Raw genomic sequence first — 72089 nt, 5'->3', positions numbered from 1 at the left:
AGCTCTCCATTAAATTACATATGATTTCATTGTTTTCTAATTTGAAATAAAATTAACGTAGGAATATGACCTAACCTAACCTACCCTCCCTAACGTAACCCAACCTACCCTACCTAACGTAACCCAACCTACCCTCCCTAACGTAACCCAACCTACCCTACCTAACGTAACCCAACCTACCCTCCCTAACGTAACCCAACCTACCCTCCCTAACGTAACCCAACCTACCCTCCCTAACGTAACCCAACCTACCCTACCTAACGTAACCCAACCTACCCTACCTAACGTAACCCAACCTACCCTCCCTAACGTAACCCAACCTACCCTACCTAACGTAACCCAACCTACCCTCCCTAACGTAACCCAACCTACCCTACCTAACGTAACCCAACCTACCCTCCCTAACGTAACCCAACCTACCCTACCTAACGTAACCCAACCTACCCTACCTAACGTAACCCAATCTACCCTACCTAACGTAACCCAACCTACCCTACCTAATGTAACCCAACCTACCCTCCCTAACGTAACCCAATCTAACCTACCTAACGTAACTCATTCTCCCTAACCTACCCTACCTAACGTAACCCATTCTCCCTAACCTAACCTACCCTCCCTAACCTAACCTACCCTCCCTAACGTAACCTACCCTCCCTAACGTAACCTACCCTCCCTAACCTAACCTACCCTACCTAACGTAACCCAACCTACCCTCCCTAACTTAACCTACCCTCCCTAACCTAACCTACCCTCTCTAACATAACCTACCCTCCCTTACCTAACCTACCCTCCCTAACCTAACCTACCCTCCCTAACCTAACCTACCCTCCCTAACCTAACCTACCCTCCCTAACGTAACCTACCCTCCCTAACGTAACCTACCCTCCCTAACCTAACCTACCCTCTCTTACCTAACCTACCCTCCCTAACCTAACCTACCCTCCCTAACGTAACCTACCCTCCCTAACCTAACCTACCCTCTCTTACCTAACCTACCCTCTCTTACCTAACCTACCCTCCCTAACCTAACCTACCCTCCCTAACGTTACCTACCCTATCTAACCTAACCTAACCTAACCTAACCTAACCTAACCTAACCTAACCTAACCTAACCTAACCTAACCTAACCTAACCTTACCTAACCTACCCTCCCTAACCTAACCTACCCTCCCTAACCTAACCTACCCTCCCTAACCTAACCTACCCTCCCTAACGTAACCTACCCTCCCTAACCTAACCTACCCTCCCTAACCTAACCTACCCTCCCTAACCTAACCTACCCTCTCTTACCTAACCTACCCTCCCTAACCTAACCTACCCTCCCTAACCTAACCTACCCTCTCTTACCTAACCTACCCTCCCTAACCTAACCTACCCTCCCTAACCTAACCTACCCTCCCTAACCTAACCTACCCTCCCTAACCTAACCTACCCTCCCTAACGTAACCTACCCTCCCTAACCTAACCTACCCTCCCTAACCTAACCTACCCTCCCTAACCTAACCTACCCTCTCTTACCTAACCTACCCTCCCTAACCTAACCTACCCTCCCTAACCTAACCTACCCTCTCTTACCTAACCTACCCTCCCTAACCTAACCTACCCTCCCTAACGTAACCTACCCTCCCTAACCTAACCTACCCTCTCTTACCTAACCTACCCTCTCTTACCTAACCTACCCTCTCTTACCTAACCTACCCTCCCTAACCTAACCTACCCTCCCTAACGTTACCTACCCTACCCTCCCTAACGTAACCTAACCTACCCTCCCTAACCTAACCTACCCTCCCTAACCTAACCTACCCTCCCTTACCTAACCTACCCTCCCTAACGTAACCTAACCTACCCTCCCTAACGTAACCTAACCTACCCTCCCTAACCTAACCTACCCTCCCTAACCTAACCTACCCTCCCTTACCTAACCTACCCTCCCTAACGTAACCTAACCTACCCTCCCTAACCTAACCTAACCTACCCTCCCTTACCTAACCTACCCTCCCTAACGTAACCTAACCTACCCTCCCTAACGTAACCTAACCTACCCTCCCTAACCTAACCTAACCTACCCTCCCTTACCTAACCTACCCTCCCTAACGTAACCTAACCTACCCTCCCTAACGTAACCTAACCTACCCTCCCTAACCTAACCTACCCTCCCTAACCTAACCTACCCTCCCTTACCTAACCTACCCTCCCTTACCTAACCTACCCTCCCTAACCTAACCTAACCTACCCTCCCTTACCTAACCTACCCTCCCTAACGTAACCTAACCTACCCTCCCTAACGTAACCTAACCTACCCTCCCTAACGTAACCTAACCTACCCTCTCTTACCTAACCTACCCTCCCTAACCTAACCTACCCTCCCTAACGTTACCTACCCTACCCTCCCTAACGTAACCTAACCTACTCTCCCTAACCTAACCTACCCTCCCTAACCTAACCTACCCTCCCTTACCTAACCTACCCTCCCTTACCTAACCTACCCTCCCTAACCTAACCTAACCTACCCTCCCTTACCTAACCTACCCTCCCTAACGTAACCTAACCTACCCTCCCTAACGTAACCTAACCTACCCTCCCTAACGTAACCTAACCTACCCTCCCTAACGTAACCTACCCTCCCTTACCTAACCTACCCTCCCTAACCTAACCTACCCTACCTAACGTAACCTACCCTCCCTTACCTAACCTACCCTCCCTAACGTAACCTAACCTACCCTCCCTAACCTAACCTAACCTACCCTCCCTAACCTAACCTACCCTCCCTAACGTAACCTAACCTACCCTACCTAACGTTACCTACCCTCTCTAACGGATCTTAACCTACCCTACCTAACGTAACCTAACCTTCCGGTCCGGAAAGGAGCCGGTCGGCCGAGCGGACAGCACGCTGGACTTGTGATTCTGTGGTCCTGGGTTCAATCCCAGGCGCCGGTGAAAAACAATGGGCAGAGTTTCTTTCACCCTATGCCCCTGTTACCTAGCAGTAAAATAGGTACCTGGGTGTTAGTCAGCTGTCACGGGCTGCTTCCTGGGGGATAGGTAAGGTCCTCGACCAGGCCCGGTCCTCGACCGGGCCTGGTCGAGGACCGGGCCGCGGGGACATTAAAGCCCCGAAATCATCTCAAGATAACCTCAAGAAGATAACCTACCTAACCTTACCTAACCTAACCTAACTAATCTTACCTAACCTAACCTACCTAACCTTACCTATCCTAACCTAACTAACCCTTACCTAACCTAACCTACCTAATCTTACCTTACCTATCCTAACCTAACTAACCTTACCTAACCTAACCTACCTAATCTTACCTTACCTAACCTAACCTGCCTACTCTATTTTAAGCGAAACTAAACTAACATAACTAAGTCATTAATTCATGTTCTTAATGTAATATAATAATATTAATTCAAGTAAAGCAACTGGAATTTTTTTGTTTGAAAATAACGAAAATCACTCTGAATTTTAGGCAAATCGGTCCTTGCATACTAGGCCGATTAGTGCGTTCTGGCTATTAGGTACAACATTAATGTGTATATTATAATATATAATATATTATACGGTGCCCTTGAATATTTGTTTTACCATTATGTAATATACACTGTGTACCTAAATATCCCACTCTGATATGTTTCAAATGTATTTTATATAAATATAGATTATTATTATTGCATTTGTCGTTTCCCTCTTTTGTTGTTGTTCACGTTTGTTTGGTTTAGAAGAGATATACACTTGGGGGGTTGAAATAGCCTAAGCTACTCTATCCCTTTGAGAGGTATTTATTGCTTATCTCAATAAACATACTTGAACTTGAACTTGAGATATATACACACTGCAACTTCGAGGATTTATTTGGTAAGGTTATATAATATATATACAGCACACGGAGGTCTTGAGTCCTACCCTGACTACGTCTGCCTCAATACTGACTGTCTACAGCGGCTACTGTCTGCTCTCTGGGAATGACGTCACGGGCCCACTGCCCACACGATTGGCTGTTCACAAACCGACTTACAATTTGAAGGTTAACATATTATTTTTACTATTATCATTATTATTATCTTTATTATTATCAATATTATTATAATTATTATTATTATAATTATTATTGCACAAATAAATCACGCTAACGTGAGAACATCAGTAGTTAAAGCCTTAGGTCCCCCAAACAGCCTAGAGGATTCAGATGAATCCCAGGTTGCATTGCAATTGATCATGTCGTGGTGTAGTGGGTTACTCCACTGCATAAGGCTGTCCCACCCTCCGTGTTCAGTGTCATGGTGCAGGTGAGAGAGACGGAGTGGCAGGCTGCTGGTATTACATAGACTCATGTGGGCACTTTACACGACAGTCAGGGGTAGGATTTACTCACAAAGTTAGAGTAGGGCACCAAGGGTAGATTTTCTCTAGTCTTTCAAAACACGAGTAACGACGATGTGCATAGTCCTTACGTCACTTAGACAACCTTTTAACCGTTCACTGTTCAATTATGGCACAGATTAAGCACACTGCACTTTATAACAGTTACTGCTGTGGTAGTCACATTTTTATTTTTTATTTTTATTTTTACATGCAAGTATAAGGCAATAAATACAATAACAAGAACAGAAGAAACAAAATAAGCAAAACAAAAGACCACGGCCAGAAGGACCGACAGCACAGTACAAAAACAACAAACATCAACAGAACACAAGAGAAAATAGCGTAAACAAGCTAGAAATACACAAGACACAATAACACATAAGACAAAACAAACAAACATCATAACACACAGGGAAAGCATAAGGAGAACAAATAACAAAGAAGACAAACAAAAATACAAAATATACACTCCCAATATATTCCCCACTCCCTCTTCTGATGCGTTACCATGTGATCTGATGGTCTCATCAGAAAAATTGGAACATCAAATGATCTAATGTTCCCGGGAGCCGGTAATGGGAGCCGGTCGGCCGAGTGGACAGCACGCTGGACTTGTGATCCTGTGGTCCTGGGTTCAATCCCAGGTGCCGGCAAGAAACATTGGGCAGAGTTTCTTTCACCCTATGCCCCTGTTACCTAGCAGTAAAATAGGTACCTGGGTGTTAGTCAGCTGTCACGGGCTGCTTCCTGGGGGTGGAGGCCTGGTCGAGGACCGGGCCGCGGGGACACTAAAAAGCCCCGAAATCATCTCAAGATAACTCAAGATAACTTCCCATCACTGAAAAATAGGTAAAACAGTTAAAATTAAATGAAATGAAAAACATGAAACAAATAAACTTTACTCGCGAAATGAAAAGTATGATAAACAACACAGCTCATTTCCAACGCAATGTCACAAAAAATAAATAAATAAAAACGAATCTCAATCGATATCTATGAAAATAAAATTTATCAGTGCAATTGGAAACATTGAAATGGAATCGTAACATATTTAGTATAGCGTGTGTTGCCATTACATGTAACAGATGGAGCTGTTTTTGTTTAAAAGCATGTTATGACGTGTCACAGGTGTGGCATCTATATAGTAGAAATAGAAAAACACGCGGGTATTCGAATGGAACGTTGTGTCAAAATTTCAAAGCAATCGGTGATATACTTACGGAGATTACAGCATGTGTTGCTCTTTTGTCCAACAGATGGCGCTGTTTTTCAAACAAAACATTTTTTCCCTGTCACAGGTGAGGCATGTATATAATAGGTACGTAAAAAACACGTGCTTATTCGAATGCAACGTTGTGTCAAAATTTCAAACCAATCGGTTAAGAGGTTCCAGAGATTTCCCTCATAAATAACTCATGAAAAACACAGTTATAAAAACAAACATGTTTTTTTCCCATCACAGACGTGACATCTATTTAATATGTATATAAAAACCCGCTCAAATGCGAATGCAACGTTGTGTCAAAATGTTAAAGCAATCGGTGAAGAACTTTCGGAGATTAACGATTTTGAACAAACGAACGTTTACATTTTTATTTATATAGATATACATTCTTGTACATTGTTGATGAAGGGATCTAGATAAGCCTAACAGGCTTGCTGTCTCCGATCCTATTTATATCACAATATATTCTCCATAGAAACATTTATTATTTTAAAAACTCACAAGAACAAAATGCAGCAAAATTATTCAATAATACCTTAAGTAAAGGCTGGTACTTCATGCCTCCGTGGCACAATTGGTTAGCGCGTTCGGCTGTTAAGGGGGCATATCAACTAAAAATTACAAGTGGTCAATTTGCTTATAAATTTATTTATGAAATGGTTATAGAAAGGGCTGCAGCTGGTCCAAGTTTCACCATCACACCCTAAACAGAAAAGGAGAAAAAAAAATACACAACGAATTATGCAACGAATTTTCAAATAGTTTCAGGGAACACATGTGTCAACTAAAATCATTTCTATAACACTCAGATATTAGATTTAGCACATAATAAAGGAGTCTAGTGATCAGTTTTATGAAAAAAGTGTTTAGTGCAATAATATAATTTTTCAAAGTTACCCTTCTAAAAAATATGCAATATATGATATTTATAAATTTTTATAAAATCAACAAATAGACTTTAGACTAAAATGTCTACTAGAGTCTGTGGAAGCACAAACGCTACATATAAGGTGAAATTTGCATGTAAATTGATTAATAAATGAAAGCTCTGAAGTACTTTGAAGGTGTAAATTACTTTCCAGAGTAAAATAAAGATCCAAGTTCGGCCACCTGTAGCTGAGCTTGACTTCGACAGATTTCGTTCATAATTGGCACCCTTGCAGATAGGCATCCATTGCGCAAGGTGTGCAAGTTTCATGCAAATCCCTTTGATAACAAACGGGAAAAAAAATTGGCCAAAAAAAAAGAAAAAAAAAAATTTAATATAAATATATTGCACATACATATTACAATTATTACAAGAGTTTGTGCTTCTACAGCACATAGTAGACATTTTAGTTGACACATGTGTTCCCTGAGATTATTTGAGAATGTTGAACATTCGTTGCATAATACGTTGTGTATTTTTTTTCTCCTTTTCTGTTTAGGGTGTGATGGTGAAACTTGGACCAGTTGCAGCCCTTTCTATAACCATTTCATAAATAAATTTATAAGCAAATTGAACAACCTTTATTTAAATGATATGCCCCCTTAACCGAAAGGTTGGTGGTTCGAGCCCCCCCCCCCGGGGGCGTAGGTTGTTTTGTGGTAATACCAGCTTGATGGGGTTCTGGGAGTTCTACTCCCCAAGCCCGGCCCGAGGCCAGGCTTGACTTATGAGAGTTTGGTCCACCAGGCTGTTGCTTGGAGCGGCCCGCAGGCCAACATACCCACCACAGCCCGGTTGGTCCGGCACTCCTTGGAGGAATAAATCTAGTTTCCTCTTGAAGATGTCCACGGTTGTTCCGGCAATATTTCTTATGCTTGCTGGGAGGACGTTGAACAACCACGGACCTCTGATGTTTATAGTGTTCTCTGATTGTGCCTATGGCACCTCTGCTCTTCACTGGTTCTATTCTGCATTTTCTTCCATATCGTTCACTCCAGTACGTTGTTATTTTACTGTGTAGATTTGGTACTTGGCCCTCCAGTATCTTCCAGGTGTATATTATTTGATATCTCTCTCGTCTTCTTTCTAGTGAGTACATTTGGAAAGCTTTGAGACGATCCCAATAATTTAGGTGCTTTAATGCGTCTATGCGTGCCATATATGTTCTCTGTATTCCCTCTATTTCAGCAATCTCTCCTGCTCTGAAGGGGGAAGTGAGTACTGAGCAGTACTCAAGACGGGACCACACAAGTGACTTGGAGAGTACAACCATTGTGATGGGATCCCTGGATTTGAAAGTTCTCGTAATCCATCCTATCATTTTTCTGGCTGTCGCAATATTTGCTTGGTTATGCTCCTTAAACGTTAGGTCGTCAGACATTATTATTCCAAATCCTTTACACGCTGTTTTCCTACTATGGGTACATTTGATTGTGTTTTGTACTCTGTATTATGTTTAAGGTCCTCATTTTTGCCGTAACTGAGTACCTGGAATTTATCACTGTTAAACATCGTGTTATTTTCTGATGCCCAGTCGAAAACTTTATTAATATCAGCTTGAAGTTTTTCAGTGTCTTCAGCCGAGATAATTTTCATACTGATTTTTGTGTCATCTGCAAAGGATTTTACGAAGCTGTGACTTGTATTTTTGTCTATATCTGATATGAGAATAAGGAAAAGCAGCGGTGCATGGACTGTACCCTGAGGTACAGAGCATTTAACTGCACTTGGACTAGATTTTATATGGTTGACCGTTACTCGCTGAATCCTGTTTGACAGAAAACTGAGTATCCAGCGTCCTACTTTACCGGTTATTCCCATTGACTTCATTTTGTGTGCTATCACGCCATGGTCACATTTATCGAAAGCCTTTGCGAAGTCCGTGTATATCACATCAGCATTCTGTTTTTCTTCTAATGCCTCAGTGACTTTGTCGTATTGCTCAAGTAGCTGTGAGAGGCACGATCTTCCCGCTCGAAATCCATGTTGGCCTGGGTTTTGAAGGTCATTGGTCTTCATGAAATTGGTGACCTGACTCCTAATCACTCTCTCAAATACTTTTATGATGTGCGAAGTTAGTGCAACTGGTCTATAATTCTTTGCCAATGCTTTGCTCCCTCCCTTGTGTAGAGGGGCTATGTCTGCTACTTTAAGTGCATCTGGTATCTCCCCCGTGTCCAAGCTCTTCCTCCACACTATACTGAGTGCCTGTGCTACCGACACTTTGCATTTCTTTATAAATATTGAATTCCATGAGTCTGGACCTGGGGCCGAGTGCATGGGCATGTTTTCAATTTCTCTTTCAAAATTTAGTGCGCTCGTGTTGATATCAGTTTTATTTACAGGGGTTTGAATATCCCGCATTAAAAAATAGTCTGGATCTTCCACTTTCATGTTGTTTATTGGAGTGCTAAACATGTCCTCATACTGCTTTTTTAGGATTTCACTAATTTCTTTGTCATCCTCCGTGTATGAATCTTCACTTGTACGAATAGGTCCAATACTGGCAGTGGTTTTTGCTTTTGATTTCGCATATGTGAAGAAGCATTTTGGATTTTTCTTTATTTCCTGAATTGCTTTCTGTTCTAACTGCCTTTCTTCAGTTTCATATGAGTGTTTCATTTTCCGCTCGATTTCTTCAATCTCCCTATTTAAATTATTCCTTCTTTGACGGGAAATTCGTGTCTGCATAAGCAGTTCCGTTATTTTTTTCCTGCGTTTATAGTGTCGTCTGCGTTCTCTTTCTACGTTGGATCTCTTTCTGGTTTTCCTCAAAGGAACATGTTTCAGACAGACTTCATACGCTTCCGAAGTCAGTTTTTCTATTACTTCTGTAGGACTTGTATTACTTAGAACAGTTTCCCATGGAATGTTTGTAAGTTCCTTGTTTATTATCTCCCAGTCTATCCTTTTATTATTAAAATTGAATTTACTGAATAGCCTCTCTCGCTTTATCAACGTTTTAGGTCTATTCTGAGTATTGATGGTCGTTTGCACTTCAATGAGTTTGTGATCTGAGTATGTGGTATCTGATATCGTAATGTCTCTGATAATGTCTTCATTGTTCGTAAAGACCAGATCTAAAATATTTTCATTTCTCGTTGGCTCCGATATCTGCTGATTGAGTGAAAATTTGTCACAGAATCTAAATAGTTCTCTAATCTGTGGTTGGTTAGGTCCTGATAGATTTCCTGGTATAATATTATTGTTTGCTATTCTCCACCTGAGACTAGGCAAGTTGAAGTCACCTAGGAAGATAATATCGGGTATCGGGCTCTCCAAATTATCAAGGCTATTCTCTATTTTGTTTATCTGTTCTGTGAATTCCTCAGCCGTTGCATCTGGCGGTTTGTATATTAGAATAATCACTAAATTTATTTTCTCTATTTTTAATCCCAGTACCTCTACCACCTCATTTGTAACGTTTAGGAGCTCCGAGCATACAAGGTCTTCCCTAATATACAGACCCACACCTCCATGTGACCTAATTTTCCTATCACACCTGTATAGGTTATATCCTGGAATCCAGATCTCACTGTCCAACAATTCCCCTGCATGGGTTTCTGTGAAAGCTCCAAATACTGCATTTGACTCCGTGAGGAGGCCATTTATGAACTGTACTTTGTTGTTTGTTCTTGTTTTCAGTCCTTGTATGTTGGCAAAGATGAATGAGGTTACTCTATTAGTGATAGTTTGAATGGGAGACTTTTTCGGCAAGCCCATTATGCGTGGACATAATGAGTTTGTTCTGACCAGTACTGATTGTTGTAGGGCAGTTGTCTGTCGTAGTTGTAGTTCCCTTTCGGTGTGTAATTGTATCTGTAATTCTGGAATGCAAGTAGATCTGGCATCCAGTTCCATACATTCTCCATGCTCCTCCTTTTGAATTCTCTTTCGATCTGGTATAAATATTTTATAGAGTTTCCTCCAAATTCATTATCCTGCTTGCCACTCTTTATGTAGCGTTCCGTGCCTTTCACGTGAAAGTGTGGGCAGCTGAGGTCATAGCATTTTCTGTCCTCCAGTGAGGTTTGGCACATGTCCGGATGGAAAAACCTACATATTGATCCAAATCGACACTCACCTTTCCTAAGCATATTTAAACATTTTTTGGGATGTTGGTAACTGCATTCTAATCCTTTCTTATTACCAGCATATCTGTCTGCATATGCCCTTTGCATAAAATTTGCATAAGTCTGTCCTTCTGTTCTGAATTGCTCTATCGGGAACCGTCGTAGTGTCTGTACCTATCGAGCTGTCAGTGCTGTCTGGTACACTTTCTAGTTTACTGTCATCTACATCCGGGCCTACTGAGTCAGAGTTTACAACTTCCTGAGTTTCAGCCTCAGTTTCATCCCTGACTATAGCCTCCGCCCCTGGTATATTAGAATTGTTGTTGTTCCTTTCCCACTCCTTCTGGATGGCTGGTAGGCTTCCAATGAATGATGTTTTCCGATCATGCGTCATGTTATCTAGAAGGTTTTTTAGGATATTCCAAGCTGGCAGGTCATTTTTACACACCCCGAGCAAGTAGCCAGCTCTCAGTGCCGTGGTGTTACTCACTCCTGTACAAGCCGAATGAAATCTATTCTTACAGATATAACATTCAATTCCCGTTGCCTTCGACTTTAAGAAGTTACAGTGGCCACAAATTTGTTTATTTACTCCCATTTTGCCGTGTTTTGTTGTATATATCTATATATTTATAATATTATATGTATATCGTATATTTGTAACAATATATATGTTTATTTGTTCTACTGTATGGTCAGTACTTGTCGCACGGTGGAGGGTGAGGGTCCCAGAGGCTGTACAGTTGACACGTTGTTGTCCCAGGCCGCGGCTGGAGGCCCTCAGGTGCCAGTTACTTGGGTTATAACACTGATATATTAATTCGATTGTATTACAATAAGGGATTTTCTGCTTTATTTCTGACTTGCAATAGTATTCACTTTCTCTATTACTAATTTCTCGATCCACATTCCCCTATTACACTTGTTGGAAACCAATTTGCTAGTAAGCACACCCACACACAGACTGTGGGCACACGGGACGTGGGTCTATGGGGTGGGTTCTGGCACCACGAGGTGGACTCCACACGAAATTCACTTGTTATTTCCTTAAAGCATAAAAGTCGGATGTCAATCACTATTCTTTAATAAGTTGAGACGCACTTTGAGATATCTGACTGTGTTTAGTTCCTGTATCACTGAAATATCCCGAGATATATATTGTTTTTTACAGAGCTCGTGCTCACGTGTGCTTCCCCTCCCCACACGCTGTGGGGGGGGGGGGGGGGAAGCACCAGGCCTGGTCTGGTAGGAGGCCTGGTCGACGACCGGGCCGCGGGGACGCTAAGCCCCGGAAGCACCTCAAGGTAACCTCAAGGTAGGGCAACGCTACGGACCGCGGACTATTAATATTAATAGAGACCCCATCGAGCATAATGTGCTCTAGTAACGCTTGACCAACGTTACTCTTTTGTTACTTCAACGTGGACCCGCCAGGTTGGCCCGGGATGGGAGTGTTGACCTGCCTGGCTGGCCCGGGGTGGGAGTGTTGACCCGCCAGGTTGGCCCGGGGTGGGAGTGTTGACCTGCCTGGTTGGCCCGGGGTGGGAGTGTTGACCCCCCTGGTTGGCCCGGGGTGGGAGTGTTGACCCGCCTGGTTGGCCCGGGGTGGGAGTGTTGACCCCCCTGGTTGGCCCGGGGTGGGAGTGTTGACCTGCCTGGTTGGCCCGGGGTGGGAGTGTTGACCTGCCTGGTTGGCCCAGGGTGGGAGTGTTGACCTGCCTGGTTGGCCCGGGGTGGGAGTGTTGACCTGCCTGGTTGGCCCAGGGTGGGAGTGTTGACCTGCCTGGTTGGCCCGGGGTGGGAGTGTTGACCTGCCTGGTTGGCCCGGGGTGGGAGTGTTGACCTGCCTGGTTGGCCCGGGGTGGGAGTGTTGACCTGCCTGGAGTAGTAGGAAGTACGACGTAGACCGGCCGTTTTGGTTTTTTCCGGGGCCGGTCTACGCAACCCCGGTTTCACGAACTTAAAGTACGCCATAGACCGGCCGTTTTGGTTTTTTCCGGGGCCGGTCTATGCACCCCTAGTTTCACGAACTTGAAGTACGACATAGACCGTGCATTTTGGTTTTTCAGGGGCCGGTCTACGCACCCTGGGTTTTCTACAAGTCGCTCTATGGCCCCTGCCATTTTCGCTCAAGGGGATAAAACGGCCGCCTCCAGTCATCCCCAAATTTCGTTAGCTCAGTGACCCTGCACAGACATTGCTAATGGTCAATGACGTCACCAGCTAGCCGCTCAGCGTTCCTGCACCGGCATGTTCAAGGGGATTAAAAAGCCGGTCTATGAGTCGTGTGTTTTGCGATACAACAGTGACCTTGAAACCTAATGTAAAATACCATCATCCCTAATCTATTTTTAATTTCATATTTACTTCCAACCATCGCCCATTACATTTATCAAAGGGGATCATGTATGTGAGGGAAGAACATAACTTCAGCACTGCAAGAAGTTATGTGTGTATTTTCAAGTTTGTCCCCTGCTGCCTGTATTTACCCAGGTCTTTTTCCTAAATATATAACTTATCCAATTCATTCCTATTCTGTTTCATGTTGATACGTTTAATAGGTTATTAATATTCCCCTTTACTACGACCATTCAGTCACACCTCTATCATGTCACCCCTATTTCTTCTTCGTCATCGTTCTAGAGAATGTAATTTGAGCTTTTACAATCTTTCTTGAAGGATCGTTTATTATGCATAGGGCAAAAAATAAAATAAAAAAAACTGCTAACAGTCGTTTATATGAAAAAACAGAGCCCTGGGCATTGGTGATTTCAATGCTTGTTCAGTAGTAAACCAATATTGTCCTTAACCGCATACACGTCTCACATTCGCTCAAAACATACCTCCCACACCTTAATGTGGCATATAACAAATAAAAAAAAACTCATTCAGTAAAAGCAATCCTCTCATGTTTTAAAATAAGGCCTTCTGCGGCGCGAGGCGCGCTAAATGCGGATCCCAGGAGGTTCACACATAAGTGTGAACTCTTAATCTGGCTTAATACCTCAACTGTACTCTGTGCTTCATCAAAGTTGATATTCAGCTACAATAGCTTGTATTTTCGCTCATTGCTTATATTTTCTGTTATTCATAAACCCGATCAAACCATCCTAACCTAACCTAACTTATTATATATAACAAACAAATACATTCTACAGAACAGTTATTGTTGTTGTTTAGTGACTGTTACGGCCCTCTCGGGTCGCAACTGGGTTCGTACTCTGCTGTCGTTAGAGGAAGGGTATCCGGCCCCAAGCCAGTAGTGGCTTTCAAGGGATGAGATCCGTGACGCAAGTAAAATAAAAGGGGAAGGGAAAGAAAGGCAAAAACTTAAGATTATAATTACCTTCACCAATAAGTAATATATAAAAGTTACACAGGGGGAGGGGTATTAACACTACACAGGGGAAGTATATACACGGTCGTCTTCTCCTGAAGACGCTGGATCCTCTCGGTGCCAAGTCCTCGGTGCTCTCGTGGTCTCTTGACGAATCCTTCGATCAAGCTGAGTCTACCCCTGACACAGGCCAGCCAAAACACAGTTCCACTGGGGCACCGCCGTGGAGGCCGTCAACCACAAGTCCAGCAAGCTGCTGGCAGGTTCCGAATCAGCAACGCTGTTCAGGCCACTCCACGAGCGATACTAGGGTAGCGCCCTAGTCAGGAGCCTCGTGTGATACCACAGATCACTCTCCTGTCCACAATACCCCAGTGGTCAATCGTCTCCAGCAGTCGGTCCCGGGTACGACAATCCTTCAACTGCCACTTCACTGGCAGGGTAACACCACAGTGTTCCTCCGGGAGGCGACTCACAGCTGCTGCAGCAAAGCACAAGGTATGGGGACGGCTGCCTTGGGTAGACTGACTCAACTTCCATTACAGCAGTCCCAGGTCGACTCTGTAAGCAGACACATCATCAATAATAGGGACACACTAAAGCACCTCACTTACAGGCTCAGACACAAACGCCCGACATATCCACTCCATAGATGGCGTTGTCTGAGCACCACCTCACCAGAGGTCAGCGTCGGCTGTGTTGTGAGCTGCACAGGACTGGAAACTGGCCCTCGTGGCCAGTACACCTTGTCCTCACCAGGTGTCGTCGTCCATTTGGAGGGGGTTTCGGGAGCTGACCCACAGATGGCGCGGTCGTCACTGCTCCGTGCTCGGACGCTGGATCCGGGTCCGTAACAGTGACATCGTGAAAAGCGACCTCAGGTATAGGGATAAGGTATTGCTGGCCATTAGCACATAGGTGTGTAGGTATTACAGCACCTTACTGGTCAACTATGTATGACGTCACCAGACAACCAATGCGACCTTTAGCATCCTACCTGTATATGTACTGTATTTGATGTTATTATTATTTAAAAATGACTAGAGTAACCATCCCCACCTAACCTAATCAGAGGTTTAAGAATATACATTTTAGTCCATTCCCAACTGTAATCATTATTCAGTGATAAGTTCAAAACTAGAATAGCAACCCAAATGTCGTACCGCAATTTGAGCAGAATCGTACGTCTGGCATCATGACAGGTAAGTTGACCTGGTTTAAGAATATACATTTTAATTATCCACAACTGTAATTATTATTCGGTAATAAGTGCAAAAGTATAACAGCAACCCAAATGTCGTACCGCAATTTTTTGTAGAATCGTACATCTGGCAGCATAGCAGGTGAGCTGAACATAAGAATAAAGGTAACTGCAAAAGTCCTATTGGCCCATACGAGGCAGCTCCTATATATTTCCACCCAATCTCATTCATATTCATGTCCACCCTATGCTTAAAGCAACCAAGGGAACCCACTTAAAGTATTAGTGTACAATATTAGTTTTAATAAATAGCTATCATTCTAGTTTTATACACAACAGCAATTATGAAACCCTATAACTAGATATTCTACTATAATCCACAAGTAGCCACCACACATCTGGCAGCACAGCGGATTAGTAGCTGTGTTCATAGGCTAGTCAACTGTCCTCACATCCATCAAATAGCTATCCAAATGTCGCACCTCAATTCATCCATCTAGCAACTCAGCTGGATCCTAGCCACTATATTCATAAGCTAATCATTTCTACACCTCGAAAATAAAAAATCCTAGTTTTGCTACACAAATCAGCTAACTTGTTTCTAAACCAACAGTCGCAAATACAATCATATATACCTACACATACTTCACACTATATATTCATAGAGAATAGCCTAATTATTTTTTACCACCATTTCCCCATTAATCAGATGTAATTTATGCCATACACAGAAAATACAGCATTTACACACCAAATATGCCATTTATGCACAAAATATATTATTTACACACAAAATATACCATCACACAAAAATATGTCATTTATAGACAAAAATATGACATTTACATACAAAGATGCCAGTTGCACCCAAAATATGCCATTTACACAATATTGCATGTACACTCAGATTATAACATTTACAGAAAGTATGGTATTTGTACAAATATATCAAAATGCTTATGCATTTAGACAATCAAAAATGCGCTTTCACTAAAATTACACAATTCCACAAACATAATTTTCACAAAATACTCATACATTGTCTCATAAACCAAATACACTTACACCACTAAGGTCTATTTTTTCAGATCACAGAGCTTACACAAAATACACAATTTGCACACAAAAATACAGTTGCACCAGTTCCACGTCAACAAATTAAAAACACAACTTGCATAAATGCACTATTAGTACAAAAATTATTATAAAACATGTACAATTATTGCACAATTTGTGTAATTATTGTACATCTTTGCACAATTAATACAAGAAAACTTGCTATATAATTTCTCGACTTGCACAATGACAATAAATACACAAAGGTATAAATAAACAATTCGTCCATATGCAATTACACAACATGCACAATTAATAAACAACTTTCACAAATATTACACATCTTTCATAATTATTACACAACTTGCACAAATACATATCTAGCGCAAATACGTACAATACATAACTGCCCCAAATATGAAAATACACAACTGGCATAAAACACGATTTACACAAATACAATTGCGACATTTACACAACTTGCTCAAAAATAAAATCAATACACAACTGAACAATACATAACTAGCACACATTCATTAAATACACTACTAGAAAATTTCCACAAATACATATACAATTAATACATACTTGCACAAAACAATACACAATTTATAGAAATATAATCAATACATAATTGCAATAATCATACGATTTATGCAAAATATATAATCTACACAATCAATAAACAAGTATATTAATTGTGCAATATATGTACAAATACAAACACAACCAACTGGGTCAAACAATACACAATTTGCAAGATATTTTTCTAGGTATATTTAGGACATTAATTACAATATGCTGAGTTTAACCAACTCCCCAAAAATCAGAATTTCACATATTAAAAAGGTACATATGACTTCCGATGAGCGCTATTATTAACACATTCATTTTCCATTAATATTTCAACATTATCAGTGCTAAACTATTCATCTAACATATGTCCATTGTTTGTAATACATTCCTTGTTACATCCTCTCCAATCAGGCCACCCATATATATTTATGCAAACCATCTAACAGACTTATTTATTCTAGCCTTAGTTATGTTAGGTTTGGTGAAGTCAGTATTTTATATGATAATTTTAAGAAAATTTGCTACATTTTATCAAAAATGCATTATCTTGAGATGATTTCGGGGCTTTAGTGTCCCCGCGTCCCGGTCTTCGACCAGGCCTCCACCCCCAGGAAGCAGCCCGTGACAGCTGACTAACACCCAGGTACCTATTTACTGCTAGGTAACAGGGGCATAGGGTGAAAGAAACTCTGCCCAATGTTTCTCGCCGGCGCCTGGGATCGAACCCAGGACCACAGGATCACAAGTCCCGCGTGCTGTCCGCTCGGCCGACCGGCTCCTCCGCTCGGCCGACCGGCTCCGCATGCTCGGCCGACCGGCTCCGCATGCTCGGCCGACCGGCTCCGCATGCTATCAAAACCTAAATTCATCAAAATCTATAAAAAAAATATACTTATACTTCACAAATTTACCTAAATTCAACCTAGTAAAAGCTAAACTAACAAAATATGAGCATCCCATATCCTCACATACAACCCTATAACACCTCTGTCCATACATTACATGAGTTGGCCATATAGCTCGAACCCCAAATAGGAAAATTTACACTATTTCATAAACATGCTAGTTCATGACCCCTAAGATATTATATGTATATGTCCTTCCCTAAGGGGCCTCGTAGCCTGATGGATAGCGCGCAGGACTCGTAATTCTGTGGCGCGGGTTCGATTCCCGCACGAGGCAGAAACAAATGGGCAAAGTTTCTTTCACCCTGAATGCCCCTGTTACCTAGCAGTAAATAGGTACCTGGGAGTTAGTCAGCTGTCACGGGCTGCTTCCTGGGGGTGGAGGCCTGGTCGAGGACCGGGCCGCGGGGACACTAAAAGCCCCGAAATCATCTCAAGATAACCTCAAGATAACCTTCCCTACACGACCTCATCTAACCTGACCTAGCATATCCAAACCTGGATTTCGTTAAAGTTGGCGAAATTTATGCTATGCCACCTAAATATGACCTAATTTAAGGCAATTTCCACCAAATATACCCAAATGTTGTGTATCATAGCATCGCCAAAGCCCATTTTTACCTACATTTTCTCCTATTCCATCCTACCCTACACAACCTCACCTAACCTATCCTAGCATATCCAAACCTGGATTTGGTTAAAGTCTGCGAAATTTAAGCTATTCCACATAAATTCGACCTAATTTAAGGCAATTCCCACCAAATATCCCCAAATGTTGCGTATCACAGCAATGCCAAAGCCCATTTTTACCTACATTTTCGCCTATTCCATCCTACCCTACACAACCTTACCTAACCTATCCTAGCATATCCAAACCTAGATTTGGTTAAAGTCGGCGAAATTTAAGTTATCCCATATAAATTCGACCTAATTTAAGGCAATTCCCACCAAATATCCCCCAAATGTTGTGTATCACAGCACTGCCTAAGCCCATTTTTACCTACATTTTCTACTATTCCATCCTACCCTACGCAACCTTACCTAACCTATCCTAGCATATCCAAACCTAGATTTGGTTAAAGTCGGTGAAATTTAAGTTATCCCATATAAATTTGACCTAATTTAAGACAATTTCCAGCAAATATACCCAAAAATGTTTTTGGAACATAGCACGGCCGAAGCTCATTTTAGCTGAGTTTTCACCTATTCCAACCTGCCCTAGACAACCCTACCCAGCCTCTCCTGGCATATCCAAAGTCAGATTTGCTTATAGTTGGCAAAATTTTTGCCTTTCCCACCTAAATTTAACCTAATTTAAGCCAATTTCCACCGAATATACCCAAATGTTTTGTATCTTAGCATAGCCAAAGTTCATTTCACCCAAGTTTTCACCTATTCCATCTTACCTTACACAGCCTTACCTAACCTGACCTAGCATATCCCAAGCTAGATTTGATTAGAGTTCGTGAAATTTATGCTTACTCACCTAAATTCAACCTAATTTAAGACAATTTCTACCCAATATACCCAAAATGTTTTGTTACATAGCTCAGCCAAAGACCATTTTAGTCGAGTTTTCACATATTCCAACCTACCCTACATAGCCTTACCTATCCCTGACCTAGCAGATTTGATTAAAGTTGGGGAAATTTAAGCTTTCGCCATCAAATTGGAGACAATTTCCACCAAATATGCCTAAATGTTGTGTATCATAGCACAGCCAAAACCTATTTTATACACATTTTCACCCATTCCAACTAAACCTGGACCCAACCTCTGATGCGACATATACTCATTGAAGTGATGTTTTTTGGATATGAACCTAAATGCCCGTGCCTAACCTGCAAGAGTCTTGGAGCTTTGTTGAATATTTTATCTATTTTTCTTCGAAAACTGAAGTTTTGGATATGAACCTATCCGCACTGTGCCTAACCTGCTAGGTTCTTTGTTGAACATCGTAACCATATTCATAGAAAAGTGATGTTTTGGATATGGACCTAACAGCCCCTCTCCTTTAAAACTTGGAACTGTGTTCAATATTGTAGATATAGTGTTGGGTATGTGTTTTGTTTTTACACATCAACCCAACCGTCCTGGACCTAACCTCCCTTCATCTAACTTCAAATTTATCGTAAATATGGAAGGACGTGTTGTTTGTGCATCAACCCAACCGTCCTTGACCTAACCTCCATTTATCAAACTTCAAATTTATCATAAATATGGGAGGACCGTGTTATTTGTGCATCAACCCAGCCGCCCTGGACCTAACCTCCCTTTATCTAACTTCAAATTTATTGTAATTTTGGGAGGAAAGTGTAGTTTATGCATCAACCCAACCGCCCTGGACCTAACCTCTGATACACGGATCTTGGTTCAACATTGCATCATACTCGTAGCATATTTTTTCACATAATTCAACCATCCTCAACCTAACCTCTATTACCTGGGGGGAGGGAGGTTAATGGAAAATATGATAATAATGGGAATTTTCTCTACATCAGTTCAACTTAACCATCCTTAACCTGACCTTAGTTAGAAAGGGTTTAACTCACCAAAACTATTTAATTACCATTTACCTTATTTTCCTTATCCTAACCCATAACCAGAGGGTTTAGACCCCCCTTTACCTCATATTAGAGTACAGGGCTAAATTAGGGAATGTTAGGTTTATATGTGAAAATATATTCCTACCTTAAATATATAGTATAATTTCGAGGAAAAGGGGGGTCTAAACCCTCTGGTTATGGGTTAGGATAAGGAAAATAAGGTAAATGGTAATTAAATAGTTTTGGTGAGTTATAACCCTTTCTAACTAAGGTCAGGTTAAGGATGGTTAAGTTGAACTGATGTAGAGAAAATTCCCATTATTATCATATTTTCCATTAACCTCCCTCCCCCCAGGTAATAGAGGTTAGGTTGAGGATGGTTGAATTATGTGAAAAAAATATGCTACGAGTATGATGCAATGTTGAACCAAGATCCGTGTATCAGAGGTTAGGTCCAGGGCGGTTGGGTTGATGCATAAACTACACTTTCCTCCCAAAATTACAATAAATTTGAAGTTAGATAAAGGGAGGTTAGGTCCAGGGCGGCTGGGTTGATGCACAAATAACACGGTCCTCCCATATTTATGATAAATTTGAAGTTTGATAAATGGAGGTTAGGTCAAGGACGGTTGGGTTGATGCACAAACAACACGTCCTTCCATATTTACGATAAATTTGAAGTTAGATGAAGGGAGGTTAGGTCCAGGACGGTTGGGTTGATGTGTAAAAACAAAACACATACCCAACACTATATCTACAATATTGAACACAGTTCCAAGTTTTAAAGGAGAGGGGCTGTTAGGTCCATATCCAAAACATCACTTTTCTATGAATATGGTTACGATGTTCAACAAAGAACCTAGCAGGTTAGGCACAGTGCGGATAGGTTCATATCCAAAACTTCAGTTTTCGAAGAAAAATAGATAAAATATTCAACAAAGCTCCAAGACTCTTGCAGGTTAGGCACGGGCATTTAGGTTCATATCCAAAAAACATCACTTCAATGAGTATATGTCGCATCAGAGGTTGGGTCCAGGTTTAGTTGGAATGGGTGAAAATGTGTATAAAATAGGTTTTGGCTGTGCTATGATACACAACATTTAGGCATATTTGGTGGAAATTGTCTCCAATTTGATGGCGAAAGCTTAAATTTCCCCAACTTTAATCAAATCTGCTAGGTCAGGGATAGGTAAGGCTATGTAGGGTAGGTTGGAATATGTGAAAACTCGACTAAAATGGTCTTTGGCTGAGCTATGTAACAAAACATTTTGGGTATATTGGGTAGAAATTGTCTTAAATTAGGTTGAATTTAGGTGAGTAAGCATAAATTTCACGAACTCTAATCAAATCTAGCTTGGGATATGCTAGGTCAGGTTAGGTAAGGCTGTGTAAGTTAAGATGGAATAGGTGAAAACTTGGGTGAAATGAACTTTGGCTATGCTAAGATACAAAACATTTGGGTATATTCGGTGGAAATTGGCTTAAATTAGGTTAAATTTAGGTGGGAAAGGCATAAATTTTGCCAACTATAAGCAAATCTGACTTTGGATATGCCAGGAGAGGCTGGGTAGGGTTGTCTAGGGCAGGTTGGAATAGGTGAAAACTCAGCTAAAATGAGCTTCGGCCGTGCTATGTTCCAAAAACATTTTTGGGTATATTTGCTGGAAATTGTCTTAAATTAGGTCAAATTTATATGGGATAACTTAAATTTCACCGACTTTAACCAAATCTAGGTTTGGATATGCTAGGATAGGTTAGGTAAGGTTGCGTAGGGTAGGATGGAATAGTAGAAAATGTAGGTAAAAATGGGCTTAGGCAGTGCTGTGATACACAACATTTGGGGGATATTTGGTGGGAATTGCCTTAAATTAGGTCGAATTTATATGGGATAACTTAAATTTCGCCGACTTTAACCAAATCTAGGTTTGGATATGCTAGGATAGGTTAGGTAAGGTTGCGTATGGTAGGATGGAATAGGCGAAAATGTAGGTAAAAATGGGCTTTGGCATTGCTGTGATACGCAACATTTGGGGATATTTGGTGGGAATTGCCTTAAATTAGGTCGAATTTATGTGGAATAGCTTAAATTTCGCAGACTTTAACCAAATCCAGGTTTGGATATGCTAGGATAGGTTAGGTGAGGTTGTGTAGGGTAGGATGGAATAGGAGAAAATGTAGGTAAAAATGGGCTTTGGCGATGCTATGATACACAACATTTGGGTATATTTGGTGGAAATTGCCTTAAATTAGGTCATATTTAGGTGGCATAGCATAAATTTCGCCAACTTTAACGAAATCCAGGTTTGGATATGCTAGGTCAGGTTAGATGAGGTCGTGTAGGGAAGGTTATCTTGAGGTTATCTTGAGATGATTTCGGGGCTTTTAGTGTCCCCGCGGCCCGGTCCTCGACCAGGCCTCCACCCCCAGGAAGCAGCCCGTGACAGCTGACTAACTCCCAGGTACCTATTTACTGCTAGGTAACAGGGGCATTCAGGGTGAAAGAAACTTTGCCCATTTGTTTCTGCCTCGTGCGGGAATCGAACCCGCGCCACAGAATTACGAGTCCTGCGCGCTATCCATCAGGCTACGAGGCCCCTTAGGGAAGGACATATACATATAATATCTTAGGGGTCATGAACTAGCATGTTTATGAAATAGTGTAAATTTTCCTATTTGGGGTTCGAGCTATATGGCCAACTCATGTAATGTATGGACAGAGGTGTTATAGGGTTGTATGTGAGGATATGGGATGCTCATATTTTGTTAGTTTAGCTTTTACTAGGTTGAATTTAGGTAAATTTGTGAAGTATAAGTATATTTTTTTTATAGATTTTGATGAATTTAGGTTTTGATAGCATGCGGAGCCGGTCGGCCGAGCATGCGGAGCCGGTCGGCCGAGCATGCGGAGCCGGTCGGCCGAGCGGAGGAGCCGGTCGGCCGAGCGGACAGCACGCGGGACTTGTGATCCTGTGGTCCTGGGTTCGATCCCAGGCGCCGGCGAGAAACATTGGGCAGAGTTTCTTTCACCCTATGCCCCTGTTACCTAGCAGTAAATAGGTACCTGGGTGTTAGTCAGCTGTCACGGGCTGCTTCCTGGGGGTGGAGGCCTGGTCGAAGACCGGGACGTGGGGACACTAAAGCCCCGAAATCATCTCAAGATAATCTCAAGATAATGCATTTTTGATAAAATATAGCAAATTTTCTTAAAATTATCATATAAAATACTGACTTCACCAAACCTAACATAACTAAGGCTAGAATAAATAAGTCTGTTAGATGGTTTGCATAAATATATATGGGTGGCCTGATTGGAGAGGATGTAACAAGGAATGTATTACAAACAATGGACATATGTTAGATGAATAGTTTAGCACTGATAATGTTGAAATATTAATGGAAAATGAATGTGTTAATAATAGCGCTCATCGGAAGTCATATGTACCTTTTTAATATGTGAAATTCTGATTTTTGGGGAGTTGGTTAAACTCAGCATATTGTAATTAATGTCCTAAATATACCTAGAAAAATATCTTGCAAATTGTGTATTGTTTGACCCAGTTGGTTGTGTTTGTATTTGTACATATTTTGCACAATTAATATACTTGTTTATTGATTGTGTAGATTATATATTTTGCATAAGTCGTATGATTATTGCAATTATGTATTGATTATATTTCTATAAATTGTGTATTGTTTTGTGCAAGTATGTATTAATTGTATATGTATTTGTTGAAATTTTCTAGTTGTGTATTTAATGAATATGTGCTAGTTATGTATTGTTCAGTTGTGTATTGATTTTATTTTTGAGCAAGTTGTGTAAATGTTGCAATTGTATTTGTGTAAATCGTGTTTTATGCCAGTTGTGTATTTTCATATTTGGGGCAGTTATGTATTGTACGTATTTGAGCTAGATATGTATTTGTGCAAGTTGTGTAATAATTATGAAAGATGTGTAATATTTGTGAAAGTTGTTTATTAATTGTGCATGTTGTGTAATTGCATATGGACGAATTGTTTATTTATACCTTTGTGTATTTATTGTCATTGTGCAAGTCGAGAAATTATATAGCAAGTTTTCTTGTATTAATTGTGCAAAGATGTACAATAATTACACAAATTGTGCAATAATTGTACATGTTTTATAATAATTTTTGTACTAATAGTGCATTTATGCAAGTTGTGTTTTTAATTTGTTGACGTAGAACTGGTGCAACTGTATTTTTGTGTGCAAATTGTGTATTTTGTGTAAGCTCTGTAATCTGAAAAAAATAGACCTTAGTGGTATAAGTGTATTTGGTTTATGAGACAATGTATGGGTATTTTGTGAAAATTATGTTTGTGGAATTGTGTAATTTTAGTGAAAGCGCATTTTTGATTGTCTAAATGCATAAGCATTTTGATATATTTGTACAAATATCATACTTTCTGTAAATGTTATAATCTGAGTGTACATGCAATATTGTGTAAATGGCATATTTTGGGTGCAACTGGCATCTTGGTATGTAAATGACATATTTTTGTCTATAAATGACATATTTTTGTGTGATGGTATATTTTGTGTGTAAATAATATATTTTGTGCATAAATGGCATATTTGGTGTGTAAATGCTGTATTTTCTGTGTATGGCATAAATTACATCTGATTAATGGGGAAATGGTGGTAAAAAATAATTAGGCTATTCTCTATGAATATATAGTGTGAAGTATGTGTAGGTATATATGATTGTATTTGCGACTGTTGGTTTAGAAACAAGTTAGCTGATTTGTGTAGCAAAACTAGGATTTTTTATTTTCGAGGTGTAGAAATGATTAGCTTATGAATATAGTGGCTAGGATCCAGCTGAGTTGCTAGATGGATGAATTGAGGTGCGACATTTGGATAGCTATTTGATGGATGTGAGGACAGTGTACTAGCCTATGAACACAGCTACTAATCCGCTGTGCTGCCAGATGTGTGGTGGCTACTTGTGGATTATAGTAGAATATCTAGCTATAGGGTTTCATAATTGCTGTTGTGTATAAAACTAGAATGATAGCTATTTATTAAAACTATTATTGTACACTAATACTTTAAGTGGGTTCCCTTGGTTGCTTTAAGCATAGGGTGGACATGAATATGAATGAGATTGGGTGGAAATATATAGGAGCTGCCTCGTATGGGCCAATAGGACTTTTGCAGTTACCTTTATTCTTATGTTCAGCTCACCTGCTATGCTGCCAGATGTACGATTCTAAAAAAAATTGCGGTACGACATTTGGGTTGCTGTTATACTTTTGCACTTATCACCGAATAATAATTAGTTGTGGATAATTAAAATGTATATTCTTAAACCAGGTCAACTTACCTGTCATGATGCCAGACGTACGATTCTGCTCAAATTGCGGTACGACATTTGGGTTGCTATTCTAGTTTTGAACTTATCACTGAATAATGATTACAGTTGGGAATGACTAAAATGTATATTCTTAAACCTCTGATTAGGTTAGGTGGGGATGGTTACTCTAGTCATTTTTAAATAATAATAACATCAAATACAGTACATATACAGGTAGGATGCTAAAGGTCGCATTGGTTGTCTGGTGATGTCATACATAGTTGACCAGTAAGGTACTGTAATACCTTCACACCTATGTGCTAATGGCCATCAATACCTTATCCCTATACCTGAGGTCGCTTTTCACGATGTCACTAAACAACAACAATAACTGTTCTGTAGAATGTATTTGTTTGTTATATATAATAAGTTAGGTTAGGATGGTTTGATCGGGTTTATGAATAACAGAAAATATAAGCAATGAGCGAAAATACGAGCTATTGTAGCTGAATATCAACTTTGATGAAGCACAGAGTATAGGTGAGGTATTAAGCCAGATTAAGAGTTCACACTTATGTGTGAACCTCCTGGGATCCGCATTTAGCACGCCTCGCGCCGCAGAAGGCCTTATTTTAAAACATGAGAGGATTGCTTTTACTGAATGATTTTTTTTTATTTGTTATTTGACACAGTAAGGTGTGGGAGGTATGTTTTGAGCGAATGTGAGACGTGTATGCGGTTAAGGACAATATTGGTTTACTACTGAACACGCATTGAAATCACCAATGCCCAGGGCTCTGTTTTTTCATACAAACGACTGATAGCAGTTTTGTTATTTTATTTTTTGCCCTATGCATAATAAACGATCCTTTAAGAAAGATTGTCAAAGCTCAAATTACATTCTCTAGAACGACGACGAAGAAGAAATAGGGGTGACATGATAGAGGTGTGACTGAATGGTCATAGTAAAGGGGAATATTAATAACCTATTAAACGTATCAACATGAAACAGAATAGGAATGAATTGGATAAGTTATATATTTAGGAAAAAGACCTGGGTAAATACAGGCAGCAGGGGACAAACTTGAAAATACACACATAACTTCTTGCAGTGCTGAAGTTATGTTCTTCCCTCACATACATGATCCCCTTTGATAAATGTAATGGGCGATGGTTGGAAGTAAATATGAAATTAAATATAGACTAGGGATGATGGTATTTTACATTAGGTTTCAAGGTCACTGTTGTATCTCAAAACACACGACTCATAGACCAGCTTTTTAATCCCCTTGAACATGCCGGTGCAGGAACGCTGAGCGGCTAGCTGGTGACGTCATTGACCATTAGCAATGTCTGTGCAGGGTCACTGAGCTAACGAAATTTGGGGATGACTGGAGGCGGCCGTTTAATCCCCTTGAGCGAAAATGGCAGGGGCCATAGAGCGACTTGTAGAAAACCCAGGGTGCGTAGACCGGCCCCTGAAAAACCAAAACGGCCGGTCTATGGCGTACTTTAAGTTCGTGAAACCGGGGTTGCATAGACCGGCCCCGGAAAAAATCAAAACGGCCGGTCTATGGCGTACTTTAAGTTCGTGAAACTGGGGTTGCATAGACCGGCCCCGGAAAAAAACAAAACGGCCGGTCTATGGCGTACTTTAAGTTCGTGAAACCGGGGTTGCGTAGACCGGCCCCGGAAAAAACCAAAACGGCCGGTCTACGTCGTACTTCCTACTACTGCCTGGTTGGCCCGGGGTGGGAGTGTTGACCTGCCTGGTTGGCCCGGGGTGGGAGTGTTGACCTGCCTGGTTGGTACCACTCTCCATAGTGTATAGTAGGTCACTGGAAACGGGGGACCTACCAGAAATATGGAAGACTGCTAATGTAGTACCAATATACAAAAAGGGTGACAGACAAGAGGCACTGAACTACAGGCCAGTGTCCTTAACTTGTATACCATGCAAGGTGACGGAGAAGATTGTGAGAAAAAACCTAGTAACACATCTGGAGAGAAGGGACTTCGTGACAACCCATCAACATGGGTTCAGGGAGGGTAAATCTTGCCTTACAGGCTTGATAGAATTCTACGATCAGGTGACAAAAACTAAGCAAGAAAGTGAAGGATGGGCGGACTGCATTTTTTTGCACTGTCGGAAAGCCTTTGACACAGTACCCCATAAAAGGTTGATGCATAAGCTGGAGAAACAGGCAGGAGTAACTGGCAGGGCGCTCCAGTGGATAAGGGAGTACCTAAGCAATAGGAAGCAGAGAGTTACAGTGAGGGGTGAGACCTCAGAATGGCGTGAAGTCACCAGTGGAGTCCCACAGGGCTCTGTACTTGGACCTATCCTGTTTCTGATATACGTAAATGATCTCCCAGAGGGTATGGACTCATTCCTCTCAATGTTTGCTGACGACGCCAAAATTATGAGAAGGATTAAGACAGAAGAGGAGAGCTTGAGGCTTCATGAAGACCTGGACAAGCTGCAGGAGAGTTTAACCCAAGCAAATGTAATGTAATGAAGATAGGGGTAGGAAGCAGGAGATCAGATACAAGGTATCATTTGGGAGATGAAATACTTCAAGAGTCAGAGAGAGGAAGACCTGGGGCTTGATATCACGCCAATCTGTCCCCTGAAGCTCATATCCAGAGGATAACAGCAGCAGCATATGCCAGGTTGGCTAACATAAGAACGGCCTTTAGAAACTTGTGTAAAGAATCATTTAGAACTTTGTATACCACATATGTCAGGCCAATCCTGGAGTATGCAGCGCCAGCATGGAGTCCTTATCTAGTCAAGGATAAGACTAAACTGGAAAAGGTTCAAAGGTTTGCCCCCAGACTAGTACCCGAGCTGAGAGGTATGAGCTACGAGGAGAGACTACTGGAATAAAACCTCACTTCGTTGGAAGACAGAAGAGTTAGGGGGAACATGATCACCACATTCAAGATTCTCAAGGGAATCGATAGGGTTGATAAAGACTGACTATTTAACACAAGGGGCACACGCACTAGGGGACACAGGTGGAAACTGAGTGCCCAAATGAGCCACAGAGATATTAGAAAGAACTTTTTTAGTGTCAGAGTGGTTGACAAATGGAATGCATTAGGAAGTAATGTGGTGGAGGCTGACTCCATACACAGTTTCAAGTGTAGATATGATAGAGCCCAATAGGCTCAGGAACCTGTACACCTGTTGATTGACGGTTGAGAGGCGGGACCAAAGAGCCAGAGCTCAACCCCCGCAAGCACAACTAGGTGAGTACACACACACACCTTGTCAAGCACAAGACGAAGCTTGAAAAAAATCAGTGGTATGCCAATAGGCTAGTCCCAGATCTAAGAGGCATGAGTTACGAGGACAGGCTGCGAGAAATGCACCTCACGACACTGGAAGACAGAAGAGTAAGGGGAGACATGATCACTACCTACGAAATTCTCAGAGCAATTGATAGGGTACTAAAAGATAAACTGTTTAACACGGGTGGTACGCGAACAAGAGGACACAGGTGGAAATTTAGTACCCAAATGAGCCACAGGGGCGTTAGAAAGAACTTTTTCAGTGTCAGAGTAGTTAACAGATGAAATGCATTAGACAGTGATGTGATGGAGGCTGACTCCATGCACGGTTTCAAATGCAGATATGATAGAGCCCAATAGGCTCAGGAATCTGTATATGTGTTGATTGACAGTTGAGAGATGGGACCGAAGAGCCAGAGCTCAACCCCCGCAACCAAAACTAGGTGAGTATACACACAAACACACACACACACGCGTATACACACACACACACACACGTACACACACACAAACATACACATACACACACTAATGCTCCTATTCACCTTGCAGTAAATAGGAACCTGGAAGTTAGAAAGCTGCTACAGGCTGCATCCTGGGGTTGTGTGTGTGTGTGTTAGATAAAAATATATGTTGTTTAGATATGATGGAGGAAAAGAGGCCGAGAGTCGGTACGTTAGACAACCGACGCTTAGAAAGGCGGGGTCCAAGAGCTAACAGCTAAATCCTGCAAATAATAAATCAAAATATTTAATACACACACATACATGTTTTACATGAATTCGCCTGAGGGCGACCATCTCTGATGGCCTCGACGGGGCAGGAAGTCGGCGGTTGATCAAAGGCCTCCCACATCCTCCATATGCCTGAGGATTTTTCCGGCTTAATTTTAAACGGAAGTAATGTCTTGGCATTTATGTCTTCAGCGGGTGGGCGGCTCCGTGGGGGTTTATTACACTATAAGCGAAAAACAATCGCCTGTTCTCTAGTTTATATTGCCACTTGTTGAGCTTGAAGCTGTTGCCTCTTGTGTGCGTTGCACAAGGGGATTAATATCTGGATTAATATCTTTCAATATTTCCAGTATTTTTAAAGGTATCGCTTAAATACCGAAGATACTGTTATTGGACATCGCTTAATTGACAATGTCTCAACAACGCAGGCTGAAGATGTGCGTGGCTCCTGCTACTGCAATGATGCTCATTTGCTTTTCAATGATGCGCCTTAGTTGTCCCCCTCTCTAACGTACCCTCCTAAATACCCCTTCTCCATCTTCCGCAAACATTTTCCTCTCACACATTTCCCCCTTTCCACCTGTCTCCTCCTCACCACCTGTCTCCCCCCTTCTCCTTTCACCCCCTGTCTCCTCCCGCCCTTCATACAGCTCTCTTTTCCTTTCCTCTCCAAACATCCTGTCGCTTTCTCTCTGAAAATTATATAACGAAGTACTTTTCACGAAGTACAGTACTTTTCACTGTACTGGTGAAAAGGGCTACTTGCAAAACAACCATTGGGGTCCACTTCCCCCCTCACAGGATGGGTATGGGGTCTACTACCGCTCATAGAATGAGTATGGGGTCCACTACCAACCACAAGATGGGTATGGGGTCCATTACCAACCACAAGATGGGTATGGGGTCCACTACCAACCACAAGATGGGTATGGGGTCCACTTACACTCACAAGATGGGTATGGGGTCCACTACCACCCACAAGATGGGTATGGGGTCCACTACCAACCACAAGATGGGTATGGGGTCCACTACCAACCACAAGATGGGTATGGGGTCCACTTACACTCACAAGATGGGTATGGGGTCCACTACCACCCACAAGATGGGTATGGGGTCCACTACCACCCACAAGATGGGTATAGGGTCCACTACTACCCTCAAGATAGGTATAGGGTCCACTACCACCCACAAGATGGGTATGGGGTCCACTACCACCCACAAGATGGGTATGGGGTTCACTACCACCTACAAGATGGGTATGGGGTCCACTACCACCCACAAGATGGGTATGGGGTCCACTACCACCCACAAGATGGGTATGGGGTTCACTACCACCCACAAGATGGGTATGGGGTCCACTACCACCCACAAGATGGGTATGGGGTCCACTACCACCCACAAGATGGGTATGGGGTCCACTACCACCCACAAGATGGGTATGGGGTCCACTCCCACCCACAAGATGGGTATGGGGTCCACTACCACCCACAAAATAGGTATGGGGTCCACTACCACCCACACGATGGGTATGGGGGTCCACTACCACCTACAAGACGGGTGTGGGGGTCCACTACCACCCACAAGATGGGTATTGTACCTGCTTGATACCTGCTTGATGGGGTTCTGGGAGTTCTTCTACTCCCCAAGCCCGGCCCGAGGTCAGGCTCGACTTGTGAGAGTTTGGTCCACCAGGCTGTTGCTTGGAGCGGCCCGCAGGGCCACATACCCACCACAGTCCGGCTGATCCGGAACTTCTCTTAGAAAACAGTCCAGTTTTCTTTTGAAGATGTCCAGGGTTGTTCCGGCAATATTTCTTATAGTCGCTGGGAGGACGTTGAACAACCGCGGACCTCTGATGTTTATACAGTGTTCTCTGATTGTGCCTATGGCACCTCTGCTCTTCACTGGTTCAATCTTGCATTTTCTTCCATATCGTTCACTCCAGTACGTTGTTATTTTACTGTGTAGATTTGGGACCTGGCCCTCCAGTATTCTCCATGTGCATATTATTTGGTATCTCTCTCGTCTCCTTTCTAGAGAGTACTTTTGGAGAGCTTTGAGACGATCCCAATAATTTAGGTGTTTTATCTCGTCTATGCGTGCCGTATATGTTCTCTGTATTCCCTCTGTTTCAGCAATCTCTCCTGCTCTGAAGGAGGAAGTGAGTACTGAGCAGTACTCAAGACGGGACAACACAAGTGACTTGAAGAGTACAACCATTGTGATGGGATCCCTGGATTTGAAAGTTCTCGTATTCCATTCGATCATTTTTCTGGCTGACGCAATATTTGCTTGGTTATGCTCCCTAAACGTTAGATCGTCGAACATCATTATTCCCAAATCCTTGACATGCTGTTTTTCTGTTATGGGAAGATTTGATTGTGTTTTGTACTCTGTATTATGTTTCAGGTCCTCATTTTTGCCGTACCTGAGTACCTGAAATTTATCACCGTTAAACATCATGTTATTTTCTGCTGCCCAATCGAAAATTTTGTTGACATCTGCTTGTAGTTTTTCAATGTCTTCAGCAGAGGTAATTTTCATGCTGATTTTTGTGTCATCTGCAAAGGACGACACGAAGCTGTGACGTGTATTTTTGTCTATATCAGATATGAAAATAAGGAACAGTAGCGGTGCAAGGACTGTACCTATGGGGTCCACTACCACCCACAAGATGGGTATGGGGTCCACTACCACCCACAAGATGGGTATGGGGTCCACTTCCACCCACAAGATGGGTGTGGGGGTCCACTACTACCCACAAGATGGATATGGGGTTCACTACCACCCACAAGATGGGTATGGGGTCCACTACCACCCACAAAATTGATATGGGGTGCACTACCACCCAGAAGATGGGTATGGGGTTCACTACCACCCACAAGATGGGTATGGGGTCCACTACCACCCACAAGATGGGTATGGGGTCCACTACCACCCACAAGATGGGTATGGGGTCCACTACCTCCCACAAGATGGATATGGGGTTCACGACCAACCACAAGATGGGTATGGGGTCCACTACCACCCACAAGATGGGTATGGAGTCCACTACCACCCACAAGATGGGTATGGGGTCCACTACCACCCACAAGATGGGTATGGGGTCCACTACCACCCACAAGATGGGTATGGGGTCCACTACCACCCACAAGATTGGTATGGGGTCCACTACCTCCCACAAGATGGATATGGGGTTCACGACCAACCACAAGATGGGTATGGGGTCCACTACCACCCACAAGATGGGTATGGAGTCCACTACCACCCACAAGATGGGTATGGGGTCCACTACCACCCACAAGATGGGTATGGGGTCCACTACCACCCACAAGATGGGTATGGGGTCCACTACCACCCACAAGATTGGTATGGGGTCCACTACCACCCACAAGATGGGTATGGGGTCCACTACCACCCACAAGATGGGTATGGGGTCCACTACCACCCACAAGATTGGTATGGGGTTCACTACCACCCACAAGATTGGTATGGGGTTCACTACCACCCACAAGATTGGTATGGGGTTCACTACCACCTCAAGATGGGTATAGGAGTATATAATAAATGAGGTAAATTATAAAGTCTTCCTATTTTCCTGAAAACTTCTCTTCTCTCATCTTCTCCTTTCCCTTCACCCATTAAAATATCTATATTATAATAGGTTAGTTTAGTTCATTTATTATGCGCCCTATTCTCATTTGTTCTACTCTCCTCCCTCACACTACCCACGCTGTTTTTCCACCCTTCTCCCCTCCCTCTCCCTCAGGTGTTTCCCTGAACTACAACAACTAGTCAATTAGCACCCTTGTGTTTGGTATACAGGTTTGTGCGTATCTTATTCTTGAGTGACCTGACCTGCGCTCCGGCTTTTTAATTGTTAATTGGAATTGTCACATACCTGTCACGTTATGTCCAGACCAAGTGAGATGGCCCGGAAAGTGGAGTTGGAGATCCTGTTGGACGACATATTCGTCCTCGAGACACAAAAGAAGGTCACCACCAAAGACACCTTACAAGCAGAACTTATTGTGGAAGGAGGAAAGAATCGAGGCAACTACAGAAGCACCATACTGTCCCCCGAGCTCAAAGCGGCAGCTAAGAGCCTTCGCGAGAACAAGGAGATAGTCGTCACAAGAGGTGACAAGTCGCCAATATACGTCATTCTTAAAAAAGACGAATATCTGGCAAAAATGAACCTCATTCTCTCTGACCAAAATATATTTCAAAGGGTAACGAAGGACACTACAGCCGAATTGAAAGCAAAGGTCAACAAACTGATCGAAACTGTGAACGTCAAGAAATCCGGACTCCACCTGCCAAAGATTATTGGAGAATATAAACCTGGATACGCATATGGAAATGTCAAGACACATAAGCCTGGAAACCCACTTCGGCCAATCATCAGCCAGATACCCACACCCACGTACAGGCTGGCGAAGCGACTCAATGGCTTGCTGACTCCTTATGTCCCTTGCACCTTCAGCCTGAAGTCTCCAAAGGAATTTGTTGACTTACTGCGGGGAACACGGGCCACAGGGATAAGAGCCTCGTTGGACGTAGAATCACTGTTTACCAACGTACCTGTGGATGAAACAATCGGGATGATAGCGGACAGAGTGTATCGTGATCCGGCCTGTACTCCTCTTGACATACCAGAAAACATTCCATGGAAACTACTCCAAGCTTGTACTAAAGAGGCACCCTTCTTGAGCCCGGATGGGCACATGTATAAGCAAGTAGATGGGGTCGCCATGGGTTCTCCCCTAGGTGTCCTGTTTGCGAACTTCTACATGGGTACCATCGAGAAAAAGGTTTTAGTCGATATGAACTTGAAACCGGCCATATACTGCAGGTATGTTGACGACATTTTTACACAGGTACCTGATGTCAGACATCTGCAGGAGCTGAAGGAGGCATTTGAGCAGAATTCTGTGTTGCGTTTCACTTACGAGATGGAGAAGGATGGGAAGCTGCCCTTTCTAGATGTAACAGTCATGGAAAGGAGCGGAGGTTTCCACACTGCAGTCTACACTAAGGAAACAAACATAGGAATGTGCCTAAATGCCAACAGTGACTGCCCAGACAGGTACAAGAGGAGTGTTGTTAATGCTTATGTCGACCGTGCTCTCAGCCACAGCTCAGGATGGAAGCAAGTCGATGAAGAACTCTGTAGGGTAAGGCAGGTCCTAGTCAACAACGGCTTCTCCAATGGTTTCGTTGAAGACATCATAAGAAGGAAGGTGAAACGCTATGCAACCTCTGAAGAGACATCTAACACAACACCTATACCCCCCCTATTAGACTATTTTGCAGGAACTTCTTTTCAACAACTCATAAAACGGAGGAAAGGGTCCTGAAAGATATTGTTAATAGAAACGTTATCCCTACAGACAAAAATCAGAAGATACAACTGACGATTTACTATAAAACCAAAAAAACGGCCAGCCTACCAATGAGAAACTCTCCAGACACAAAGCAGAACGCTTTAAAAGAAACCAACGTCGTCTATGCCTTCAAATGCCCACTTGGGGACTGTAAGCCTCAAAGAACTCAGTATATAGGCAAGATAACAACATCTCTTTCCAGGCGATTAACGATGCGTAAGCAACAGGGCTCTGTTACGGCCCTCTCGGGTCGCAACTGAGTTCGTACTCTGATGTTATTAGAGGAAGTTGTATCCGGCCCCAAGCCAGTAGTGGCTTTCAAGGGATGAGATCCGTGACGCAAGTAACTTAAAGGGGAAGGGAAATAAAGTTAAGAACTTAAGATTATAATTATTACCATCACCAAATAAATAATATATAAAAGAGTGCACAGGGGGAGGGGTATTAACACTGTACAGGGAAAATACACAATCGTCTTCTCCTGAAGACTCTGGATCTAAACTCTCGGTGCCAAGTCCTCGGTGCTTTCGTGGCCTCACAACGAATCCTTTGAGAAGCTGAGTCTACCCTGGCCACAGGTCAGCCAAAACATAGTTCCACTGGGGGCACCGCCGTGGAGGTCTGCTGGCAGGTTCCGGATCAGCAACGCTGGTTAGGCCACTCCACGAGCGATACTAGGGTAGCGCCCTAGTCTGGAGCCTCGTGTGATACCACAAATCACTCTCCTGTCCTCAATACCCCAGTGGTTAATCGTCTCCAGCAGTCGGTCCCGGATACGACGATCCTTTCAACTGCCACTTCACTGGCAGGGTAACACCACAGTGTTCTTCCGGGAGACGACTCACAGCTGCTGCAGCAAAGCACAAGGTATGGAGACGGCTGCCTTGGGTAGACTGACTCAACTTCCATCACAGCAGTCCCAGGTCGACTCTGTAAGCAGACACGTCATCAATAACAGGGACACACTAAAGCACCTCACTTACGGGCTCAGACACAAACGCCTGACATATCCACTCCATAGATGGCGCTGTTGTCTGAGCACCACCTCACCAGAGGTCAGCAGTGGCGGTGTTGTGTGCTGAACAGGACTGGAAACTGGCCCTTGTGGCCGGTACTCTTCGTCCTCACCAGGTGTCGTCATCCATTTGGTGGGGGTTTCGGGAGCTGACCCACAGATGGCGCGGTCGTCACTGCTCCGTGCTCGGACGCTGGATCCGGGTCCGTAACAGGCTCCATTAAGGAACATATAATCTCTTTCCACAACCAGACCATCACCAGAAAAATCTTAGCAAACAACACAGAAATCATCGATAGATACAGCGATAGCAGGCGGCTTCACATCTGCGAGGCACTACACATCAAGAAATCAACACCAGCAATCAACAGCCAATTAATGCAAAACTATATTCTACCCACCTCAAGACTCCGCTCCAGTATAAAAGCATCAAGAAATATGGGCCAATAGGCCCTCGGCAGTTACTTCCATTCTTACCTTCAATTTACCCAATTAATACCCACTGTTTCGTGTTCTGTCCTGTGTTGAAAGTTTTGTTCACCTCATCCAAAACTGTTGTAACATATCACCTCACCCAAAATGCGGGTATAAAATAAATTGAAAGCTGTTTAAATCATAGCATAGTAAGAACTCTGTTTAGTGTTTGCAGGTTATAGTTGTGTGTGTGTAAACTAAAAGTCTTTGATAATGTAATAAGTTATTACGAAACGCGTTCAAGTGTCGCATCAGACTAGAAATAAAAATGAAATTTGGAGAATTGATTTTTCAATTACCATCAACAGTGAAAAGAAACATAAGAAGTATTGAGAAAAGTCGTGCTAGAATTATTAATCTTACTTTTTCGGTCATATTTAATACTATATATATATATATATATATATATATATATATATATATATATATATATATATATATATATATATATATATATATATATATATATATATATATATATATATATATATATATAAATATATGCGAACAAGCCTGAATGGTCCCCAGGACAATATGCAACTGAAAACTCACACCCCAGAAGTGACTCGAACCCATACTCCCAGATGCCACGCAACTGGTATGTACAAGACGCCTTAATCCACTTGACCATCACGACCGGACATAATGAGGTGATAGCCGAGGCTATTTGAACCACCCCACCGCCGGCACTCGGATAGTAATCTTGGGCATAGCATTTTACCAAATCACCTCATTCTTTGGGGCACACGTGAGGAACACAAATGCGAACAAGCCTGAATGGTCCCCAGGACAATATGCAACTGAAAACTCACACCCCAGAAGTGACTCGAACCCATACTCCCAGATGCCACGCAACTGGTATGTACAAGACGCCTTAATCCACTTGACCATCACGACCGGACATAATGAGGTGATAGCCGAGGCTATTTGAACCACCCCACCGCCGGCACTCGGATAGTAATCTTGGGCATAGCATTTTACCAAATCACCTCATTCTTTGGGGCACACGTGAGGAACACAAATGCGAACAAGCCTGAATGGTCCCCAGGACAATATGCAACTGAAAACTCACACCCCAGAAGTGACTCGAACCCATACTCCCAGATGCCACGCAACTGGTATGTACAAGACGCCTTAATCCACTTGACCATCACGACCGGACATAATGAGGTGATAGCCGAGGCTATTTGAACCACCCCACCGCCGGCACTCGGATAGTAATCTTGGGCATAGCATTTTACCAAATCACCTCATTCTTTGGGGCACACGTGAGGAACACAAATGCGAACAAGCCTGAATGGTCCCCAGGACAATATGCAACTGAAAACTCACACCCCAGAAGTGACTCGAACCCATACTCCCAGATGCCACGCAACTGGTATGTACAAGACGCCTTAATCCACTTGACCATCACGACCGGACATAATGAGGTGATAGCCGAGGCTATTTGAACCACCCCACCGCCGGCACTCGGATAGTAATCTTGGGCATAGCATTTTACCAAATCACCTCATTCTTTGGGGCACACGTGAGGAACACAAATGCGAACAAGCCTGAATGGTCCCCAGGACAATATGCAACTGAAAACTCACACCCCAGAAGTGACTCGAACCCATACTCCCAGATGCCACGCAACTGGTATGTACAAGACGCCTTAATCCACTTGACCATCACGACCGGACATAATGAGGTGATAGCCGAGGCTATTTGAACCACCCCACCGCCGGCACTCGGATAGTAATCTTGGGCATAGCATTTTACCAAATCACCTCATTCTTTGGGGCACACGTGAGGAACACAAATGCGAACAAGCCTGAATGGTCCCCAGGACAATATGCAACTGAAAACTCACACCCCAGAAGTGACTCGAACCCATACTCCCAGATGCCACGCAACTGGTATGTACAAGACGCCTTAATCCACTTGACCATCACGACCGGACATAATGAGGTGATAGCCGAGGCTATTTGAACCACCCCACCGCCGGCACTCGGATAGTAATCTTGGGCATAGCATTTTACCAAATCACCTCATTCTTTGGGGCACACGTGAGGAACACAAATGCGAACAAGCCTGAATGGTCCCCAGGACAATATGCAACTGAAAACTCACACCCCAGAAGTGACTCGAACCCATACTCCCAGATGCCACGCAACTGGTATGTACAAGACGCCTTAATCCACTTGACCATCACGACCGGACATAATGAGGTGATAGCCGAGGCTATTTGAACCACCCCACCGCCGGCACTCGGATAGTAATCTTGGGCATAGCATTTTACCAAATCACCTCATTCTTTGGGGCACACGTGAGGGGCACACACCATTCAGGCTTGTTCGCATTTGTGTTCCTCACGTGTGCCCCAAAGAATGAGGTGATTTGGTAAAATGCTATGCCCAAGATTACTATCCGAGTGCCGGCGGTGGGGTGGTTCAAATAGCCTCGGCTATCACCTCATTATGTCCGGTCGTGATGGTCAAGTGGATTAAGGCGTCTTGTACATACCAGTTGCGTGGCATCTGGGAGTATGGGTTCGAGTCACTTCTGGGGTGTGAGTTTTCAGTTGCATATTGTCCTGGGGACCATTCAGGCTTGTTCGCATTTGTGTTCCTCACGTGTGCCCCAAAGAATGAGGTGATTTGGTAAAATGCTATGCCCAAGATTACTATCCGAGTGCCGGCGGTGGGGTGGTTCAAATAGCCTCGGCTATCACCTCATTATGTCCGGTCGTGATGGTCAAGTGGATTAAGGCGTCTTGTACATACCAGTTGCGTGGCATCTGGGAGTATGGGTTCGAGTCACTTCTGGGGTGTGAGTTTTCAGTTGCATATTGTCCTGGGGACCATTCAGGCTTGTTCGCATTTGTGTTCCTCACGTGTGCCCCAAAGAATGAGGTGATTTGGTAAAATGCTATGCCCAAGATTACTATCCGAGTGCCGGCGGTGGGGTGGTTCAAATAGCCTCGGCTATCACCTCATTATGTCCGGTCGTGATGGTCAAGTGGATTAAGGCGTCTTGTACATACCAGTTGCGTGGCATCTGGGAGTATGGGTTCGAGTCACTTCTGGGGTGTGAGTTTTCAGTTGCATATTGTCCTGGGGACCATTCAGGCTTGTTCGCATTTGTGTTCCTCACGTGTGCCCCAAAGAATGAGGTGATTTGGTAAAATGCTATGCCCAAGATTACTATCCGAGTGCCGGCGGTGGGGTGGTTCAAATAGCCTCGGCTATCACCTCATTATGTCCGGTCGTGATGGTCAAGTGGATTAAGGCGTCTTGTACATACCAGTTGCGTGGCATCTGGGAGTATGGGTTCGAGTCACTTCTGGGGTGTGAGTTTTCAGTTGCATATTGTCCTGGGGACCATTCAGGCTTGTTCGCATTTGTGTTCCTCACGTGTGCCCCAAAGAATGAGGTGATTTGGTAAAATGCTATGCCCAAGATTACTATCCGAGTGCCGGCGGTGGGGTGGTTCAAATAGCCTCGGCTATCACCTCATTATGTCCGGTCGTGATGGTCAAGTGGATTAAGGCGTCTTGTACATACCAGTTGCGTGGCATCTGGGAGTATGGGTTCGAGTCACTTCTGGGGTGTGAGTTTTCAGTTGCATATTGTCCTGGGGACCATTCAGGCTTGTTCGCATTTGTGTTCCTCACGTGTGCCCCAAAGAATGAGGTGATTTGGTAAAATGCTATGCCCAAGATTACTATCCGAGTGCCGGCGGTGGGGTGGTTCAAATAGCCTCGGCTATCACCTCATTATGTCCGGTCGTGATGGTCAAGTGGATTAAGGCGTCTTGTACATACCAGTTGCGTGGCATCTGGGAGTATGGGTTCGAGTCACTTCTGGGGTGTGAGTTTTCAGTTGCATATTGTCCTGGGGACCATTCAGGCTTGTTCGCATTTGTGTTCCTCACGTGTGCCCCAAAGAATGAGGTGATTTGGTAAAATGCTATGCCCAAGATTACTATCCGAGTGCCGGCGGTGGGGTGGTTCAAATAGCCTCGGCTATCACCTCATTATGTCCGGTCGTGATGGTCAAGTGGATTAAGGCGTCTTGTACATACCAGTTGCGTGGCATCTGGGAGTATGGGTTCGAGTCACTTCTGGGGTGTGAGTTTTCAGTTGCATATTGTCCTGGGGACCATTCAGGCTTGTTCGCATTTGTGTTCCTCACGTGTGCCCCAAAGAATGAGGTGATTTGGTAAAATGCTATGCCCAAGATTACTATCCGAGTGCCGGCGGTGGGGTGGTTCAAATAGCCTCGGCTATCACCTCATTATGTCCGGTCGTGATGGTCAAGTGGATTAAGGCGTCTTGTACATACCAGTTGCGTGGCATCTGGGAGTATGGGTTCGAGTCACTTCTGGGGTGTGAGTTTTCAGTTATATAAATATATATATATATATATATATATATATATATATATATATATATATATACATATATATATATATATATATATATATATATATATATATATATATATATATATATATATATATATATATATATACATATAAAAGTCCAACTAAATGGAACTTACTTTCTTGTTAATTCTTAATGACACTTTTTGACAGTGGAAATTAAGCTTTCTACTGGTATAAAATTACAACATTAGGTTGTCCGGTTGTTGCCCGGTCCAGTATTTGTGGACCATCTTGTCAGTCAGTTACACGAGAAGTGAAACTGACTGACAGGTGTAACTTATGACAAGTGTAACTGACTAAACCATCATTGGTTGACTGTCTAGTTTGCACTAGTTTTTGTTATATGTCTGAGGTCAATACTAGGTAGAAGAGTGTGAACAAACATAAACAGAGAGACAAAAACAGAATGCCGAGACATGTACAGAAAGATAGATACAAAAACAGACACACAAAAAACAGAGACAACGAAATAGACATACAACACAGAGCATTATGTTGAACACACCGGTGTGTTCACTGTTGTGAGCACTGAAACGAAGCAATATATTGGGCATGTTCTTGTGTCCAGTTGGAGAGCGTGAGCTCCGAGGCAATGTTCACAATGTTGACAAAACCCTCACCAAGCCTTCAACACACCTGACCTCGCATTGATAAACCGGCCCCATGCCTGCCTGCCCTGCCTGCCCTGCCTGCCTACCTGCCTGCCTGCCCTGCCTGCCTGGCTGCCTACCTGCCCTGCCTGCCTGCCTGCCCTGCCTGCCTGCCCTGCCTACCTGCCTGCCTGCCTGCCCTGCCTACCTGCCTGCCCTGCCTGCCTGCCTGCCTGCCTGCCTGCCTGCCTGCCTGCCTGCCATGCCTGGCTGCCTGCCTGCCTGCCTGCCTGCCTGCCCTGCCTACCTGCTTGCCCTGCCTACCTGCCTGCCTGCCTGCCCTGCCTACCTGCCTGCCCTGCCTGCCTGCCTGCCTGCCTGCCTGCCTGCCTGCCTGCCTGCCTGCCTGCCTGCCTGCCTGCCCTGCCTACCTGCCTGCCCTGCCTGCCTGCCTGCCTGCCTGCCTGCCTGCCTACCTGCCTGGCTGCCTGCCTGCCTGCCTGCCTGCCTGCCTGCCTGCCTGCCTGCCTGCCTGCCTACCTACCTGCCTGCCTGCCTGCCTGCCTGCCTGCCCACCTGCCTGCCTGCCTGCCCGCCTGCCTGCCTGCTTGACTGCCTGCCTGCCAACCACACACTCTAACCCTTTCTAGACAAATATAGTCGAGAAATATCAACATTCTAAAACACTGTAATAATCCAACACAACTCAATATATTAGAGTCAGTACTTTATGTCATCCTGAGTCAAGACACCATATGAATACTCACTCCATTATCAGTATGATCAAGTATTACCAATCAAGCTGTCAATGTAATCAATCAGAGCTTTAATATACTTACTAATCTCTCTCATCTTAATTTTTTCCTTGCAATGTATTTGTTATCATTTTATTAATTCTGCTAGAATTTACCTACTGAAAATTATCTGTTAGATTAAGGACCTGCCCGAAATGCTGCGCGTACCAGTGGCTTTACAAGAGTGTAAATACTATGCTATGTATTCTCACAAACCCAATGTACCTTCTTGTATATAAATAAATAAATAAATAAATAAATAAATAAATAAATAAATAAATGATTAAATCTTCCTTCATTTGTCTTCCCTTTCTATTGCCTCCCATATTTAATCTATTTCTTAAACCTACTTAAATCTCTGAATATGTTAGACATTAAGTCACTTCACATTCTCTCATGTGTATTATACATATATAAAACGCTAAACTATAATGCCAATCCTGATCTCAAAAGCTTCATAGAAGGTTGTATCAGAGCCCATGAGCATCACACCAGAAATAAATACAGTTTTGATATTCCTAGAGTACGACTTAATCAAACTAGAAATGCTCTACAAATCAAGGGGCCCAGAATGTGGAATGACCTTCCCAACCATGTTAAAGACTGTACCTCTCTCAACCAGTTTAAGTTAAAAGCGAAGCTATACCTAATAAATTCCCTGTAACCTACCTTACCCTTCTATTGTCAACCAATGTCTGTTTTTTTCTTTAAAGAGCGCTGTTTGTCGACATAATTGTATTTGTGCTGCTTTTTCATCTATGTTTTCATTTCTTGTTTTCATTCTACTCATTATGCTCAATTAGTATTAAGCTTGTCATTTAAGTTTATCATGCCCGAAACGCTTTGCGTAATAGTGGCTTTAGGCATTGTATGTACTAGCTATACCTATAAGTCAAACAATCCTTGTAAATATTTATTGTATGTATGTACCTTACCTAAATAAAATTGTATTGTATTGTATTGTATTTCCCCTTCCCGCCCCTCTAATATACTATCCCCAGCCCCTAAGGTATACTTCCGAGCATCGTACCCGTCTGTTCAACTTACATTTGACGTCATCCAAGATGGTTTTGCTTTGGTATTCAAATTAAGGACGTGCATATTCACGAGAGTTATTAAGTTCAACACCACAGCATACTGACTAATCAACAAGTAAACTTTGATCATTAAAATAATTCAGGATAAGTGTAACCTTTCAATGGATGAACACCGAGAAGAGAGGTATACCTCAGTGTATATATGGGATGAACTTAGCTAAATTTGCTGAGTCTATCAACTTTGTACACGGACACCTGTGGTGCTGACCAAGACGTTGTTGTTGTCTCGGTCAATATGGACACCCATTCTTTCGTCAGTAACACATGTGTGTTGATGGTAACATGTGTGTTGATGGTAACATGTGTGTTGAAGGTAATATGTGTGTTGCAGGTAACATGTGTGTTGATGGTAACATGTGTGTTGATGGTAACATGTGTGTTGATGGTAACATGTGTGTTGATGGTAACATGTGTGTTGATGGTAACATGTGTGTTGATGGTAACATGTGTGTTGATGGTAACATGTGTGTTGAAGGTAATATGTGTGTTGCAGGTAACATGTGTGTTGATGGTAACATGTGTGTTGATGGTAACATGTGTGTTGATGGTAACATGTGTGTTGATGGTAACATGTGTGTTGATGGTAACATGTGTGTTGATGGTAACATGTGTGTTGATGGTAACATGTGTGTTGATGGTAACATGTGTGTTGATGGTAACATGTGTGTTGATGGTAACATGTGTGTTGAAGGTAACATGTGTGTTGATGGTAACATGTGTGTTGAAGGTAACATGTGTGTTGATGGTAACATGTGTGTTGATGGTAACATGTGTGTTGATGGTAACATGTGTGTTGATGGTAACATGTGTGTTGAAGGTAACATGTGTGTTGAAGGTAACATGTGTGTTGATGGTAACATGTGTGTTGATGGTAACATGTGTGTTGATGGTAACATGTGTGTTGAAGGTAACATGTGTGTTGAAGGTAACATGTGTGTTGATGGTAACATGTGTGTTGATGGTAACATGTGTGTTGATGGTAACATGTGTGTTGATGGTAACATGTGTGTTGATGGTAACATGTGTGTTGATGGTAACATGTGTGTTGATGGTAACATGTGTGTTGATGGTAACATGTGTGTTGAAGGTAACATGTGTGTTGATGGTAACATGTGTGTTGATGGTAACATGTGTGTTGATGGTAACATGTGTGTTGATGGTAACATGTGTGTTGAAGGTAACATGTGTGTTGAAGGTAACATGTGTGTTGATGGTAACATGTGTGTTGATGGTAACATGTGTGTTGATGGTAACATGTGTGTTGAAGGTAACATGTGTGTTGCAGGTAACATGTGTGTTGATGGTAACATGTGTGTTGATGGTAACATGTGTGTTGATGGTAACATGTGTGTTGAAAGTAAAGTTATCTGGATCCCTTCGTCCACAATGTACATGAATGTGGGAACTATATATATATATATATATATATATATATATATATATATATATATATGCAAACAAGCCTGAATGGTCCCCAGGACTATATGAGAATGAAAACTCACACCCCAGAAGTGACTCGAACCCATACTCCCAGGAGCAACACAACTGGTAACTACAGGGCGCCTTAATCCACTTGACCATCACGGCCGTCAAAAGGAAGTGATAGCCGAGGCTATTTGAGCCACTTCCCCGACGGCAACTAGGATGGTAATCTTGGGCATAGCATTTCATTTCATATATATATATATATATATATATATATATATATATATATATATATATATATATATATATATATATATATATATATATATATATATATATATATAACTCACACCCCAGAAGTGACTCGAACCCATACTCCCACAACTGGTATGTACAGGGACGCCTTAATCCGCTTGACCATCATGACCGGACATAAGGAAGTGATGCTATACCCAAGATTACCATCCGAGTGCCGGCGGGGAAGTGGTTCATATAGCCTCGGCTATCACTTCCTTATGTCCGGTCGTGATGGTCAAGCGGATTAAGGCGTCCCTGTACATACCAGTTGTGGGAGTATGGGTTCGAGTCACTTCTGGGGTGTGAGTTTTCAGTTGTATATAGTCCTGGGGACCATTCAGGCTTGTTTGCATTTGTGTTCCTCACGTGTGCCCCAAAGAATGAGGTGATTTGATAAAATGCTATGCCCAAGATTACCATCTGAGTGCCGGCGGGGAAGTGGTTCATATAGCCTCGGCTATCACTTCCTTATGTCCGGTCGTGATGGTCAAGCGGATTAAGGCGTCCCTGTACATACCAGTTGTGGGAGTATGGGTTCGAGTCACTTCTGGGGTGTGAGTTTTCAGTTGTATATAGTCCTGGGGACCATTCAGGCTTGTTTGCATTTGTGTTCCTCACGTGTGCCCCAAAGAATGAGGTGATTTGATAAAATGCTATGCCCAAGATTACCATCCGAGTGCCGGCGGGGAAGTGGTTCATATAGCCTCGGCTATCACTTCCTTATGTCCGGTCGTGATGGTCAAGCGGATTAAGGCGTCCCTGTACATACCAGTTGTGGGAGTATGGGTTCGAGTCACTTCTGGGGTGTGAGTTTTCAGTTGTATATAGTCCTGGGGACCATTCAGGCTTGTTTGCATTTGTGTTCCTCACGTGTGCCCCAAAGAATGAGGTGATTTGATAAAATGCTATGCCCAAGATTACCATCTGAGTGCCGGCGGGGAAGTGGTTCATATAGCCTCGGCTATCACTTCCTTATGTCCGGTCGTGATGGTCAAGCGGATTAAGGCGTCCCTGTACATACCAGTTGTGGGAGTATGGGTTCGAGTCACTTCTGGGGTGTGAGTTTTCAGTTGTATATAGTCCTGGGGACCATTCAGGCTTGTTTGCATTTGTGTTCCTCACGTGTGCCCCAAAGAATGAGGTGATTTGATAAAATGCTATGCCCAAGATTACCATCCGAGTGCCGGCGGGGAAGTGGTTCATATAGCCTCGGCTATCACTTCCTTATGTCCGGTCGTGATGGTCAAGCGGATTAAGGCGTCCCTGTACATACCAGTTGTGGGAGTATGGGTTCGAGTCACTTCTGGGGTGTGAGTTTTCAGTTGTATATAGTCCTGGGGACCATTCAGGCTTGTTTGCATTTGTGTTCCTCACGTGTGCCCCAAAGAATGAGGTGATTTGATAAAATGCTATGCCCAAGATTACCATCCGAGTGCCGGCGGGGAAGTGGTTCATATAGCCTCGGCTATCACTTCCTTATGTCCGGTCGTGATGGTCAAGCGGATTAAGGCGTCCCTGTACATACCAGTTGTGGGAGTATGGGTTCGAGTCACTTCTGGGGTGTGAGTTTTCAGTTGTATATAGTCCTGGGGACCATTCAGGCTTGTTTGCATTTGTGTTCCTCACGTGTGCCCCAAAGAATGAGGTGATTTGATAAAATGCTATGCCCAAGATTACCATCCGAGTGCCGGCGGGGAAGTGGTTCATATAGCCTCGGCTATCACTTCCTTATGTCCGGTCGTGATGGTCAAGCGGATTAAGGCGTCCCTGTACATACCAGTTGTGGGAGTATGGGTTCGAGTCACTTCTGGGGTGTGAGTTTTCAGTTGTATATAGTCCTGGGGACCATTCAGGCTTGTTTGCATTTGCGTTCCTCACGTGTGCCCCAAAGAATGAGGTGATTTGATAAAATGCTATGCCCAAGATTACCATCCGAGTGCCGGCGGGGAAGTGGTTCATATAGCCTCGGCTATCACTTCCTTATGTCCGGTCGTGATGGTCAAGCGGATTAAGGCGTCCCTGTACATACCAGTTGTGGGAGTATGGGTTCGAGTCACTTCTGGGGTGTGAGTTTTCAGTTATATATATATATATATATATATATATATATATATATATATATATATATATATATATTAGTATATTTTGGTAGCAGTCTTTCCTGTAGACATATATTATTAAATATGACCGAAAAAGTAAGATTAATAATTCTAACACGAATTTTCTCAATCTTTCGTACATTTCTTTTCACTGTTGGAGGTAATTCAAAAATCAATTCTCCAAAGTTCATATTTATTTCTAGTCTGACGCGACACGAGCGCGTTTCGTAAAACTTATTACATTTTCAAAGACTTTAGTTTACAAATACACAACTGAATAGAACTTAAACATCTCCGATTTTGTTTATATCTACATTTGAGTGAGGTGGATGGGGTGAGGTGGCATTAATAGGGTATTAATTTCATCAACACAAGACAGAACAAGAGGTGGCATTAATAGGGTATTAATTTCATCAACACAAGACAGAACACGAAACAATGGGTATTGAAATGGAAGTGATTGTAGAAAGCCTATTGGTCCATATTTCTTGATGCTTCTATATTGGAGCGGAGTCTTGAGGTGGGTAGAATATAGTTGTGCATTAATTGGCTGTTGATTGCTGGTGTTGACTTCTTAATGTGTAGTGCCTCGCAAACGTCAAGCCGCCTGCTATCGTTGTATCTATCGATGATTTCTGTGTTGTTTACTAGGATTTCTCTGGCGATGGTTTGGTTGTGGGAAGAGATTATATGTTCCTTAATGGAGCCCTGTTGTTTATGCATCGTTAAACGCCTAGAAAGAGATGTTGTTGTCTTGCCTATATACTGGGTTTTTTGGAGCTTACAGTCCCCAAGTGGGCATTTGAAGGCATAGACGACGTTGGTCTCTTTTAAAGCGTTCTGCTTTGTGTCTGGAGAGTTTCTCATGAGTAGGCTGGCCGTTTTTCTGGTTTTATAGTAAATCGTCAGTTGTATCCTCTGATTTTTGTCTGTAGGGATAACGTTTCTATTAACAATATCTTTCAGGACCCTTTCCTCTGTTTTATGAGCTGTGGAAAAGAAGTTCCTGTAAAATAGTCTAATAGGGGGTATAGGTGTTGTGTTAGTTGTCTCTTGAGAGGTTGCATGGCGTTTCACTTTCCTTCTTATGATGTCTTCTACGAAAACCATTGGAGAAGCCGTTGTTGACTAGGACCTGCCTTACCCTACAGAGTTCTTCGTCGACTTGCTTCCATTCTGAGCTGTGGCTTAGAGCACGGTCGACATATGCGTTAACAACACTCCTCTTGTACCTGTCTGGGCAGTCGCTGTTGGCATTTAGGCACATTCCTATGTTCGTTTCCTTAGTGTAGACTGCAGTGTGGAAACCTCCGCTCTTTTCCATGACTGTTACATCTAGAAAGGGCAGCTTCCCATCCTTTTCCATCTCGTAAGTGAAACGCAGCACGGAACTCTGCTCAAATGCCTCCTTCAGCTCCTGCAGATGTCTGACATCAGGTACCTGTGTAAAAATGTCGTCAACATACCTGCAGTATATGGCCGGTTTCAAGTTCATGTCGACTAAGACTTTTTGCTCGATGGTACCCATGTAGAAGTTTGCAAACAGGACACCTAGGGGAGAACCCATGGCGACCCCATCTACTTGCTTATACATGTGCCCATCCGGGCTCAAGAAGGGTGCCTCTTTAGTACAAGCTTTGAGAAGTTTCCTTAGAATATTTTCGGGTATGTCAAGAGGAGTACAGGCTGGATCACGATACACTCTGTCGGCTATCATCCCGATTGTCTCGTCCACAGGTACGTTGGTAAGCAGCGATTCTACGTCCAACGAGGCTCTTATCCCTGTGGCCCGTGTGCCCCGCAGTAAGTCAACAAATTCCTTTGGAGACTTCAGGCTGAAGGCGCAAGGAACATAAGGAGTCAGCAGGCCGTTGAGTCGCTTCGCCAGTCTGTACGTGGGTGTGGGTATCTGGCTAATGATTGGCCGAAGTGGGTTTCCAGGCTTGTGTGTCTTGACATTTCCATACGCATATCCAGGTTTATATTCCCCAATGATCTTTGGCAGGTGGAGTTCGGATTTCTTGGCGTTCACAGTTTCGATCAGTTTGTTGACCTTTGCTTTCAATTCGGCTGTAGTGTCCTTCGTTACCCTTTGGAACTTAGTTTGGTCAGAGAGTATGAGGTTCATTTTCGCCAGATATTCGTCTTTTTTAAGAATGACATATATTGGCGACTTGTCACTGTCATGTTCACAGAAAATGGTACCATCCGTTTTCTATGTGCGGCGGTTGGGACGCCAGAGAGAGAGAGAGAGAGAAGGTAAACAAGAGAGCGTACAGGACGCCCGCCAAGCTTGGTACCTACTAGTCATGTAATCATATTAAGTATTAAAGTCAGTAACCAAGTCATGACTTTACATCAACCCTACAACCAAGACTTCCTCAGTAACACACAAACACCACATTGGCGACGAGGATGAACTGTGAACACAAGTATTTGTTCAGTTTCAAACACAAGGGAGAAGCATGCTGCCTGCATTATATGGAGGACCTATGGCAATTACACGACCAAGAGATGGCTTCCTGAACCTTGCCTGAACTGAGCTTCCTGAACTGAGGACCAAGTCACTCTCCTAAATCTGGGCATAAACTGTCACGTTATGTCCAGACCGAGTGAGATGGCCCGGAAAGTGGAGTTGGAAATTCTGTTAGACGACATATTCGACCTCGAGACACAAAAGAAGGTCACTACCAAAGATACCTTACAAGCAGAACTTATTGAGGAAGGAGGAAAGAATCGAGGCAATTACAGAAGCACCATACTGTCCCCCGAGCTCAAAGCGGCAGCTAAAAGCCTTCGTGAGAACAAGGAGATAGTTGTCAGGAGAGGTGACAAGTCGCCAATATATGTCATTCTTAAAAAAGACGAATATCTGGCGAAAATGAACCTCATACTCTCTGACCAAACTAAGTTCCAAAGGGTAACGAAGGACACTACAGCCGAATTGAAAGCAAAGGTCAACAAACTGATCGAAACTGTGAACGCCAAGAAATCCGAACTCCACCTGCCAAAGATCATTGGGGAATATAAACCTGGATATGCGTATGGAAATGTCAAGACACACAAGCCTGGAAACCCACTTCGGCCAATCATTAGCCAGATACCCACACCCACGTACAGACTGGCGAAGCGACTCAACGGCCTGCTGACTCCTTATGTTCCTTGCGCCTTCAGCCTGAAGTCTCCAAAGGAATTTGTTGACTTACTGCGGGGCACACGGGCCACAGGGATAAGAGCCTCGTTGGACGTAGAATCGCTGTTTACCAACGTACCTGTGGACGAGACAATCGGGATGATAGCCGACAGAGTGTATCGTGATCCAGCCTGTACTCCTCTTGACATACCCGAAAATATTCTAAGGAAACTACTCCAAGCTTGTACTAAAGAGGCACCCTTCTTGAGCCCGGATGGGCACATGTATAAGCAGGTAGATGGGGTCGCCATGGGTTCTCCCCTAGGTGTCCTGTTTGCAAACTTCTACATGGGTACCATCGAGCAAAAAGTCTTAGTCGACATGAACTTGAAACCAGCCATATACTGCAGGTATGTTGACGACATTTTTACACAGGTACCTGATGTCAGACATCTGCAGGAGCTGAAGGAGGCATTTGAGCAGAGTTCCGTGCTGCGTTTCACTTACGAGATGGAAAAGGATGGGAAGCTGCCCTTTCTAGATGTAACAGTCATGGAAAAGAGCGGAGGTTTCCACACTGCAGTCTACACTAAGGAAACGAACATAGGAATGTGCCTAAATGCCAACAGCGACTGCCCAGACAGGTACAAGAGGAGTGTTGTTAACGCATATGTCGACCGTGCTCTAAGCCACAGCTCAGAATGGAAGCAAGTCGACGAAGAACTCTGTAGGGTAAGGCAGGTCCTAGTCAACAACGGCTTCTCCAATGGTTTCGTCGAAGACATCATAAGAAGGAAAGTGAAACGCCATGCAACCTCTCAAGAGACAACTAACACAACACCTATACCCCCTATTAGACTATTTTACAGGAACTTCTTTTCCACAGCTCATAAAACAGAGGAAAGGGTCCTGAAAGATAGTGTTAATAGAAACGTTATCCCTACAGACAAAAATCAGAGGATACAACTGACGATTTACTATAAAACCAGAAAAACGGCCAGCCTACTCATGAGAAACTCTCCAGACACAAAGCAGAACGCTTTAAAAGAGACCAACGTCGTCTATGCCTTCAAATGCCCACTTGGGGACTGTAAGCTCCAAAAAACCCAGTATATAGGCAAGACAACAACATCTCTTTCTAGGCGTTTAACGATGCATAAACAACAGGGCTCCATTAAGGAACATATAATCTCTTCCCACAACCAAACCATCGCCAGAGAAATTCTAGTAAACAACACAGAAATCATCGATAGATACAGCGATAGCAGGCGGCTTGACGTTTGCGAGGCACTACACATTAAGAAGTCAACACCAGCAATCAACAGCCAATTAATGCACAACTATATTCTACCCACCTCAAGACTCCGCTCCAATATAGAAGCATCAAGAAATATGGACCAATAGGCTTTCTACAATCACTTCCATTTCAATACCCATTGTTTCGTGTTCTGTCTTGTGTTGATGAAATTAATACCCTATTAATGCCACCTCTTGTTCTGTCTTGTGTTGATGAAATTAATACCCTATTAATGCCACCTCACCCCATCCACCTCACTCAAATGTAGATATAAACAAAATCGGAGATGTTTAAGTTCTATTCAGTTGTGTATTTGTAAACTAAAGTCTTTGAAAATGAAATAAGTTTTACGAAACGCGCTCGTGTCGCGTCAGACTAGAAATAAAAATGAATTTTGGAGAATTGATTTTTGAATTACCTCCAACAGTGAAAAGAAATGTACGAAAGATTGAGAAAATTCGTGTTAGAATTATTAATCTTACTTTTTCGGTCATATTTAATAATATATATATATATATATATATATATATATATATATATATATATATATATATATATATATATATATATATATATACAAAATTACAGCGAGACTGTCCGCTAAGTTCTCTAGCCTAGCCTAACCTAGCTTAACTTAACCTAGCCTTGCCTAATCTAGCTTAACCTAACCTAAACCTTGCCTAGTCTAACCTAGCTAAACGTTGCCTAGTCTAACCAAGCTTAACGTAGCCTAGCCTAGTTTAACCTAGCCTAGCTTAAGCTAGCCTAACATAACCTAGCTTAACCTATCCTAGCCAAACCTAGCTTAACCTAACCTAATCTAGCCTATTATAGCCTAACCTTATCTAGCCTAGCCTAACCTAGTATAACCTAACGTAGCATAGCCTAACCTAGCCTACCGTATCAAAGACTAACGTTGTACAAGCCTAACCTAACCTAGTATAACCTAACCAAGCGTAACCTGATCTAGCCTAGAATAGTCAAATCTAGTATACCGTAACCTAACCTAGCCTATCATAGTAAAACTTAACCTAGGATAGCCTAACCTAACTTAGCATAGCCTAACGTAAACTAGAATAGCCTAACCTAATCTGTCATAACCTAACATAGCCTATCCTAACCTTTTATAACCTAACCTAACATAGCCTAACCTAACATAACCTTATCTATCATAGCCTAACCTAAAGTAGCTTAGCATAACCTAGTCTAGCATAGCCTAACCTAACATAGTCTAACCTAACTTAGCATAGACTAACCTAAACTAGCATAGTCTAATCTAGCCTAGCCTAACCTATCATAACCTAACCTAACCTTTTCTAACCTAACCTTATCTAGCCTAACCCAACCTAAACAAGCATAGCCTAACTTAGCCTAGCATAGCCTAGCATAGCCTAACCTAACTTATCCTAGCATAGCCTAACCTAACTTATCCTAGCATAGCCTAACCTAACTTAGCCTAGCATAGCCTAACCTAACTTAGCCTAGCATAGCCTAACCTAACTTAGCATAGATTAACATAAACTAGCATAGATTAACCTATCATATCCAAACCTAACATAGCCTAGCCTAACCTTATCTAGCCAACCCTAACCTAACCTAAACAACTGCTGGGGACAAAAGTGTGCTTCAACGTGTGGGTGTGCGCAAATAATTCCCATTCTCGGGGACGGGCAGCCTGTGAATATATATACTTCAGGCCTGTTTAGAGACCCTCTTAAGGTTGGACTACTAACCTTCTTAAGGATATAACTCCACAACAATTGCCTAACTCTCGGGTACCTGTTCAATGCTAGATGAACAGAGAAGTCCGATGAAAGTGGCGGATAGAGACATAGATGGCAGGAAACATGAGCAGTGGGATATATAGGTCAGCGAGTACTTTTCGTTTTTTGGAAAGTACTCGCTGACCTGTCACTCTGAGAGAGGTAAGGGGACCTGACCTTGAAAAGTACTCGCTAACCTGTTCACTATTTTAGGGATAAATTTTGTTTGTCATAGATTTAGATTGAGATATGCCACCACTCTTTTAAGACTGAATTTTTTATTGTTTTAGTTTGGGATATGCTGCCACCTGTTTAAGACCGATTTAAGACTGAATTTTGTCAGTCTTAAGACTCAATTTTTTCAGTGTCCCAGTTTCAGCTAAGTCGTCACCTATTTTAGGGGTAATTTTTGTCAGAGTCCATTTTCAGAGAACTGTTTTATTAGAAGTTTGTTAAATAATTCTTATGGAGAAAAAATATCTAAATATTTTCAGAGGTTTACTTATACCTTCGGTCTCAAAAAAAAAAATTGTTATTGAGACAAACAAACTCTACGGACTTAGGCAGATATTTTGAGAAAGTAGTTCTCAGTATTTAGAAGTATTTAGAATAGTTCTTGAACCCGGCTCTAAACGTTTATAAGTGCAATTTCACTGTTATCTGATCAATTTCCCTTAAATTTAAAAACCGCTATACATGTATTTCAGATGTAGAAAATAATATCAAAGCAATTACCGAGTTCTAGCTCCCGTCCCCGCTTTAGTTCTCTCTCGTATCATCTTTAGTATCCAATCAATTCTCTTAAGATTTAAAACCGTTTGACGTAGTAAATAAGATCAAGACAGTAACCGAGCTCCGAATCTTGTCCTCCTCCTTAGTTTACTCGTCAACTATCTATTAACCGATCAATTTCTTAGAGATTTAAAATATAGTTATTTCTGACTTGGTGAAAAACAACAATTCAGTTACAGAGCTCCGGCTCTTGTCCCCATCTTAGATCATTCGTACAGCTTTGCTATTATCAGTCCATTTTCCATGAAATTTTAAACTACTATATTTTGTATGCAGCAAATAAGATCAAAGCAGTTACCGAGTTCTAGCTCCAGTTCCCCTCTTAGTTCATTCGTACAACTTCGTTATTATCCGATCAATATCCTAGAGATTTAAAACATAATTATTTTGATTTTTTTGTGTCCTCCTTCTTCTTGAAAATAGGTGCAGTTTGCATGAAGGGTTTACCCTCCCGATGACTGCACCAGGACAAATGTAGGGAGACTCGTTGAAATTGAGGAGGAGAAGAAAGTCAAAAGTGTTAGATGTGTTGGGCCGTAGAGAGAGAGGAGTGGCGACGAAAACAGAGGCGGACGTTAGAGGGAGACTCCCCGCACCGTAGGGCGGGGTGACGAGTTCACGGCGGCAGCTGATCCACGCACGGCGTAGCGTTGTGCGCAAGACGTTAACTAATATTTCTCCGGGAACTTGTATATCGGAAAGCGCAAGCAGTATGCTTCCCAAATCACCCACGTGTCAGAGGGCACCTGGCCACCAGGCGGTGGCCTCGGCTGAGACATCTTATCTGGCACCTTATAAACAAACTCCTTCACCCGCGACACCCAGACAGTGGACGAGCACCACGGGAGCGGAAGCACCCGGGCATCCCGATAAGGGCCCAACACCAGACCCTCACAGGGCACGATCCCAGCAGTCGGGACTAGGCTTCCCCCAGACCGGGGCAATGAAGGAAGGGGAACCGCAGGGGAAGCAGGCGCGACATCGACCCCACCACAGAGCACAGGAGCCGAGGCCCCCCTGGCGCACATCTTTCCGCAACACCACGACGAGGACCCGAGCATCAGGGGCAACCCCCCCACTGCGGAGATCCAACAGCAGGTGACGCAGGAGGGGAAGGGGCACAGGTAGCAACTTCGGAGCCCCTCACAGCACCATCATCCACGGTGGGGACGCCAGAGCACCATACTCCCCCACCATCTCCCAAGGCACACCACGAAGGGGAGACACACTTCGAGCCCGCCGCGAACGCTTCGAGACAGGCCGCACCACACCACTCCCATCAGGCCCCTCTGCAGGCACAGCCACTATCTTCACATCCACACAGGCCACACCTGCACCGTCCGAAGAGTCCACAGAGGCCACATCGCCCACACTGTCCATATCATCCAGGGAAACAGCCTCAGAACACCGACGTGCACGCTTCTGCAAAGGGATGGAAAGAGCAGAACTACAGTCGTCAACACACACAGACTCGGCAGGCACCTCCTCCTGCCGAAGCCCCCCCCCCCTCCAAAACAACAGGACCCGCGTCCCCGGGAGCCGGTACCACATCCACAGGCGGGGGCGGGACATGGACATCCACTGGGACATCCACCACACGCAGTGCGGGCGACGGCCCGACACTCTTACTCTCCGGCGCAACAACTACCTACGGGGCCACAGCAGGTAACAGACTGGATGAATAAGGCATAGTAACCACCTCAACAGGCAGAGCAGTAGACAAACAATCAAGCACCTCAGGCACAGCACCGACTCCATCCTCAGAAGCGTCCGAAGTCAACAGGGTTGGAAAGTCTTCCTCACGAAAAACATGCACCCTGCCAGTTGCTCCCATGTCGCACGCTGTAGTGAGATGACCCACATGACCACACCTGTAACAGGTGCGCGGTTGCCCATGATACAGGTAGCGGAGCGTGTAACCCAACTCGGACACAAGAGGACGGAACACTACTCTTCAGAGACAGGGTCAGGGTGCGGGAACCGTCAAGCATCCTAGTACAGTGCCCTGCAAGTACCTTGTCCCAATGAATGGTTAGCACAGTACCAAACCGTCCAAACACAGCAGTTAGGAGATCGTCGTTAAACTCGAAGGGGGCACCACGCACCGACACATACGTCAAGGCGACGCTGAGGTTCACGACCTTAACAGAACCGGCGGCATCAGGGAGAGGGTAAACATGCCCCAGAAACGCCTGAAATGCAGCCTGATGGCGAAACTTGACCCCAGCGCGGTTCCCCCTGCAGCAGCTGGACGCCCATCAATTCCGACAACTGCACATGTAGAACATCCACCAGGGCAACACCAACCAACAAGTGGTCCACTGGCACCGTAAAAGCCAGACCAGCCGACGACGTCCTCTTCAATGGAGGCTGGTAAGACCCCATGTCCCCTCAACAGGCGTACCACGCCCAGCCGGGGGACAACACCCCTCACAGCCGTCACAGACACTCTCCTCACACAGCCACTCATTGTGTCCTTAGTCAGGTTCTCATAATGTTCTCAGAATGTTCTCCACAAGTTCGTTGTTCATTCTTTGTATACTCTATATATTATTTTTATGTTTTCATGTTCTCTGCAAGTTCAATTCATATTCCTCACATGTTCACTGTGTTCATCGCATTCTCTTACATGTTCTTTAAAATCAAATGTACAATTGTTTCTGTCTTTCAGTAACTAGTTCCTTGTCAAATATTATCAACTGCATTACTGTTCCCCTAACAAATTAGTTAAATTTCAATTAGTTTTAAATATTTAGTTACTATTTATTTAGATATTTACAAATTATTTAGTTAAACAGTATTTATTTAGTCATTTAACAAGGTTTATCTACAATGAACTATGTTTATGTATTTCTTTATCAACTTAATATTTCTTACCAGTATTGTTCTTAACAAAAAACTATGTTTTATTCCGTAACAAGTATACTAAGACAATCTTTTCGTAACGTTTCTTAACTAAAATGATTCGTCAATCAACTGAAAATAGCCAGGTGTAACTTTTTTAAATAATTTCTTAAATAAAATAACTCGATATTCGTTCTAAAAATATAGCCAAACGAGTCTTTCCAACATCGTTCTTAACTAAATAACACATCTCTCAACTGAAAATAATCAAATGTAACTTCTTTCAACACTTTCGTAACTAACAAAATACTTCGTGGAGAAAGAAAAATAATCGAAGATAGTGAAGGACACCAAAGACACACTCGGAGATCAGAGACAAAAGAAATACTATTCATGCCATGTTTATTCTCCTATGACATCTCCACACATTTAAAAGTACGCTCAATGCCCTCTTTATGCAAGAAAGACGCGCTGGAAACATCAAGAATACTATTCGAGTCATCAAACTTATTCTCAAAGTCATCAAGACTCTACAAGATGGCTCAGAGTCATCTCAAACTCTAAGGCATCTTTATGCATCATATGATACTCTCATGTCATCTTTATTCTCAAATGACACTCAGAGACATTAAGAATACTCTCTCTGTAGTGTGGTTATGTAAAAAGAATACTCTCAGACCCGTCAAAGATATTCTTAGACCTTAACTAAATAATTTACGATCTTAAAAAACTAAATTAAATTTAACTAATTTGTTAGGGGGACAGTAATGCCGTTGATAATATTTGACAAAGAACTAGTTACTGCATGACAGAAACAATTGTAAATTTGATTTTAAAGAATATGTAAGAGAATGTGATGAACAGAGTGAACATTCAGGGAATATGAATTGAACTTGCAGAGAACATGAAAACATAAAAATAATATATAGAGTAAACAATGAACAACGAACTTGTGAAGAACATTCTGAGAACATTATGAGAACCTGACAAAGAACACAGAGAACATGAGGAGAATGGGAAAGACATTGAGAAACGGGTTCGTCCTGGGTTCGATCCCAGGCGCCGGCGAGAAACACTGGGCAAAGTTTCTTTCACCCTATGCCCCTGTTACCTAGCAGTAAAATAGGTACCTGGGTGTTAGTCAGCTGTCACGGGCTGCTTCCTGGGGGTGGAGGCCTGGTCGAGGACCGGGCCGCGGGGACACTAAAGCCCCGAAATCATCTCAAGATAACCTCAAGATAACGGGAAAATATGAATTAAACTTGCAGAGAATATGAAAGAGATTTTGAAGAGCCTGGAGAAACAGGTGAAAAATATGAATTGAACTTGCAGAGAATATGCTGAGAACATGAATGATGAGTAAAAAGTTGTACAGAGAATATGCTGTGAACATGTAGAGAACACACAAATATTGTAAGATTTTTGGTAATTGCTGCATTTTCATTTATTGAGGGGAAGGTTTGGGTGGAGTTGGGGAAAAGGTGAGATGCAGGGAGATAAGGGGGTGAGGGTTAGGGGGAGCTGAGGATAAGAGGAAGATAAGTAAGCGGACGGGCGCGGGGACATGAAGGGTTAGGGGGGGAGGGGATAAGGTGTATGTTATGAGTATGTGATAATTACTTTGTGAATGTTTATTTACACAGCTGAGTAAACAAGAGTATTGGAGGAGAGGATATGTTTAATGTTATAAGGTGATAGGTGGGAGCCGGTTTGATGTTCTGGAATAACAAAGTTTGATGAACATTGAACTAAGGCGGAGGTCAGGAGCTGGAGCTCTGCAATTGCTTTGATCTATTTTACTACATTCGAAATATAGTGGTTTTAAATGTAAGGAGGATTTGGGTACATATTAGAGAGAGAACTAAGGTGGAGGACAGGAGCTGGAACTTGTTAGCTTTATTTTCTGTTATTACTATGTATAAAATAACTGTTTTAAATCTTGAGGAAATTGATCATGTAATAGCAGGGTTGAAAGAGTAAACTAAGGTGGAGGACAAATGTTGGAGCTCGTTTACTGTCCTGATCTTATTTACTACGTCAGAAATGTAACAGATTTATATCGTAGGAGAATTTATTGGATGTTAATGAGGATGGGAGAGGGAGCAAATGCGGGGTCGGGAGCTAGTAATTGCTTAGCTTTTATTTTCTACGTCTGAAATATAGCGGTTTTAATTTTCAGGGAAGTTGAATGCTTAATAGCGAAACTACACTTATAAATGTTTAGAGCCAGGTCCAAGAAGTAACTTTTAAATACAGTACTGAGAATTACTTTAGCAAAATATTTGCTTAAGTCCGTAGAGTTTATTTTTATCCATAAGAACTTTTTAAGACCATAGGTGTAAGTAAAACTCTAAATATTTAGAATTATTTTTCTCTATAAAAATTCATTAACAAACTTCCAATAAAACTATTCTCTGACAAAAATTACCTCTAAAAAAGGTGACGCCTTAGCTGAAACTAGGACCCTGAAAAAAATCTGTCTTAAATCGGACTCTGAAAAAAAATCATTCTTTAATCGGTATTAAACAGATGGCGGCATATCCCAAACTAAAAGTCTGACAAAATTTATTCCTAAAATAGAAGACAGGTTAACAAGTACTTTTCAAGGTCAGGTCACTTTCACTGACCTGACCTGTCACTTTCTCAGAGTGACAGGTCTGCGAGTACTTTTCTTGGTCAGGTCGCCCCTACCTTTCTCAGAGTGACTGGTCAGCGAGTACTTTACAAAGGAATGAAAAGTACTTACTGACCTGTATATCCCACTACTAACATGCCCAATCATGTCTGTCTTGTTTGGTGACTAGAGCTATGGCCCCGTGTGCACCACGGCCCGGCATTGGGTATTACCTAGGTTATCTTGAGGTTATCTTGAGATGATTTCGGGGCTTTAGTGTCCCCGCGGCCCGGTCCTCGACCAGGCCTCCACCCCCAGGAAGCAGCCCGTGACAGCTGACTAACTCCCAGGTACCTATTTACTGCTAGGTAACAGGGGCATTCAGGGTGAAAGAAACTTTGCCCATTTGTTTCTGCCTCGTGCGGGAATCGAAACCGCGCCACAGAATTACGAGTCCTGCGCGCTATCCACCAGGCTACGAGGCCACCAAACAAACTTAAGACAAGATAGCAAACTCAAAACTAAGAGTTCGTGATCTACGCTTCAGACCAAACTATTTGCCTTGCTTCTTGCAATGAAATGTGTACAAGTCTCCAAACTTGATATAATAATTGTAAGTGACTCTTTATCACCCTTAATTGCTCTTAAATCTTTTTAAGCCATAACTGTAACATGCTCGTGTCTGAAGCTAGACACAAATACAACAAAAATATTAATGATGGTAACAGAGTCCATTTCATGTGTACTCCATCTCATATTGGCCTCCGAATGCATGATAGAGCTGATGAGTTAGCCAAAGAATCTGCCTTTAAAGGAGAAATTGAGTATAATCTTGGATTGTCAATAAGCAGTCTGAGAGCAATAATACACCAAGAACTTCAACAAAATTTTGTAGATCTAAGGCAAAGTGAAATCGACACCAGTAATTCCATCTATCATCATACTGTCATGCAAGAGGAGCCACACATCTATGGTTCATCCAATAAAATCAGCAGACTTCTAGATGTTACTATTGTTCGTCTTAGGCTCGGTTACAAGTATCTCTGGGAATTCTCATTATCTGCTGATGTAGACCTGACCAAATGTAAACTGTGTCAACAAAATTATTCGCACACCCGAGCGAATAATAACAATAATTAACTTATTCGCGAGCAAATAAGTTAATTCAGAGAAAATTATATAACAAATTTTCATGATATGTGTAAATATTTCATTCAAAGTGATCTGCTGCCAGAAGTCTTGGCCTAGTATCCCCAGTTTGCTAACTGTAGGTAGTAACTAGGTGATTGTAACCTATTCACCGCTGCCCACTAGATGGGGGGCGGTATGTAGCATAAATTTTTTGACACTAGCTCTCCACATATGTCAGTTGCTTAGTTTAGAAACTGTATTTGTGGTCGATCTCGGACCCATTGTTGATGTGACGATGTGCCTTGAATTTTGTAACTAGCTCATCAAGATTGTAACTTGCTTAGCTAAGTGAATTGTGGGGTTCAGTCTCTGAGCCCATTACGTGCCTCTCTAACCCTTTCCACCACCGCCCACAGGATGGGGTAAGGGATGCATAATATATGAACAAGACTAAGCTGGCGACATTAACTAGCAGTGATGCGTGTATTAGTAGGCGGGTGACGCCAGAGCAGCGTGTCAGCATGATGAGTTAATGTCCACACAGGCATCAACCAATACATATTCAGTCACTGTCATTGATATTTAGACCACGTGTCTGGAAATAATGTCTCGCTCTAGCTCTTAGTGCAGATCCCAAACACTTGACTTATGAAGAGCTTTTTGTTTGTTATATTATTGTGATTTTAACATTGGTAAATAACTGCTGTAAATTTGTGTAAACTCCCCAAACTGTAAATGTATAAGCATTTCTGAAAAAAATATTGAATTTAAATTATTATTCTTTTCGTAGATTGTATATTGGTAGATGATACGGCTGCCTGTTAAACTTTCATATGATTGATGGTATTTGGATAGTTGACATTTAGGTGACAGGTGATATCTGGGTGACGGGTGATATCAGGGTGACTGGTGATATATGGGTGACTGGTGATATATTGGCGATGGGTAATATCTGAGTGATGGGTGATATATGGGTGACTAGTGATATATGAGTGATAGGTGATATATGGGTGATATACTTGTGACTGGTGATATCTGGGTGACGTGATATATGGGTGACTGGTGATATATGAGTGATGGGTGATATCTTGGTGACGGGTGAAGTATGAGTGACTCGTGATATATAGATGACTAGTGATATATGGGTGACTGGTTATATATGGGTGACGGGTGAAGTATGAGTGACTCGTGATATATGGATGACTAGTGATATATGGGTGACTGGTGATATATCTATATAAATAAAAATGGAAATGTTCGTTTGTTCAAAATCGCTAATCTCTGGAAATTTTCACCGATTGCTTTGAAATTTTCACACAACTTTCCATTCGCATCCGAGCAGGTTTATATATACATACTATATAGATGTCACGTCTGTGACAGTAAAAAAAAAACATGTTTTTTTGACAAACAGCGTTTTTCATGTGTTTTTCAAGTGAGGTAAATCTTCGAAACCTCTTTACCGATTGCTTTGAAATTTTGACACAACGTTGCATTCGAATAGGCACATGTTTTTGTGTACCTACTATATACATGCCTCACATGTTTTTTTCGAAAACATGTGGACGTAAGACCAACACACGTTGTACTCTCAGAAATTTCTTCACCGATTGCTTTGAAATTTTTACACAACGCTTCATTCGAATATACACGTGTTTTTATATACTTACTATATAGATGCCACACCTGTGACAGGTAAAAACGTGCTCCTTTTTAAAAACAGCGCCATCTGTTGCACATAAGAGCACCACAGGCTGAACTAAATATGTTACGATTCCATTTCAATATTTCCGATGGCATTGATAAATTGAATTTTCATAGATTTCGATTTATTTTCATTTTGATTCAATTATTTTGTATGACATTGCTTTGGAATTGAGTTGTGTTGTTTACCATACCGTTCATTTCTTGAATTTAGTTTTTTTTCATGTTTTTCAATTCGTTTTTCCTGTTTTTCTTATTTTTCATTGATGCGAACATCAGATCAATTGATGGTCCCAATTTTCTAATGGGAACATCAGATCATTTGGGAATGCATCGGACGAGGGAGTGGGGGATGGTGGGGAGGACGAGGGCACGGAGGAGTTCGGGATGGTAGGGACGGGGGGGGGGGGGGGGAATTGAGAATGGGGAGGGGAGGACAAGGGAACAGGGGTGTGGGGAGGAAGAGGGGACAGGGGAGGGGGGGAATGAAAGGAAGGACGAGGGGATGGGAGAGTGGGAGATGGATGTGATGACCAGGGCACAGGGGAGTGGTGAGATGGTTGGGATTACGAGGGGATGGGGGAGGGGGGAATAGTGGCTTATGACTGGGAGATGGGAAGGTTGCTGTAGCTCAGCAACGCACATGTGTTTCTGAGCCACAGCAACGCGTGGCCGGGTACAGCTATATGTATATATATATGTATATATATATATATATATATATATATATATATATATATATATATATATATATATATATATATATATATATATACATATATATGTGAGAAAGCTGCATGAACGCGCAAGCCATATAACACTAAGAACTCTTTGACCCAGCCAGGATTCGAACCCATGCCGTCCAGGATCACCCCTAGACGTACACAGTATCGTGACCACCGAAGTCACTATCTTTGACCAACATCAGTGATTAGTCAACAACATTAGTTGGTCAAAGATTAGTCTTTGACCAACAAAGATTAAATTACATTCACTGGAAAGGCATAGAATTGGGGGTGACATGATAGAGGTTTACAAGTGGGTGAATGGACATAACAAAGGGGATATTAACAGGGTATTAACAGTATCAACACAAGACAGAACACGAAACAATGGATATAAATTGGATACTTTAGATTTGGAAAGTATATACTGGTTCGGTAACAGGGTTGTTGAATTGTGGAACCAATTACCGCGTAACGTGGTGGAGGTGAGGTCCATTGGAGGTCCAATTACATTAAATTACGTGACTAATCTTTGAAGTAGTGAATACTTCTTGATATCTTATTGTCTAAATGATAGTGTTAGGCTAGGAGCCAAGAAGCTCATATAGGCATGAGATGGTGCGTGTGAGCATTAATATACAGAGGCGTTGACGTTAGTGCGTCTGGAAGTGGGGACTGGCTTTCCCGAGGCCAGAACGAACTTTGAAGCGGCTCAGCTGTGTGACAGTTGGACCCATCAGCTGACAGTGTTGCCAGGGGCGACAGATGATATATGGGAGACGGGAGATGTATGGGTGACAGTTGATATATATGGGTGACAGTGACCGCCCTGGCACCAGTCATGCTCACTTGTTGCAGGCAGTTGGAGCATTATGGTTATGTGACACGGCAGTTGGAGCATTATAGTTATGTAACGCGGCAGTTGGAGCATTATAGTTATGTAACGCGGCAGTTGGAGCATTATAGTTATGTAACTATAATGCAACAGTTAGAAGCAAGGGAGGAATCCCGATCATATGTGGCATTCTTCCAAGAAAGGGAGTTGGAAATTAATGGTTGTCGAGGGCACTTGGTGTCAATTGCCGGCTGGAAAGATATTGCAAATCAAATGCAATATCTTTCATAGACAACTGGGAACACTTCTATCGAAGAAATGAAATGTATGCTCGTGATGGGGTGCATCTATCGAGGGCTGGGGTGGTTGCTGTTGCGAACTTATTGGAACCAGTGGTTAGAGGCGTTTGTTTGGGTTTAAACTGTTAGTAGATCGTGGTGTGGGAATTGATAGGGAGGAAGGAGGTAATAAAAGTATGTGTTTGTGGGAGAAACAAATTGGCAAAATGATCAGGGAACGAGAAGGGCCTCAAAATAACAATACACTTAGGGTATATTACACTAACAGTAGAAGTCTAAGAAACAAAATAAACATTTAAATGCTCTTGTCTGCACAGAAAAAAAAATAGATATTATTTCATTTACCGAAACGTGGATGTATGTAGAAAATAGAGAACTATTAGCTGAATATCAAATAAATGGATTTTAAACTATTTCACACAGATACATTTATTAGACGAGGAGGGGGAGTAGCCATATATGTTAGGGACAATTTGAAATGTAGTCTCAAAGAGGGAATCAGACCTGAGCCACACACAGAAACTATTTGGATAAAATTAAACGAGGAAGTAAATAATCTTATAATAGGAGTTATATATAGGCCACCAAACTTAAACAGGATAGAAACAAAGCACCTATGGGATGAAATATCTAAAGCATTTAGGTCTAGCAGTATTTGTGTCATTGGTGACTTTAATTTTAGTGGAATAAATTCGTTTAACAAAACAGGGAATAGTGAAGCAGAAGATTTTCTAGAATTAATTGACGATTGCTTTCTTACGCAACACATTAAGGAACCAACGCGGGAAAATAATATTTTAGATTTAGTGTTAACTAACAGGGAAACACAAATTAATGACATCGAAATAGGGAGTGAACTAGAGAACAGTGATCAGAAAGAAATCATCATAGAATGAAATAGATCTGTAGGAGAAAATTCTGTTAGTGCCAGATTTTCGAAAAGCTGATTTCAATAGCCTAAGATTTTCTTGGGTTAAATAGATTGGAAAGTCTTGGGTATGGGGTGTGGGCCGGTCTTGGAGCGAGACGTGAACCCAGCGATAGGTGACGTAAAAGGGGATTTCGATGTGGATTCAAAATATAACTTATTAAAAAATATTCTAAGCGAAGCACAGGAACGTAGTGTACCATACAAATTGAATAGATCGAATACTAATGACCCAAAGTGGATAACAAATAATTTAAAGAACCTTATAGGTAAAAAGAGAGCTTGGTACAAAAGGATTAAATAAATAAATAATATAAATAAATATGTTTATTCAGGAAAGTTACATACATACAAGTGATGTTACATTAATGAATCGATATATAGATAGAGCTAGTACATACAGTGCCTAAAGCCACTATTACGCAATGCGTTTCGGGCAGGAAAAACATTAATATCTAGAACTTAATACTAATTGAGCATAAAGAATAAAATGTGTTGAGAACAAATACAAATAAAGATAAAAAAAAGGGGGAACATGACTGAAAAAGCAGCACAAATACAATAGGTTGACAAACAGTGTTGATTAAAAAAAAAAAAAATAACAGACATGGGTTGACAATAGAGGGGTAAGGTAGGTTACAGGGAATTTATTAGGTAGTGTTTAGTTTTTATCTTAAACTGGTTGAGAGAGGTACAGTCTTTAACATGGTTGGGAAGATCATTCCACATTCTGGGCCCCTTGATTTGTAGAGCATTTCTAGTTTGATTAAGTCGTACTCTTGGAATATCAAAACTGTATTTATTTCTGGTGTGGTGCTCATGGGTTCTGTTACAACCTTCAATGAAGCTTTTGAGGTCAGGATTGGCATTACAGTTCAGCATTTTATATATGTATAATACACAAGAGAGAATGTGCAGTGACTTAATATCTAACATATTCAGAGATTTGAGTAAGGGTACCGAGTGATGTCTGGGGCCAGAGTTGGATATTGTCCTAATAGCAGCTTTGTGTTGAGTAATTAGAGGACGTAAATGATTTTGGGTAGTAGAGCCCCAAGCACAAATACCATAGTTGAGATATGGATAGATGAGGGAGTAATAGAGAGTAACCAGGGCAGGGCGGGGTACATAATATCTGATCTTAGAAAGAATGCCAACAGTTTTTGAAACTTTTTTTGATATATTTAGAATGTGTCCCTGGAAATTCAGCTTGTGATCAATGAGAACGCCAAGGAATTTTCCATCTAATTTGTTACAAATTTGGGTATTGTTTATTTTGAGATTTATTTGATTAGAGGATTTATTGCCAAACAGAATATAGAAAGTTTTGTCAATGTTAAGGGTGAGTTTGTTGGCAGTTAGCCAAAGATGGACTTTATTTAGCTCAGTATTTACTGTGGCATTAGCCACATCATTAATTTTTCAGTTTATTAGATAATTTGAATGATTTATCTCATTAATGGATGTGTATTAACATCTCAATATTTCATTATAGGAAGTGTATTAATTTCATATTTTAGAATAACCCCCAAGTTGTAGGGTATCAGGATTTAGTTCTGAATTATTACTAACATTACAATTCATTCCTCTTGATATATTTAATCACATGTAAGTATTCATTATGGGAGATCCATAAGCCAATGGTTCTCTTATTTATTAATAGAATTCTGGTCCTTCGAAGCATGTTGCATTATTCATTATAGAACTAGATTCTCCCCCACAATGGTGGAGTTAGTTAGCCTTAACATGTATCTTGAGGTTATCTTGAGATGATTTCGGAGCTTTAGTGTCCCCGCGGCCCGGTCTTCGACCAGGCCTCCACCCCCAGGAAGCAGCCCGTGACAGCTGACTAACAGCCAGGTACCTATTTTACTGCTAGGTAACAGGGGCATAGGATGAAAGAAACTCTGCCCACATGGGGGGACCCATGAAATGGGGACCCACATGGTGGTGTTTCTTGCCGGCGCCCGGGATCGAACCCGGGACCGCAGGATCACAAGACCACCATGCTGTCCGCTCGGCCGACCGGCTCCCTATGTAGCCAAGGGTCGCAGTGGAGTTAGTTAGTCTTAACATGAAGCCCAGGGTCGTGGTGGAATTAGTTAGCCTTGACATGTCGTAGCCCAGGGTCGTGGTGGAGTTAGCCTTGACATGTCGTAGCCCATGGTCGTGGTGGAGTTAGCCTTGACATGTCGTAGCCCAGGGTCGTGGTGGAGTTAGCCTTGACATGTCATAGCCCAGGGTCGTGGTGGGGTTAGCCTTGACATGTCGTAGCCCAGGGTCGTGGTGGGTTAGCCTTGACATGTCGTAGCCCAGGGTCGCGGTGGAGTTAGCCTTGACATGTCGTAGCCCAGGGTCGTGGTGGAGTTAGCCTTGACATGTCGTAGCCCAGGGTCGTGGTGGAGTTAGCCTTGACATGTCGTAGCCCAGGGTCGCGGTGGAGTTAGTTAGCCTTGACATGTAGCCCAGGGTCGCGGTGGAGTTCTTCACCAGGACCAGCGTGTCTCCGATGTTGATGACTCCCAGAGAGCTCTTGTTCTCTGGGAGTCATCGCAGAGCTGTACCTTGTTGGGGTTGGTCAGTATTTCCCACTCTTGTCTTGCTGTATTAACCAGTTCCTCTTTCACCTAACTGTTCACTATCAGATTTTGTCCTTTGGCGTGCTGGCTTCGATGTGACAAGGTGAATGATGTCGTCAGTGAACTGGGTAATGATGGTGTCGTTGTGTATGGGGGAAGTGACGGGTCGTTGATGAAGAGGTTAAAGAGCATCAGGCTGTTGCATGATCCTTGTGGTACTACTGCTGACCGGGTGAATGTCGCGTCTAAATTAAACTGTGGGATGATCTGTCTGTTCTTCAGAAAGTTGTTGATGAGTCTCAGGAGGACCCAGTTTGGTGCGGTAGAGTAGTCAACTTGCATAGGAGGCCATTGTGTCAGAGGCTGTCGAAGGCCTTTGTGAACATTCCCAGTTGCCATTATTGCAGTTTGCTTCTGTTTACGAATGCTCTCGGTTGTGTCGTATATTATATTGATTGCATGCTGAGATCTCTGGGGCCTGAAACTGAACTGTCTTTCTGTATAGAAGTGATGGTATTCCATGTAGTTGTTAATCCGATTTTACATGATTTTCTCAAAGCAATTGGCCGTAGTTTCCAGATTGGTCTGTAGTTCTCGGGAACATGTCTGCTTTTGCTTGGCTTGAAGATAAAGAAGATTTTGGCCGTCATGAACGCCCTTGGGAGGTGCCCTGTCGCCAGTATGGCATTATAAATGTTGAGCAGGGATTGTAGGTAGTTGATTGGGAGAGGCTTGAGCTGGTTGGCTGCGATTCCTGTTAGTCTAGGCGCCTTGTTCCCGGTTTTCCTCAATACTTCTTTCATCTCAAGCAGGGTAATAAGGCCTGGTGATGGGGTGGTCGGACCTAGATGGTCCGCGTCAACAGCGGGCCTATTTAGGAGGTATACAGCATTGTCTGCTGCCCACTGGTCGACGTTTCTGTGGATGACGATGTTGGCGCGGGTGTTGTTCTATGTGAATATCGCTTTCAATCCAAACTCGTGCCATGAGGTTGGCTTGGGGTCCTCCTTCTTGGTCGTTATCACTACATTATCGTCGTCGGTGTATGTGTGAACATTTGTGGAACAAATTCTCGTGGTAACATAATAGGTGTAGGATCACAGGCTTGTTTCAAGAGTAGGTTAGAGATATATGAATGAGTTAGGGTGGATATCAATATGAGACACCTATTTGTCCAACAGGCCTGCCGCAGTTTTCTTTATTCTAATGTTGTTTAGTTCAGTAATCTATTCCTGGACCAGATTCATCAACCATTTACGCAACAAATTTGTTGATATTTATTATACAATTTATGAGCTCTGAAACATTATGAGGTTGTTTACAAGAATAATAACCTTGGGTTGTGAGGTTTCCAAACTCGTAAACTGTTTAATAAAAACTACCAAAGGCCGCCATGTTTAAGGAAAAATGTACCACTTGGTTGGTGGCGAAAATGATTGATGAATTCTGACTCAGGACGGTGAGTAGAGTGAAGACTCAGGTAGTCCTCAGGCATGTGGATGCTATAGCTGGCACGGAGGTACGGAAGCACGGAGGTACGAAAGCACGGAGGCACATATTGGTGAGGACCGTAGACGTCCTCCTCCAGACTGAACCCCCAAGGACGAGAGACTAAGTCATCCGCCAAGGGCTTGGTATTCCACCCGGCGAGCTGTTGCAATTCATGAGCAGTAATTATTACGGTCCGTCATGTGCTTCCCCCTGACACGCGCACCACCACGATGTTTGAGGCATGGTGATGAGGGTGCTGGCCGGTGAAGCACCTGATCTAACACTGGTCTGGTCTTACTGTGTAACTTGTTCGCGCCCGACCAGACTGGACCTACCGACCAGAAGAATAATCTTGATCGAGGATCATTTTGGAAGGTCGGGCAGGCGGTCATGTGAGGCTTCTCACATGACCTTCGCCGCCAGCCTTCTCTTGAGTGAGAGAAACTTGCAGCGGGGACGTGGTGATGCATCTATAGTGTCCCTAGTGACGTTACTGATCAGGCGGTGAGTGACCAGGGCTTGTGGTCTGGTGAAGAGGTCTGGTGTAGCGGTCTGGTGTAGTGGTCTGGTGCAGGGGTCTGGTGTAGGGGTCTGGTGCAGGGGTCTGGTGTAGGGGTCTGGTGCAGGGGTCTGGTGTAGGGGTCTGGTGCAGGGGTCTGGTGTAGGGGTCAGGTGTAGCGGCCTGGTGTAGTGGTCTGATGTAGCGGTCTGGTGTAGTGGTCTGGTGCAGGGGTCTGGTGTAGGGGTCTGGTGAAGAGGTCTGGTGCAGGGGTCTGGTGTAGTGGTCTGGTGCAGGGGTCTGGTGTAGTGGTCTGGTGTAGTGGTCTGGTGTAGGCGTCTGGTGTAGTGGTCTGGTGCAGAGGTCTGGTGTAGGGGTCTGGTGTAGTGGTCTGGTGCATGGGTCTGGTGTAGGGGTCTGGTGTAGTGGTCTGGTGCAGGGGTCTGGTGTAGGGGTCTGGTGTAGTGGTCTGGTGTAGTGGTCTGGTGTAGTGGTCTGGTGTAGTGGTCTTGTGTAGTGGTCTGGCGTAGCGGTCAGGTGTAGTGGTCTGGTGTAGCGGTCAGGTGTAGTGGTCTGGTGTAGGGGTCTGGTGTAGTGGTCTGGTGAAGAGGTCTGGTGTAGCGGTCAGGTGTAGTGGTCTGGTGTAGTGGTCTGGTGTAGTGGTCTGGTGTAGTGGTCAGGTGTAGTGGTCTGGTGTAGTGGTCTGGTGTAGTGGTCTGGTGAAGAGGTCTGGTGTAGCGGTCTGATGTAGCGGTCCTGGTGTAGTGGTCTTGTGCAGCGGTCTGGTGTAGTGGTCAGGTGTAGTGGCCTGATGTAGTGGTCTTGTGTAGTGGTCTTGTGAAGTGGTCTGATGTAGTGGTCTGGAGTAGCGGTCTGGTGTAGCAGTCTGGTGTAGCGGTCTGGTGTAGTAGTCTGGTGTAGCAGTCTGGAGTAGCGGTCCTGGTGTAGTGGTCTTGTGCAGCGGTCTGGTGAAGTAGTCTGGTGTAGTGGTCTGGAGTAGCTTTCTGGTGTAGCGGTCTGGTGTAGTGGCCTGATGTAGTGGTCTGGTGCAGCGGTCTGGTGTAGTGGTCTGGTGAAGTGGTCTGGTGTAGCAGTCTGGTGTAGCGGTCTGGTGTAGCGGTCCTGGTGTAGTGGTCTTGTGCAGCAGTCTGGTGTAGTGGTCTGGTGAAGTGGTCTGGTGTAGTGGCCTGATGTAGTGGTCTGGTGTAGCGGTCTGGTGTAGGGGTCTGGTGTAGTGGTCTGGTGTAGTGGTTTGATGTAGTGGTCTGCTGTAGTGGTCTGGTGTAGCGGTCTGGTGTAGCGGTCTGGTGTAGTGGTCTAGTGTAGTGGTCTGGTGTAGTGGTCTGCTGTAGTGGTCTGGTGTATTGGTCTGGAGTAGTAGTCTGGTGTAGTGGTTTGGTGTAGTGGTCTGGTGTAGTGGTTTGTTGTAGTGGTCTGGTGTAGTGGTCTGAGGTAGCGGTCTGGTGTAGTGGTCTGGTGAAGCAGTTTGGCGTAGTGGTCTGGTGTAGTAGTCTTGTGCAACGGTCTGGTGTAGTGCTCTGGTGTAGTAGTCTGGTGTAGTGGTCTGGTGTAGTGGTCTGGTGTAGCAGTCTGGTGTAGTGGTCTGCTGTAGTGGTCTGGTGTATTGGTCTGGTGTAGTGGTCTAGTGTAGCAGTCTGGTGTAATGGTCTGGTGTAGTGGTCTGGTATAGTGGTCTGGTGTAGTGGTCTGGTGCAGCAGTCTGGTGTAGTGGTCTAGTGTAGTGGTCTAGTGTAGCATTCTGGTGTAGCGGTCTGGTGTAGCGGTCTGGTGTAGCAGTCTGGTGTGGCGGTCTGGTGTAGCGGTCTGGTGTAGTGGTGTAGTGGTCTGGTGTAGTAGTCTGATGTAGGCGTCTGGTAAAGTGGTCTGGTGCAGCGGTCTGGTGTAGTGGTCTGGTGAAGGGGTCTGGTATAGTGGTCTGGTGTAGTGGTCTGGTGTAGTGGTCTGGTGTAGTGGTCTGGTGTAGTGGTCTGGTGTAGTGATCTGGTGTAGAGGTCTGGTGTATTGGTTTGATGTAATGGTCTGCGGTAGTGGTCTGGTGTAGTGGTCTGCTGTTGTCGTCTGCTGTAGTGATCTGGTGTAGTGGTCTAGTGCAGCGGCCTGGTGTAATAATCTGGTTTAGCAGTCTGGTGTAGGGGTCTGATGTAGTGGTCTGGTGTAGTGGTCTAGTGTAGCAGTCTGGTGTAATAATCTGGTTTAGCAGTCTGGTGTAGTGGTCTGGTGTAGTGGTCTAGTGTAGCAGTCTGGTGTAATAATCTGGTTTAGCAGTGTG

The sequence above is a fragment of the Procambarus clarkii genome, chromosome 23, assembly GCF_040958095.1.
Source record: "Procambarus clarkii isolate CNS0578487 chromosome 23, FALCON_Pclarkii_2.0, whole genome shotgun sequence".
NCBI lineage: Eukaryota > Metazoa > Arthropoda > Malacostraca > Decapoda > Cambaridae > Procambarus > Procambarus clarkii.
This window is presented reverse-complemented; position numbering follows the sequence as displayed.